Consider the following 72,089-nt stretch of genomic DNA (forward strand, 5'->3'; position numbering starts at 1 on the left):
TGATAATCTTATTTAGGTCTCTAAAGTCTATACACAATCTAGATCTCTTCCCTTCGTCTCTTTTATATGCTAGTGTCACTGGTGCAGCGAAAGGGCTGTAGGATTCTTCAATTAATCCTTTCTCTAGCAATTTCCCTATTTGCTCTTCAATTTCTTTTTTATCTTCTAATGTACATCTGTACGGTCTTTTACCACAGTATTTATCAACGATTAGATCTATCCTAGCCTCATAATCTGTTACTGTCCCAATGTCATATTTGTCTTTTGCAAATATGGAATTATATTCTTCTATTAGTTTTTTTATGTTAGTCTTCTTTGTACTATCTAAATGGTCTAGAATAACTTTAAATTCATCCTCTTTGATGTGTTCATTAAAATTTACGGAGTATTGTTTATTTTCATTGTAATTATCTATTTCTTTCTTCTGTGAAATTTGTAATTCCTCATTCTGTATTAATTTAAAGTTTTTTATTATATCTAGCCCAATGATGAAATCCTGAAAGTTTTCTTCTTCAACTATGTACACGTCCATTTCTTTTTCAATATCAAATATCTTTATCTTAATTGTAATTAATCCTTTTGTTGTTCCCACACCATTAACCGATTTCAAGTATATTTTATTTACATCATTTTTTTTTCCTTTTATTTTGATTAGTCTTGAATTTATAAGTGATACCTGAGATCCTGGATCATATGTTCCTTGAATTTCTAGCTTATCTTCTAATAATAGCTTGACCTTGATTAATGGTGTGTTTATTCGTTTTTTTTCTCGGTGTTCAACTCTACATCAATGACTGAGCTGTTACCTACTAAACTTGTTGTGTTGGTGTGTTTTTCTTCTTCTCTTGTTTTGAACCAGCATTTTTCTGCGGGGTGGTATCTAGTGCCTTTATTTAAATTTTCGCATGTTTTGCACGGTCTTTTTTCTTCACTTTTCTTTTTATATCCAACCTCATTTTTGTGTAGATAAAATTTTTTATATATTAGATTTTCATATTTCCTAATTTCATTAAATAAGGAGGTTGAATCTTGGCATTGTTCTCTATCTATTTTGTTTATGATAAATTCTGGCAATCCAATTGCTATTAGGGTTGTCAATGTTTGTGAATCTATATTTTTATTCATGTCCAACAATAGTTTTTCTTTCTTTATTGCATAATCCGTAAGTGATCCTTCTTTATATCTAAATGATAAAGCATACTTCACCGTGCTCCATCCTTTATCCGCAAAAGTTTCTAAAAATCTATCTTTCCATTCATCCCATCCTGCCTGGACAGTTAAAATTGTTAATGTTGCAGAGTGCCAGTCTGAACAAGATTTATCTAAAAACAATCTTAGTATTTCGATTTTTGTTTCATCCTCTATAATATCAAATCTTGTACACTCTTTCTCAAATGTTTCTAGCCATTGTTTCGTATTCGAGTGCTTGCTGGTGAATTTTTCAATCATAAACTTTTCTGAAATTTGTTTAAAATTTTTTTTTTTCTTCCTTTCTTTGTGATGACTCTACAAGTTTTTCTAATATTTTTGTTAAATTATCCTTTTGAGTTTTATCTTCTGATTTATCCTCGTCTATTTCTTCTAAATATTGGTTCTCAAACTGTAGATTCTGATCTTCATCATAGATCTTTTTAAGTCTTCTGTCATTTTTATCCACACTTTTCTTTTTTGATGTCTTGTTTTCAGAGTGTTCTTTAGTTTATTGTAATTTTCTGTTTTCATTAATTCCTTATGATAGCCTATATGTCTAGACTCTGCCGGTAGAACGTACCTTTTCCCTTCTTCTGTACTAATTGAGGTTATGGCAATTATATTTGTTTTCTCATCCTTGGATGATGCGGTTACTGCAAATTCGAATTGTAGTTTTTCCATCTCGACTGAAATTGTCGTTTTATAGGATAATTATCTTATAGGTTGTTCACTGATAATAACTGACACAATGTGTTTCTCTGTAAACAAAGTTTGAAATTTATTCACGATTTAGAGTTATTTACAATATTTACACGCTTACCTGTAAACAAAGAAACGACAATTAAAGCCTATTATTATCCCTTCTTTATTTACTGGCTTGATCCTCAGTCTTATACAATCTATCTTTTTCTGTACAGCAAAGTTTAATCTTTCTTTCCTGATTCTTCCTTGTGTACATGTGCTCGATCCTTTTGATCTTCCTTTATCTCCTATCACTCTCTTCCTCTCTATCGGTAATCAATCAATGTAGTTCTTGTAGTACTTGTTCCATCTAGCGGGGTCAGTTCACACGGTGCGCCGAGTATGAGGAGCGCGGCTCATTCGAATTGAAGGAAATACATTTTCCTTACATATGGATTTAGCTATCAAAAGTATCGAATTTGAAAAATTGTAAAACATACAACGCTAATTCAGCATAAATATAAAATATTATATTAATTGTATAATATACACTACTAAAAAAAAAATAGGGAACACTTTCCAGACACCAAAAATTAGGCTATTTTCAAATGACTGTAACTCAGTGAAAAATCATCGTAAGTAAAAAATAAAAAAAAGCATTTTGAAGCTTGAAGATCCAACTTTAACGCTCTGTCAGCAGATTTTCAAAATTTTTTTAACTTCCTTGTTTTATGCAGTAAAAAAGCACACCCTGTTTTGTTCCTTAAAATTTCGTATTTTTGACACTTTGCAGCTCGACCAACAAATTTTTTTCGAACAATTCAAGTAAAGCTTCATAAACTACAAGATTTTGCCTACAAAACGCATTTTTTAAAATTTCTCTACAATTTTTTTTGACCGAGTTACGCAACTTTAAAGCTAAACCTGCATTTTTTACAAATGACATCCGTACTCCGTAGAAAATCATCGTAGACAAAAAATCAGAAAACCATTTTAAAGCTCGAAATTTCAGCTTTAACATGTTATTAATGGTTTTCAAAAATTTTTTCAATTTCTTAGTACTATGCCCCAAAAAAGATACACTGCTTTTTCCTTGAAATTACGTATTTTTAACAGCCTGTAGCACAATAAAAAATTTTTTCTCGACAAATCCAATGCAAGTGCCATAAAGTATGACATTTTTTTAACAAAACGGTTTTTTTTTTAATTTTTTCTACGATTTTTTTTGACCGAGTTACAAGACTTCGAAGAAACACATTTTTTACAGTACATTTTTCTAAAAACGTCTACCGCCGATATTAGTATGAGCCGATGTGCACCACGTGGAGGTTGCGGGTCGGATTTTTGCACATTGTGTGTGTGTGTGTGTGTGTGTGTGTGTGTGTGCGTGCGTGCGTGCGTGCGTGCGTGCGTGCGTGCGTGCGTGCGTGCGTGCGTGCGTGCGTGCGTGCGTGCGTGCGTGTGTGTGTGTGTATCACAGCAGAGATAAGGACCCTAGAGTTCGTCACTTCTGCGGTATTTAATGACTCCAAACCCTCTCTGCTGTGTGTGTGTATGCGCGCGCGCGCATGAGTGTTCAATAGTGTGTATTTCCTCCTTTCTGATCAATTACTGCTTGCAAGCGTTCTCGCGTATTTATACATCTTGCAATACGATCTTGCGGAATGTTGTGCCAAATTTTCGTTAAAATTTCTTCCAATTCTTCTAAATTTTGCGGCTGTTCTTCGCGCCTGAACGCCTCGCTAAATGTTATAACTAGTCAAGATATAATGTAATGTTATATTTATTATTCAGCGTGGCGTCTCCCGATTGCTGGTTAAGTATAATTTATTATTGAAAAAAAAGTATTTTATTAAACAAAGTGTAAATTTTAATTTTAATCTTTAATTAGTACAATAATGTACTAAAAATATAATTAACATTTGAAATGTCAAGTATTAGTATTAGCTTTAATTAATTTTTATTTCATACTTTTAAAACCATTTTTTAGTATCTGTAGTTTTATTTTTTGTTGTTATTTTAATTGTTTAATTGATTTTTATTTCAAACTTTTTAAAGCAATCTTTTTATTATTATTTTTTAGTTTTGTTGATTTCTGTTTTTATGTTAATTTGCTTTTTATTTCCAATTTTTTACTAAATCTTTTAATTTAGTTAATTTTTATTAATTTGTTGGTTTTTTATTAATTTTGTAATTAACTTTTTAATTTTGTAATTTTTATTTAATTTTAATTAACTTTATAATTAAAAAAATTTTTTTTTAATTAAAAAATTTTTTTTGTTATTAATTAATTTTTAATCTTAAACTTTTTAATTCTTGTTATTAAATCAACTTTTGGCAGCAGTCGGGAGTTTTTTTTTTATTAAAAAATATTTATTTCAACTTTTTAAAGCTGATGAATAATCTTGTAATATTGTGTATAAATAGTATAAAAACATATATGTCATATGTATATACCCACATAGAAATTGACCTTCAGTCGATGTCCATCACCCTTCCATAGCTCCATGGGACGTCTATCTCCATGGTGAAAGTCAGATGGACGTCTATTAGAAGTCCAGGAAACCTCCATAGCTCCATGGAATTTTACTTCCATCATGGAAGTTAGATGGACGTCCATTAGAAGTCCATGAAACCTCCATAGCTCCATGGGATTTTATTTTCAATAATAGAAGTCAGATGGACGTCCATTATAAGTCCATTAAACTTCTATAACTTCATAGGATTTTACTTCCATCATAGAAGTCAGATGGACGTCCATTAGAAGTCCATAAAATTTCTATAGCTTCATGAGATTTTACTTTTATCATAGAAGTCAGATAGATTCCGTAAAGCGTATAATGCGCATGACGTTCTTGCGACGATATCCTTGTTGATCACCAGAAGTTAAACAAGGATAAATGTTATATTACGTACATCATGCGCTCTCTTTACGGAATTTGGTCATTATCTCTTTATCAAAACAATTATGCAACTAATTTGTTTATAACAATTATAACAACTATGACAATTAAAAAAGCGTCATATATGTTTTTTTTAGTAATTTTTCTCGGTGAATCGATTGGCACAATCAGTTCTCCTCTACACTCAGTTTTGACAATTTGTTTATAACAATTAATTGCAAAATTAACTTTGGCAACGGGCTTTTTACGTCATTAATGTTTTTTCATGCTTCGATACTATTTCTAATTGTTGTTTTTTGACTGATTTGGCCATGGGCAGAAACAGGTTTTAATTATTTATATAATTTATATTAAAAATATCTAAGGCTAAATAAACAAAAGGTTAAGAAGAGTGTTCGCGTGATACCCAAGACGCCAGTTTCTTCTTGTTCAAATCAGCTTTACTTCAAATATAACTTTTTATTAACAATCTCACAAGTGTACATTTAGCTCAGTGTTAAGATACTAGGTTATAGTTCCGAAGATCTTTGGTTCGAATCCCGCCGGCGCCGATGCGTTTCAAAAATTTATAAAATAATACGTAATTGTAATTAGTGAATTAAAATGTTATATGTGAAACAGTGAATACAGATTAAGCTATAAAAATAATAAAATTTGTATAAAAAAAATTTTTTTACAGTCCATTAGACGTCTACTGAAGATCCAAACCTCCACGGTACACGTCCATTAATAATCTAAATAACGTCTGCTGAGACTCCATAAAGCCTTTACTAATAATCTACGTGACGTCGGTTTGTCATCCACTAAGGCTCTATAAACCCTTTATTAATAATCCACGTAACGTCTAATGGACATCCGTTGTTAACGTCTAATGGACGTCCAATGGACGTGCGCAATGCGGAACTGTGGATGCCTAGTGGCCGTCCACTGGAAGGTCCGAACTTCCACAGCAGACGTCCATTAGACGTTTATTGGAGGTTTTAGTTCTATGTGGGTATGTATACGTATGTATACGTATATATGTGTTATTAAACATAAATATTATTGTTGGAACACTTTTATATTATTGGTTTTTTATGAAAATGATTATCGAAAAATAGATTTGTTTTTATTACGACACTGAAATATACTATTACCTATTTCTCACTTTTGTTAAATTTGAAACATGTATCTGATTAATATTTTTTAAGTATAGAAAACATATGATAGTTGTACTATACTAATTAAAAACAAGACTTAGTGCTTGTTACTTAATAAAAAGAAAATCAGCACATTTACAGTCTTTGTTTTTAACTGTAACTTATACAGGTTAGAAACCATGTGTAGTAACCATAACTATAAAGATTAGAAACTAAGTGGTTACTATTGGTTATAGTCCTAAGATACCTTAATTAGACTGAGCGATTCCCCGGGTTTTTGAGGAGTCGGAGAATTGACGCCATTTTAAGGAATTGTTTTATTGGTAAGAATTGACCAATAAAAATATATAGTTACGTATAATGATCAAACTAAGCTATATGAACTTTCTACAATAAGTGATTAGTCGGTGTCATAAGTCGTAAACCGAGAGAATTGATCAATCACAGTCGAATATTCTCTTCACATTCGACTGTAATTAATCAATTCTTATGGCCTATAACTTACGCCATCAACTAATAGCTTATTGTAGAAAGCTCAACATGGCTGATATTCATAGTCGATTTTTATTTCAACAATGTCTTAAGTAACGTCTTTAGGTGATAATACGGCTCTCTGATTGGTTGATGACATCTTAAGATGATACTTAAGACGATATTAAATATAAGAATTGAATATGAATACCGGCCCATGTGTACATACTGAACGCCATGCTTGTCCAGTCGTGTTCATTATAGGCCTAGTTAACATCGAGCACTTGATACGCGTACTAACTAAAAACTTTATATTAAATTATCTTAATGCGTTTTCGACTGCAGTAAGTTTTAATCCAGGTTTGCCGCCATTTGCCGAAATTGTCCAATTAGAACGGACGATTGTGAAAAACGCTCTTACTTTTGACGATGCGTGTATACATGATAGATATATTAAATTATCTCGATTTATATTGTACCTGCTTAATATATTATTCTTTAAATTCTTTGCCAAAATTAAGATAATTTAATAGAAAATTACTAATTAGTACGCGTATCAAGTTTTCGGTGTAAACTAGGCCATAGAGGCGACATTTTTTCGATGGTTTTTGGAATGTAGACTTGCTCATTTAGCAAGGCGAACGTAGTTGGTTCTTACTTATGGATTCAGGAGAATTGCCTAGGGGGATCATGTGACTATTTCCGATCCTGTCCTATTTCTGTAAATCACTAAAATTTCCCACGCGGATACTTTCAACGCACATCATTGGTTAATCAATTTGCTATACCTAACTTTACTGCTAACCAATGATAGAACATATAGACGAATAATATCATTTATTGTCTATTATTTTAATAGAACAATTAATGATAATTATACGCTTTAAACCATGCTTGGTTACTAAGAAGTTCATGTGCGAAAATTGATATTATATCATGTTGTAGTTACTGAAAACTAAGGTAACAAAGGTACACAAGCGGTCATTAATGCCTTCCCTAAAGAGGTTAGGCGCGTTCCAGACACATGCATCGCATCTAGGTATTTATCACGCATGATTGTTAAATCTGACCAATCTGGCAAGTCAGATTTAACAATCATGTGTAATGAACACCTAGATGCGATGCGTGTGCTGGAACGCGCCTAACCTCCTTAGGAAAGGCATTAATGACCGCTTGTGTACGCCTTCGGTGAAACGCATACTCCCTCGCTTTTTGCCAACCGAAGGTTGGCAGCAGTCGGTCGTAAAAATATATACTAAATAATAATATTAAAATATTATGATTTTTATTTATTAAAGGTTGTGAAAATTACAATTTCCGATGTTCAACGTTACATTAACCAACATTCATCTACTATTTATAAGAAATTAATATTAACAGTATAAATTGAATCTAGTACGGAAAAATGGGACAGGATGCATTTTTCTATACGAGGTTTCTATATTATGAAATTTTCCGAGTTGCTTGTGTTCACGAATCGAGTTTCACTAATTTTTTTTCGGATCCAGAACTTGAACCGATTTCTAGCATCATATACACAAAGCTTGGATATACGAGGTGTGTTCAAAAAGTATCGCGAATTTTGTGTTTTTTCAAAAATTATTTATTTATTCATGAATATCTATTTTGTCCCCTTCAAAGTAATCCCCATGAGATATTATACACTTGTGCCAACGGTTTTTCCAATCTTCGAAGCACTTCAAAAAATCATTTTTTTTTATCTTGTTCAGCTCCTCCTTCGATGCCGTCTTTATCTCGTCAAGCGTAGCGTAACGTCGTCCTTTCATGGGCCTCTTCAGTTTAGGGAACAAGAAAAAGTCACAGGGGGCCAGATCTGGGGAATACGGTGGCTGCGGCATCATTAGTGTGTTGTTTTTGGCCAAAAAGTCGCGCACAAGCAACGATGTGTGAGCAGGGGCGTTATCGTGGTGCAAAAGCCAATTTTTGTTCTTCCACAAATCCGGGCGTTTCTGGCGGATTGCTTCGCGCAAATTGCGCATAACTTGCAGGTAATATTCCTTATTGACCGTTCTACCCTGTGGCAAGAACTCATGATGCACCACGCCCCTGCAATCGAAGAAAACTGTCAGCAAAACTTTCACATTCGACCGAACTTGGCGCGCTTTTTTCGGTCTTGGTTCGTGCGGCAGCTTCCATTGAGATGATTGAGCTTTGGTTTCCACGTCATAACCATAAACCCACGATTCGTCACCAGTTATGACCCTCTGGAGCAAATTTGGGTCGTCGCGGACAGAGTCCAACATCTCATTAGCAATGTTCATGCGATGCTGTTTTTGGTCGCAATTGAGCAATTTTGGTACGAATTTCGCGGCGACCCGTCTCATGCCCAAATCATTGATAAAAATCGAATGGCACGAGCCAATCGATATGTTTAGGTCCTCAGCAACTTCTCTAACGGTGATTCGACGATTGGCCAATACCATTTTCTCCACTTCATTAATTTTTTCGTCTGTTGTTGAAGTGCTCGGGCGTCCGGCACGCTCTTCGTCGTTCACATCTTCTCGGCCTTCTGAGAACATTTTGTACCACCGATAAACGTTGCTTCGGTCCAAGGTAGCTTCTCCGTATGCCACAGTCAACATTCGGAATGCATCCGCGCACTTAATTTCGTTTCTCACACAAAATTTGATACAGGTTCTTTGATCCATTTTTTTGAATAGGTAAAAATCGAAGACGATCCAAAACACGTGCAAGCAAAGCAGCTGTCAACAATTAAGTGAACATTCAAAATGGCCGAGCTTGTCGGCATAAGTGAGAGACATGAGTACCAACATAACGCCACAAAAAGATCGAAATTCGAATATACGTAACCCGCGAAAATTCAAAATTCGCGATACTTTTTGAACACACCTCGTACACAAGAAAACGTTCATAGTGCAATTCTATTTTTTTCTCGATATTTTAATCACGATAATATTCTTACATCATGAATTGAATTAGCATCGCCTAATCAGTAGAGGAGCCGAGTAATTAACAATTTAAATCTTATGGTTCTTTTATCTTTTACAGGTATCCTTGTTTCCCGAGTGTTGATAATTATTCACGGACAAGACTATTCCAAAACTGCTTGATATGTTTACTATTACCGCATAGCTGCCGCTCTCATGTTTTGATTGTGTCGCCGAAACGTCACCGACAGGAACCAGTTTTCTTAAAAAACTCTGCAATTTGTCTCAAGGAATCAATTTAATGTCGCCCACTCAAAGAATGCGGAAACATTTAAATATGTGTATGCTGTGCATCCAGTTCCTCTCTCTCTCTCTCTCTCTTTCTCTCTCTCTTTCTCTCTCTCTCTCGAAAAAAGAGAAGGTAGATATAAAAAATATGGCAATGGGAGTAACGAAATTAAAGAAAGGAAGCAAAGGAATAGTAATTATGGGTTGTGAAATTGGAGAAGAGGTGAAAAAATTAAAAGAGACAGGACAAGTTAAGCTGGGAGAGCATTATAAAGTGCTCGAATTATCTCAATCAAAACCAAAAATTGTTAACATAAATTTAGAAGAGATGAACTTAGATGATAATGAACTTATAAATACAATTAAAAAGCAGAATAAAATAAATACAGTAAATATGCGAATTGTGAATGGTTAAAGGAAAGAAGAGAATGATTAAAGAAAAGAGTAACAATCAAAAAAGAGGAAATGAAGAAGGATCAATAATAATTGGCTTTCTCAGTATTCGCCATTGACAGGCAAGAATACCAAATGTATTTTCAATCACTGTAAGAGATAGAGAAACTATAAGAAATAGAGAAAAATGTTCTGAATAAGAGTTGAATGGCTGCAAAAGTACTTTATAACAGTGATAAAAAAAATTTTTTTTTAAGTAGAAAGATATTTGACCGTTCATGTAACATACAAATCTAAACAAGAGCCCTTCTACGGTCGTAACTGGATCTTGGTGTTTTTGTATTTACGCAGTAATACAATTGTATTACGCAGTAATACAGTTGTATTTATGTTGAATCTGAGAAAGTATATAAAATCACACGAATAAATACAAAAGCACCAAGATCCAGCTGCGCCCGTGGAAGGCGTTCTTGTTTAAATTTAAAAAAATTTTTTTTAATACTTTCCTCTGCCACTTTTTAATTCTTTTCAAAATTTTTATTGTTCTTATAAGCAAAATAAAACTTATTTTATTACGAATTTAATGGTATATGACAAAGTTATGATGCGACCTTTCTATTTTCCAAAAATAATCAGGGTGTTCACTCAAAATTTGTAAATCCATTTTATAAAAATCTAGAATTTTCCAGAAATTTTTATTAAAATTCCAAGTAAGATTAGAGAGAATTTTTGAATGCAGCGTTGAAATAAATTGATTTTATTTGACACGCACTTTTTAACATACTTTAAATATGTAATCACAAAAAAGACACATGAGATTTAAATATTAAGTTAGAGAAAGTATTGAAAGAAAATAATATCAACTAATACCATACAATAATCTGTCTACAATATGTATATGGATTTAGCTATCAAAAGTATCGAATTTGAAAAATTATAAAACATACAATGCTAATTCAGCATAAATATAAAATATTATATTAATTGTATAATATATATTGAGGAACAAAAAAATTAATATTACATTATTAATTATACTTATTAGTAATAAAACAAATTTAACAGTCATAAAACTTCTTCGCAAAAACTTAAACATTCAGATATCAAATTTACAAACTACAGAAAATATTTAATATAAATCTCTTTCAAGAAAAAATAGTTTAAAAACTATATAAACATAACTTATTTAAAATTGTAATAACAAACATAATTTATGTATTTAAAGAAAAGCTAAATAATATTTATATGTAATAATTTATATATAATTTATATATAATTTCAGTGAACAAGATTTATAAAAATGTAAAGAATCATTTTGTCAGAAAAAATATAAAACTTAAATTTAGAAGTAAACCTTCAAAAAATTCCAGGACTAATGATTAAATTGGTCAAATTTCCAAAAAACTCCAGGATTCCGGGGGGCACAATCTAAAATCCTTGACTTTCCATGATTTTTCAGGTTTTTCCAGGTAGTGAACACCCTGATAATTTAAAAACCACTCCATAACACATAGTACGCTTACCCATCTATGCGTTTGATATTACTTCACAATAAAACAGATTTATTCTTTGACTATATACTTATAGACTCCCAGTTACCCCCACTTTTCCTATTCTCACAATGCTTTGCTGTGTCTTCAACATAACGCGCGCCTTCGACAGTTAAATGGTAGAAAATTGAAACACAAAGTCGCATTTCTTTTTTTTCCACATTTTATTTATGTTACAAATGTAATGATTTTTAACTCTACTAACAAGGAGATGACGCCAATTAGAAAATCGCTTTTCCAACGAATCCTAGTGCGTTCGACAGCTTACATGTAGCTAATAAAAACCCTAAAGGCGTTTGTGTCAATGGGCCTTCGTTTAGGAGAAATTACAAAACAAAGTTAGGGTCACGCAACTATGTCCCATGTAAAGAAGAACATTAGAATCTTTTTCGAGTAAGCGACGTAGCTCAGTCGACTAAGGCTCCCGTCCATACATTTTTGCGCCGGCGCGGCGGCGGCGTGCGTTTGAGTCTCGCCGACGACTGCTTTGCTTTTTTTTTTTCAATTTTGAATGTATAAAAGACACTACATTAATCATTATTTATTTTTTTAAATTTATTTTGTTTTTCTATGTAAAAATAAGGACATTTCGGGATGTTTGAACGCAATACAAAATAAAAAACAGTTTTAAAGTCATGAACTTATTATATTTTACATTATAATTTGAAATATACTGTGACGTTACGAAAGCAGATAATTAATTCTTCATTAATATATTTACCACGAAAATATTCGACCGCATCCGTCAAGTCTTCCTTCGAAATATCGCACTTTGCAAGAAGTTGCACATATTCGACAGTTTCATCGGTAATAAATGTTGTCTCCATTTTTACTGATGTTTCGTACCACGCTCTCTTTACAAATGCTACCACGAAATTAGTCAGACCGTTACAATGTGTGAGAGTCTCTCTGTGAAAACCGTTAAAAAGATCGAAAGGAGGGAGGGACTCTACCTAACAAAGGTCCTTTCTTACAAGTAAACACTGACGAATATACCTGCTTGTCCTTTTGCGAGTCTCATCTTTTTATAATATTTCACACTTTTATTCTACATATAAAAAATTCCACAACAAAAATAATAAACCAAAATATAATTTATAATTTATACCGCCAAGATGTACATCGATATGCGATGTTTATTTTTACATCAATTTTCATCCGCAACATTGCAAAGCGATAGAAACCTTTTATCGTATTTAAATAAATATATAATTATAAAAGAAAGTTTATATTGTACAAAATATTCTTGACAAAATAACACATGTACATTGCATGAGAAATATAATCAGTTCATGACGTTAAAACTGTTTTTTATTTCGTATTGCGTTCAAACATCCCGAAATGTCCTTATTTTTACATAGAAAAACAAAATAAATTAAAAAAAATAAATAATGATTAATGTAGTGTCTTTTATATATCCAAAATTGGAAAAAAAAAGCGAAGCAGTCGTCGGCGGGACTCAAACGCACGCCGCCGACGCAAAAATGTATTGGCACAAACGCCTTTAGGGTTTTTATTAGCTACATGTAAGCTATCGAACGCACTATGATTCGTTGGAAAAGCGATTTTCTAATTGGCGTCATCTCCTTGTAAGTATAATAAAACAACGCAATGTAAAATCATTTTCCATCTCTCTCTTTCTTCCTATTTTACCAGCAAAATACAACTTTGTGTTTTAATTTTCTGTTATTTAACCGTCGGAGGCGCGCGTCATGTTGAAGCCAGAGTGAAATGGCCAACTGACAGTCCATTGTTATACATATAGTCAAAGGATTTATCTTATATGGCGTTGACTACGCAAAAGAGCATTGAAGACAAATCAATACAATAAAATAAATGTTGAAATAAGAGTTCTATAATATTAATAATAGTAGTAATAAAATAATAGTGACTTTTTTAAACTACTAGAATTAGTTAAATTTTTTTGATAATATGTCACAGTACGTAACAAAAACAAATTATAAATAAAAAATTTATTATTTATTCATAATTTGTTTTTAATTGGAAATATTTCTCTTGGTTACTTCAAAATAAAATGACACCACGCTGAAGAATAACAATTATAGTATTGTAAGGCATTCATTTTTTGTGACAAAATAATATGTAATTAATATAAGTTAAACATTTATTTACTGGTCTACATGATTCAAGTAGAATGTTTGTTTTCTTCAGCATTTTACAGATAAGGAGACTTGGATTACAAAATATTATTACTCACACATTCCATACCTTTACTATCTAACGCCAGCTCATTAACTAACAATAAGAGATCTAACATAAAACTAATTTAAAAATTAGTTAGAAATTTCAGCTTTTATACTGCATTTATACAATTCAATTTATGTGTTTATTATATACAAAATTTTGTTAGTGTAGAAATATGCATAACGACACCACTTGGTGCATGCATTTTTAAGGATGTACTGGCAGTAACGTTTAACATTAACAATGTCTTGAAAATTTTATAAATCGTTTTTATTTATTAGCTGAGCACATGTTTAAAATTTGAAATCGATCCTCTAACTGATTCACAAGTTATTCAGCTTTATATTTTACATGTATTCTTATGGTGTAACAGTACATTTCCACTTATATCAACAAAATTATAAAGAAGCAACATTGCCAATATTCTAAAACTTTGTTTATGAGTAAATAAAACATTGAGCAATATTTCTAAAAAAAGTTTATATCGATTTACTAACTCGTTATTAAAATATCAATGATAAAACGACGTGAAATTTCAGTAAATGTCAAATTTTCGAATGGACTACATAACCACGCTGCATTCTATTTTGACACATTCTATTTTGACTTGTATAAAGTGCTAGAAGGGCAAATATTATGTTAATGATATTTATTTAAGTATCTTATGGATTTTTAAGTACCATTTGATATATAATATACATTAAATTACATTAAATGTTATTAATATGCGTCTAGTTATTTCATTTTTTACAGTTGATTTTTAGTAAAATTTACGTCCAAAAGTTTTTTGCGGACAATCGCAAAAATTGCGAAATATAAAAATATATTCATTTATAGTGCCAAATGTCATATTAACTTGCATTATTTAAGTCCTATACATGATACGAGCACATATGGTGCACGTTTTAAGTTATAAAAACGTAGAATTTCACCAATTTCAAATTTAAACAACTTTTGTCTGGGATTGTATAGCCAGAACATTCTTAATATGTATAGATTCAAGAGTTACGTAAATGTTTTTCTTGATGTGTGCGTTTTTATGATATTTACGCAGATTGTTCTTGAAATATTTTTGTCATCTATTATGGAAAAATAAAAGAAAAACATGATGAGTGCAGTATCGAGTATGTATATGTATCATGTGCTTATGGAAAAGTTTCTAATTATTTTTGGAAAATGGAAATGTCGCAACATAACTTTATCATATACTATTGAATTTGTAATAAAATAAGCTTTATTTTGCTTATAAAAAGAAATAAAAATTTTGAAAAAAATAGGTAGGTGGTGGGGAAAAGTATTAAAAATTTTGTTTTAATTTTTTTTATCACTGTTATAAAGTCTCATACTCTTGCAGCCATTTAACTTTCATTCAGAACATTTTTCTCTATCTCTTATAGTTTCGACAATACACGCTTTAAAAGAAAAAACCAATTTTCTTCAAAGGGGCGTTTCACCCTTAAAAGTGCATTAGGGCACGGATAAAAAATACGTGTCCCTTATTTTTATCTGTATAACATACTAAAGGCACGTTAAAATCGGAGTCACTTCCATAGCGCACAAACACGCGGATGAGTGCGCGTACCCTTCGTACAGAAAGATTATAAATTATTTTTGGAAAATGGAAATGTTGCATCGCACCTTTATCATATACCGTTGAATTCGTAATAAAATAAGCTTTATTTTGCTTATAAAAAAAATAAAATTTTGAAAAAGGTAGATAAGTAGTGGGGGAAAGTATTTAAAAAAATTGAAAAAAACTTTTTGCTGTTATAAAGTACTTTTCAACTTTCATTTAGAACATATTTCTCTATTTTTTATAGTTTCGACGATATACGCTTCGAAAGAAAAAAACCAATTTTTTTTAAAGGGGTGTTTCCCCCCTAAAAGTACAAGCGGGTACGTATAAAAAAGATACGTGTTCTTTTTTTTAACTGTACTACAACATATTAAAGGGCTATATAGTGTGATACTTTTAAAAAATTGATTTTTTTGCATTTTTCGAAAGTTTATACCTTCAATAATATTATATTAAAATTTCAAGGTCGGATCTCAAATAGTTTGGCAGCCTTTTAAACAGCAACCGCTCGCAGGTCAGAGCTTACTGTCAGGGGGCGAGGTAATACAGCTGCTCAAAAACTTTTACGTACCGGAGATGATCAAATTATAATTGATAATATTCATGGATACCGTCTTATTCAGTTCGTGTCTGTTTTGTTGGCTAATAATAAGACATCCGTTTGCTGTATAAATCGCTGTATTCGCTCAACGTTTCAATTGCGAACCGCTGCCATACGTTCTCGGCATGAGTGTAATCATGCTTTTGATACCATCTGCCCGGTGAGCGAACTGTAGAAAGATTCGCGCGGTGGTAAACGCGTTTCTAAAAGCTTGTCGGCATCATCAACGTACTCGTACGGAAAAACGTCTTTGTGCGTGAGGAGTACGAAATCTTTATTTGACAACTTGGAAAATTCAGAACGAGTACTTTTTAATTGTTCAATACTTAGAAACGACGCCAATTTTTCGAGACTCGCACTTAGGAATTTATATGAGTCGATGAATCGAAATCGTATACAATTTCGTACTTCGCCCGAAAAATTTTTTTTAAACAGATTTTATTCTTATAGCTTATATATCCGTATTCACTTTTTTGCATATAACATTCTTTTACTTTACCTAATTACAATTACGCATATTTTACAATTACGCATATTTTACAATTTTTGTAAACGCATCGGCGCGACGGGATTCGAACCTAAGATCTTCGGAACAATAACTTAATGCGCTAACACTGAGCTAATCGTACGCTTGTGATATTGTTATATAAAAAGTTATATTTGAAATAAAGTTGATTTGAACAGGAAAGAACTTACGTCTTGAATATCGCACGAACACTCTAGCCCTTTGATTACCCACATAGCACATATTTCTGTGATATCACAGAATCATTGCAATATCACAGAAATATTACATATTACTGTGAAATATCACAGAAATATTACTGTGATATTACACAGTGATAATAACATTGAAATATTCCACTGATATCACAGAAATATCACAGAAATATTATTGTGATATTGCACAGTGATAATAACATTAAAATATTCCAATGATATCATTGCAATATATTGTTGCAATATTTAATTTCAAAGAACAAGGTAATGTCAAATGACGTTTTTATTATGTCTTATTAATGCAACGTCAGTATCTCTTTGATTAATTTCGATATTTTTAGAATCCTTAATATCCTTGGTAATTTCGGTATTCTATAGAAGAAATCAACTTACAAATAAAATAATTATGTCTTTACCCTTTCGTAGAATAAAAGTAAATGTTAAGAAAAAAAATTAATTAACTTTATTATTAGTTTAGATATTTACTTCGTTTATTCCTTAAACTGTATATATGTATAAACTATAATGTACGCTCTTCTATGTAATCTATCAATTTAATTATTGCTTTACAACTCAATCAATACTGATTTTATTAAAAAATTACAAAAAAACCTTTGTATTTGTCTTATTGCCATTTATAATTTTTACAGGAGCACAAAATTGATTTTAATTTTTAAAAATTTTTATCATGAGGAATTAAAAAAAAAAATGTTTACAAAAAGTTTTGTTAATACACATTTATTATTCACTTGGCAATAAATATTTCAAAGTATATTTAGAAGTTTTTAAAAAAATATACATTTTTACGTCATTTAATATTTACTGATCGGTACATTATTTTGTGAAATAGTTTATTCATTAATATTGATTAGACTATTATACACCACAGTAAAAGGTTTTTCAAGTTAATTAAAATATTAAATTTCCAACAAATTTTTCTTTAGATTTCACTTTTTTTTCAATTTTATTAAAAAATATGATTATATATATTCTATCATTAATTAGGTATTTTACAATGTTCATTAATTATATGTATGTATATAATGTTGCGGCTCGGTCACCGACCGTCACAACATACGGCGAAACAAGCGAGCGCGTGCACAGCCGCTATGCGGTCCCGCCGTGTGTATAAGACTCCACGCAAACAAGTGAGTGCTGGCACCACCGCTAGGTGGCCGCGCCGCTGGAGACCTCGTGAGTCAAGTGCAGCCACAGGTGTTATATCTAGACGCCACTGCGGCCGACCGGGCCGGGCCGGGCCGGGCTCACCACGACTCACTAGCTCACACTTCAATGAGATTTTAAAGAAAATCGTTGCTTGTTGTAATTTGGAAACGAATACTTGTTCTAATTTTTTTCCCAATGTAACGTCCCCTGAAAAAAAAGTTGATAAACTTGTTTCAATAAACTGATTACTGATTAGTAACCGATAATATTTTGTCAGTTACTGATCAGTAATCAGTTTATTGAAACAAGTTTATCAATTTTTTTTTAAGGGGTACGTGTGGAACGCTGTTCCATATAAAATTTTATATTTTTACATGTAAATAATATTTTGTATTGTTATTTAATCTTGAACATAAATTAAAATTATAATTCAAATCGAATCTTTTTTAACAAAAATGAAAAAGGATACAAGAGATTTTTTTTTGTAAATTAAACATTTATTACGTTTACATTATTGTATTCTGTTTTAATAAATATAATTATTTTTTTTATGTTTAATATATATTACATGTAACAATATGAAAATAATATTAAGAATACAATTAAAATAAATTGAAATAATTTATTTATTTAATTTCTTGCAATATTATTTAAATATCACATAAACATCACAGAAATATTGTGAAATATCACAGTAATATTACTATGAAATATCACAGTAATATTACTGTGATGCGTTTTCGCGGACATTTTGATATTACTGTGATATCACAGTAATATTTTGTGATATTTCTGCAATATTTCATTTGTAATATTGCAATGTAAAAGTGATATTGCTATGATATCACTGCAATATTACGTGCTATGTGGGTATTTAGCCTTATTATTAGATATTTTTAATATAAATTAGGTAATTATTCAGAAGACCCCTACTATCTCTGATTTTTACGAGATTAGGCTCATTCAACGCGTTTTCGCACAAAATGAACGAATCTAGCAGAAAAAAGTGTCGCTCTGCCCCGCGAACCAAGATATCAAGCACATTAAAGTTGGCGACTATTTAGATTAGGATACCTGCCATCTCGCCGTAATGTAGCGACTTGAGCATGCGAGTGAGAAATAAGCATACTACATTTGTCTAACAGTATCATTCTAAAGTATAATCGAAAAGTCTCCAAAAATAGCACAAAAGTATATTCACAGTTAAAGACTACAATAGTTGTACATTTTTCAAAATTATGAATGCTGCTAAATGATCATCTACTAATTACATCATATATTAGAAAATAAATGAAGTTGTCAATCTAATAAAAAGAGAGATATATTTTTCAAACAGTATCATTCTAAAATATAACCGAAAAATCTCTAACCATGCTTTAAAAGTAATGTATTAATAGTAGACTACTATAGTGACTAATTCTTTATCTTGAGGACAGAAATCTATTTGATTTTAAAATAATTTAGTAGTCTAATAACAACTTTTTACATAAAATGTGTTGTAGCCTCATTAGCTACCTTAATTGTCTTGCATATCCGCTTAGCAACAATCACGCCACGAGCGCCCGTTGCAGCGGAAATGCAAGATTGCAGAATTGGTCAATCGCGCGAGCAGCGTAAGCATCGACGATTGACGCGAGCATGACCATATATGGTCACTGCGAGGGCCTAATGCCCCACCATATCAATTACAGAAACTATAAGTTAGGCTGCCTAATTATGGGCAGCGGGAGATTCTTACGAAAAGCACGAACGGCACGCGCGCGCTCCGCGATAAGTCGGACACCCGACACCCCGCAAACCATCCAGCGGCCGAGTGCGCGACAACGCGTGATCCGTGCACCGCGATTTGATTGTATTAAGAGGAAAAACGTTTATAATAAAGTTTGGGGAATAAAAGTGTCAGTAAAAAAGGTGAAAAGTGTTATTTGCCACCCCGCGCGTCTTCCTCCAAGTATCCTCCTCGTGGGTCCCAACCCTTCAGACGGACCGAATCCCAAAAAGTTTATCTTGTTGCACCCGCCGGTACAACAAATGCAAGAAAGTATACTTTTAGTTAACATATACTTTTAATATATATTAATTGCTCTACTTTTTTATTAATATGTTCGCATTTTGCGTTTAAGTTAGACACTATTTTAGAGTTCTACCGGTATCTCTTTAGTCAATATTATCTGGGGTAATAAACAAATTTATTTTTACTAAACAATAATTTAAAGTAGTGTAATTTTGTGTATTACACTTACCGATCGCAAATGAATTTCTTGTGTTTATATTTGCTTAGCTGTGAGCTGATCAGTCGCGACAGGTTCTTAATTCATACAAAGTGACCGTGGGTAAGGTCGTGTTTATCTTTCACGTAGAAAAGATTGACGTGTTTCTCCTTCTTATCTTTGGTCAGACGTAACGGTACAACGTAAAATATCTTTTCTTTTCTGTCCAATTCGGTAGTGTACACATTCATACCGACACGCCGTTTAAACGTTCAAATTTTTCAATGTCATTCACTTTGCTTGGAAATTGTATGTCTTCAAACTTTAAAACATTCGAATAATGTGGGTAAGATGATTCCAGGGATGCACTTCATTCAGCTGGGTGCAAGGCGGCCGTCACCGACCACACAAAGCAAGCATTGTCTTTCGAATGCACATTAATTATTGCACGCTTGTAACTTACCGACAGCGGCAATTCAAAGTAACATCCCGCGTGCATGGGATTAAGTTTGTTTATATTCACCATCAAGTTTTGGATTCGATGTAACGCCCAGCCACTATCGCGTTCCTGAAACTCGTCGAGCATCGCTAATATCACTTTGATTACACGCTGCTCATACCATTCGCGCAAATTTGACACTCTGTATAGTTCATAGTTCTTCGTCGCAAAACTTTTATTATCGCGGACGTCACGAATGTTTACAAATTCACCGTTAAACACAGTGCTCACCTTCACATTTCCATGTTTCGCGATAGCGTCTCGCACTTGCTCGATCACCAAATCACTAGCGTCTTCCAAGAAATGCCGCGGCTCAATATAATCGGCGTTTATGACAGCTCCGGTCATAATACGGTTCTCAAACGCAGCTTCAATCTCGCGCCAGATGAATGACTTTTTACCATCAGTGCTTGTGCTGGCGTGCGCACCACCTCCAACGTGTGTGAAACGTCTTTCTAATTGCGCTTTTGCACCCGCGAGTCGCGCAATTCTTGCCACTATAGATTGTCTAGGTCCAACGATGAGTCGAGGACGTTTGTCGGCACTGCACCGTCCTTCAAGCTGCGCGAGGCACTCTTCACATCGTTTCACCCATGCATGACACTGCTCTTGAATAGCGATCTGTGAGCATTGTTCGAGCAAATCGCGTTCAATGTTCTCCATTTTTTAGTTATTAGTACGTATCACACGCTTTCTCGGAACACTTGCACGTATTTTGTTTACATAATTTGCAAATTTGCTGTGCGTTTAGAACGTTACAGTATCCGTTTATATATTTTAATTCACAGAAAGCAGGAGGTATAGCGTATCTCCACCAAGGATTATCCTCCTCTCTATTTCTCTTTTCAACCCACCGTTTAAATAAATTAATCACTGCAGGTTTGCGCTCATCGTCGCAGTTCTGTGGTGGTGGTGTATACACGTTTATTGCAAGCAATTCGATGCACTGTCCATGACCAGCGGGAATCGTAATCTGCAGAACGATATCGTATATAGAGATATTCTGATCAATTTTATTTGCCCACTGGTATTTGTTTAATTGCTTTTCTTCACAATTATTAAACGCGCACAGATGGTCCAGTATGAACAAATACAATTTCCTTTTCCTGTAGTCAATCTACAACCTACAACAATCTACAAACACGTTCTGAGTTAATAATGACACCTTATCTCACGGCACGTTCACAGGTACCACATATTCCTAATTCTCGATTGCGAAGGAATTTTATCGACGATACTCGTTGTGGAACATCGGTTCCTTCTTCTTCCGTCATAAACACATTATCGAGAACGTACACAATATTTTTTAGATCAAAATTTATAAATAGATTTATGTCTCTATAAGGCACTGCGTTGTCAAACTTCATTTTTGGCTGCGTGTATTGTCTATATATATTTCTACATATGCATACATATTGAGCACATTTTGGTAGGAATGTACACATACATGGGTCGTCTGCAAATGAAGCAGTAATTACCGTCAAGTCGTTCGAGAGAATCTGTACAGTGAGTAATCGTTCTAAATCGGCTCCAAACGAAGCTAAATCTTCTCCAAATTTTTGTTTACGATTCGTAAATTGAGCGTAAAAAGTTTGAGATAAATAACCCTCTCCAAAACGTAATTCAAGCTTTGATTTAATTTCTCCATAACTTAAATTTTCTAATTCCGTTATTCCGTCTAAAATTGAACGCGCTTTCCCCCGCAAACTTGAGGCTAACGCGACCGCTTTCGTAGAATCTTCCCAGTTACTCGTTTGTGCAATCAATTCAAATTGTGTAAAATATTCGCGCAACGAAACACTCCCGTCGAAAATATCCGGTTTTAATTTAAAATTGACACCCGCGTTTCCGGAATCCCGAGGAATCTCCGCGGTCGGAGGACAAACAGAAAAAGGCAACGACTGGCCTGAAAAGTGTTGTAGCCGCTCCTCTAGACGCTGAAGTCTCTCGTTGCGTTCCTGGAGCAGTGCCTGCTCGTGGGCCCCTACGTTTGGAAAATCCGCAGGAGGTTGGTCTTCCTCCAAATCGTGAATTTCAGGGATCGGAGATCCCTGAGAAGAGAGCGAAACGGGAGAGTCCGGGAAAATTCTATAAGTTATTTGAGAATCGGGGGAGTCGGCGTGAAGAAAATTATCTACGGGGGAGTCGGCGCGAAGAAAATTTTCTACGGGGGAGTCGGGGCGAGGAAAATTATCTACGGGGGAGTCGGCGCGAAGAAAATTATCTACGGGGGAGTCGGGGAAAAATGCGAACGGGGGAAGTTGTCGCTCTTCTTCCGGTGCGACCGGAGAGTACGAAACAGGGGGGCAAAGTCAATTGACTTGGGCGGCGATCTGGTGTATTTCCTCCTTAATGGCTTCGAGGCGGCGGATTCGGCGATTGCGGCGATTTCGGCGGCGCTTCGCGGCTGCTCGAGACCGGTTTTTATGAACTTTGGGGACTTTATTCACTAAAATAAAAAAAATACTCCGTTTCTCTCCGTTTGGCGAAAGGTTAAAATTTAGACACTCTCTCGGGTTAACTCAAATAGGGTTCGAGTGAAACCGAAGAAAAAAGATCGGAAAAAAGGGGTTTGACAGAATCTGAGGGAAGAAAAGAAAACGAGAATTCTTACGAGAAAATCCCAAGAAAGGAAAGGATTTAAAGACAAAGAAATTCTTTCGGATTAACTCTTACGAGTAAATCCCAAGAAAGAAGAGGATTTAAAGATAAAGAAATTCTTTTGGATTAACTCTTACGAGTTAATCCCAAGAAAGAGAAGAATTAAAAATAAAGAGATTCTTTTGGATTAACTCTTACGAGTAAATCCCAAGAAAGAAAAGAATTTAAAGATAAAGAAATTCTTTCGGATTAACTTACGAGTTAATCCCAAGAAAGAGAAGAATTAAAAATAAAGAGATTGAAAGAGAGAGAGAGAGAGAGAGAGAGAGAGAGAGAGAGAGAGAGAATATGGAGAGGAGTATGGGAAGGAAAGAGTTATAAACTTAATAAATTATGTTTAAAGTTAAAGTCTTTCGCACTAGAGAGAGAAAGGGTGTTCGAAAAACGAGAGCGAAACAAACGATTGATTCGGGACTTACTGCTTGCAGATTGTAGTGTGAGTGTCGATGCAGGTGAATGTGATTCTCTCGGAGGCGCAGGGCTTCAAACTGGGCCGCACTCGGCAGGAGATGGTAGGTCCGATCGGAGATGTTCCGGGTGCGATGCACAATGGTCCGCAGATCCCAACCAGGGACGTTTGAACTGACACTTTTTCCTCTCGACCGAGACTTGCGCCACGTACGAGTTTAATCATCTTATCATTATCAACCGTTCCTCTTAAATAATAAGAAAGTATATGAGATGAGTAAGTCGTGGGAGGGAAAGCGCGCGAACGAGCAAGGATAGACCGTAAACACGCGTGAGATTGAGAGCGTTGGCATACGAGCAAGAGAACAAGCGTACGAGACAGAAGTGTAAGCGCAATATATGGGTGAGTATATGGGAAGGAGCAAGAGAGATCGCGTACGGAAAAATCGAGCGAGCGAGCGAAGGACGTGGAGAGCGCATGCGTGAGCGCCAGCGAGTAGCAGCGGCGATGGTGGTTAGTAGTGGTAGGAGCCGGTGGCGGGTGGCGGATCGCGCCAGCGGACCCCGCGTTATGGCTCTTGCAGACCAGCGCGACGGCGCGATACGCGACACGCAATATCCAATGAGCGTACAGCTTTTCCTCACGTCATATCCGTCGCACTAGAGATCGCGACGTCGCAACAAAAGTTGGCCAAGTTTGAAGATTTGTCGCACGTGACAAGCGATACAACCCAACCTAATCCTCTAATCGACACAAATAACGAATCAACACGGGCAGATATATGTTCTATGCTTTATACCATGTGCATGCGTGTCGTGCGTGCTTGCATGTGGCGTGAGTTCGTTTGGACAATCAAACACCGACCGTTTGTTTTCTGTTCCTGAACTCCCTGAATTAGTGTGCACTTAAAATTAAATAGATATATATTTGAAAGTTAGTGAAAACAAGAAGAAACGTTCCAGTGCAGTCTAGTGCAGGAATAGAAAACAAGCCTCGAGACAACGTCGTTGTCCTCGTGCTTTTGCCTTTGGATTATGGTCGTATCGTCCCCATGTTACGGTAGAAGGACGGGTACCAATATTGTCTGAAACTGAATCTGAACACGGGCATACCGATAGACTGCAGCAGATACGGGACGTAAAGATAATAAGAAACATGTCAGATTGTGAAAATTACGAATATTTAGACGAAGCAGGAGAATTTGATACAGAAAATATTGATGTAAGTATAAGTATTAATCAATTCATTAAAAAGTTAGGCATGTTACTTAATGATAATACTTATTTTAACAATAGTTACTTTAAATAAATACTTATAATACAATTAATTGAAGAGAAGGGTTAAGGAACGAAACAAGCTCTTAATGCATATTTCTTATGTGATCTTATATATAATACATTTTTCAAATTGCACGCCGGTTTTACTTTTAGTCTTAAACACAGTTTTATTAGAACTAAGATGGAAAATTCAGCTGTGACTGTTCCTTGTCTTTCTCTTAAACATTTCACAATTTTATTGTAAATAATTTTTATATATACAATTTTCAGCCCGATAATGATTCTTTAACAATTAACTCACAAGTGTTCGAAGAAATATTAATATTAGAAGTGCAAGAGAGGCCATGTTTATGGGATCATAGATTAGACATAAAAATGAGAGGAATGAATACAATACGAAAAGCATGGGAAGAAGTGGGTCAAGCCGTCAGTATGTATACCTAGATTCTTTTTATATTTTTTCTATATTGTATATGTTAGAAACAAGCGAATAAATATTATAACTATTTTTTCGGAAACGGAACGCAGGAAAAAATGAGAATTAATCACAATATAAAAATTTTATTATAATATTTAATAATAATAATGAATAAGAAAAGAACAGAACAATCTTTAACTTTCTTCGCATAACGTTTACAATAAATTAAAAAGAAGGAAAGAAAGATAGACACATGGAATGCAAAGTAAAAACAAAAATAATAAAAGACACAAAAAAACAACGAATGAGAAACAGAGAGACAGAGACAATAAATAAAAGATAAAATGAGAGATAGAGATAATAAATAAAAGATAAAATGAGAGATAGAGATTTCGTTAAATGAAAGGAAACTATCTGAATGATTTAAAAACAATTTAAATAATAGTTGAAAATGTCTGTAAGATATTATTAATCTTCAGACGAACTCTTTAAACGATAAATGTTAGTAAGATTTTAAAACTCTTCTAACGAACAATTATATACTTTAATGTGTCTGTAAGATCGTTATCTTCAGACGAACGTATAAGATGAAGAAAATGTCTGTCGGACTTATGTGGTCCTCAGACGAACGACTGACCTGACTCAAGAATCGTATCAAGAGCTTCTTCGTAGTACTACGAGAATTTCCCTTCCTATTTGAGAATAGCGTGCACGCAAGAAAGAATCTCACTATGTAAGTAACGAAAAGGATCGTAATTGATCCGCCGGCCATGAGAATCGTCGATCGAAAAGAGAGATTGTAAATAAACAACGTTGCTAAGTGAGGGTTGCTAGGCGAGTTATCCACACCGTCGTCGGAGTGAACTAAGCGTCTCCTTAATCATTCACACATTGCTGAGCGTTTTAGCGCTCTTTTTGAACAGTATATTTTATATAGTTTTTATGTTAAGTTTAAAAATTATTAAGCATTTATTACTTAATATATTATACATAATATAACATATATTAATATAACATATAATATAACATATAATATAACATATATATAATATAACATATATAATTTTTCCTGAAAAAGACGCAGATTAAAAAATTTGCCAAAAGAAATGGAAAAATTTACGTGATACATTTTTGAGAAAATATAAAGATTAGAGAAGTTATGTTGCAAGTGGTAGTGCAGCCACAAAGAAAATAACGAATTGGAAATATTATAAACAAATGCAATTTTTAAAACCGACCACAGAACACAGAAGGTATGTTTAAAACTTTGAAAGATATCAGTTTGTTCAAATAATTTTCATTATTTCTGTTATATACAAGATGCAATCAAAAGATTTGATTATATTTTATTAAATTGGATATCTCTAAACGAAATTCATATAAAATTAATAAGATTTTGAAAAAAAGTTTTCTGTGTATATGAACTTTTTATTGATATGTGTATGTATGTATTATACATGTATATATACATATATAATACTTTATACATATAGTATCTACTATTCAAGTTTGGTCAGAACTTTTAATTGCATCTTGTATTTTATATCTTGTATTAGTAGTATTATTTTCATAATAACTGGTAGCGATTTAGAATAAATTAGAGTTAAGTTTATACAGATATGTTGTATAAAAATATTTTTGCTTATCTTTTCAGAACATTCAGTAATATACAAATTACAGATTTAAATGAATCTGAATTTCATTCAAAATCGAATGCAGACGAAAGCTATATAGAAGAGACATGCATAGAAAGCAGATCTCCAACATTATTAAAAAGTAACTATTTTATATTTATGTTTTTATGACACTATCTGTTGAGACCTATAACATTTCTATTATTATTTTACTTACCATAGATAGAGATAGAAATGAATGTACCAGTGCATTAGCATGGTCATCGAAATCTAAAACTGCGCAATGTGAGACTCTTTTTCCTTCATCGCCATTCAGTCGAAGTTCAACTCCTTTGTCGTCTGCAAGCAACTCACAAAAAAGGAAGAAATCTGATGCTTTCAAAAAATCATCTACGGAACAATCTGATAGATTCGAAGAGTTTATTACGGGACAAGTTGCACAACCCCAAAGTGAAGCAACTGCATTTTGCAATTTTATTAAAACACGTTTAGAAAAATTCAACAGACAATTTTATTTAGAAGCAACGCATAATATTATGAGTGAGCTTATGAAATTCGAAAAAAAAGCTGAAGAACACCAAAAATAAATATTTATTACTTTTTTATATATTTTAAAACAGTATTAAAGTATAAAAGTATAAGTCCACACCAAAAATAAATATTTATTACTTTTTTATATACTTTAAAACAGTATTAAAGTATAAGTGCAACAAAAAAACTAAGTGCAATGTAAAAATTTTTTATTTTTAAAATTTTATTAATAAAGTTTATTCATTATTTTTTATTTTTAAGTTTAATTTTACAAGTACTCAATTTCTTAAAATTCTTCTTAAAAATATAGAAAATAAAATTTTTGACACGAACAAATTCATTAATATAAATTGCAATAAATAAAAATAATATTGTGTAATATATATAATGATGTTATATATATTGTAAGGTAATAAAGATATCGTTTTTCCAAAATATTTAATGCACTAATTTACTAAATTATATTATATTTTTTATACACACATTTACATACATTTGATATAAAACGTAATCTAACTTATTTCAAAGTATATTTACACTCCGTGGACTACCATCCGTGGACTAAGTTCGGGGTGCGCACGATTGGACACCGCACGATTGGACCTAACCACTCACAGCGGCCGATGCCTAGAGTTTTTCCGTTGATTTAGTTAGATAAGTCAAGATGATTGGTTGGTGTCCAATCGTGCTGTGTCCAAAAGAGTGTCACCCACTAAGTTCCATTGCCACAGAACTGCTCCTTCATCTAAAAAGTAATTTTTAAAATCTTCCCTTATAGCAGCTGCAAAACGGGAATGAGTATTACTGCTATCATTTCGTAATGATGCTATACCAGAATTTTGTATCATAGTTCTCCATTCACCAGGGATAAGTTGTCCATTATAATGAAATTCATCAGCAAAACCTTTACTACAATATCCAACTTTGTCCATACAATAATTATGCAAGATCACACAAGCTTTCACGATACTTTTACTGGTTTTCAAAGATGTATTAATTATTTTTGAAAAAATACGCCATCGTGCCACCATAATACCGAATGTATTTTCTACTACTCTTCGTGCTCGACTCAATCGATGATTAAAAATCCTTTGCTCATTAGTCAATGTTTTCCCTGGATATGGTCTTAATGTAAAATTGTTTAGTTGAAAAGCTTCATCTGCAACCAACATGTAAGGCATTGCTTTTCCTTCTGTAATAATTGGAGTTGGAGCAGGTACGTATAATTGATTATGTTGCAATCTGTAATTTATTACAGAATTTTTGAAAATTCCTCCGTCACTATGCCGACCTTCTCCACCAATGTCTACCATTAAAAATTTGTATCGTGCCGATGCTACTGCCATTAAATTAATACTGTGATTCCCTTTATAGTTATAAAAAACTGAACCAGAATGTGGTAGAGCCTACAAAGAATGTTAATGAATATTGAATTGCATAACCACATTATTGAATACATAGTATGGATTACCTTAACATTTATATGTTTACCGTCTAAAGCACCAATACAGTGCGGAAAGTTCCAATAATCTTCAAATTCTTTCGCAACTTTTTTCCACCCACATTCAGATGATTGAAATAATTCGTTTTGAAGAATATCCCATAAGCTTTCGCATACCTCTGATATTATCATAGAAACAGTACTGTGTCCTATTCGATAAGCAAAGGCAATAGAAGACATACTGTCTCCAGTAGCCAAAAACCTATAATAAATGATACTAAATATAATAACGTAACATTAAATATATACAATTTTACATAGAATATCACAGATATGTGAGTAATACAAGAAATAAGAGAAAGTGACATTATTCTGTCAAAATAAATATTAGTGCTTAGTAACATTTTCATATCAAAATTATTAAATACATTTTTTAGTTTTATAAATTATATGCCAATATGGTGATTGGACTTAAAAAGTATAATTATAAAGTAATATGAAATAATAATTTATATGAAAATATTAACCTCTCTTAAGCTGGACCCCCCACCAGCGAAAATCGAGTTCGCACTAGGTCAAAAATTTAGTGCTTTTTAGGTGCTACTTTAGTACTCTAGTCCGAATTTTGATGCTCAAACCGTTTAGCAGTAATTAAAAAAAAAAATGGGGGGGTGCAGCTTAATGGCAAGCTGGACCCCCCCATAATAAAAAAAATATATACAGTGGTCACAAACACAAAACAAATACACTAGAATTTAGTGCTAATTTAGTGCTCAAAGAAACCCCTAAAAAAAAATTAAAAATTAATAATTGTTTAAAAAAACATCACTATAAACCCAGCGCAGCATTGCGATCTTGGAGAACAATACCTACAGACCACTAAATTTGTATGTTTTCGGTAGTAAAATAACATGGAAAACGAAAATAATCATAATACAACAGGATTCAAAGTTATTAATATAATAATAATTATTAATTCCTGTCCAATAGTGGAAAAAATTAATTATCAGATCGTCGAATTTGACGCTTGTAAAAATTATATACTAAAATGTTATTTAGACATCGAAGTATCAAAATATATCAATTTTAAATTAAGTGCTCACTGCAAATTGCTGAAAAATAAATTGTTTATGCGCGGAAAGCACGCGCCGCGCTCTAACTTTACTCTTCTGATCAACAGAGAATTTGGTGCTCGTAAAAATCTTATATCAAAATGTTTCTTAGACATCGTAGTATTATAATAAATTAATTGCGACTTTGGTGCTCGATGTCACTTGCTGAAAAATAAATTGTTTATGCGCGGATAGCACGCGCCGCGCACTAACTTTACCCTCCAGATCGTCAGAAAATTTGGTGCTCGTAAAAATCTTATATCAAAATGTTCCTTAGACATCGTAGTATTATAATAAATTAATTGCGACTTTGGTGCTCGATGCCAACTGCTGAAAAATAAATTGTTTATGCGCGGATAGCACGCGCCGCGCACTAACTTTACTCTCCAGATCGTCAGAAAATTTGGTGCTCGTAAAAATCTTATATCAAAATGTTCCTTAGACATCGTAGTATTATAATAAATTAATTGCGACTTTGGTGCTCGATGCCAACTGCTGAAAAATAAATTGTTTATGCGCGGATAGCACGCGCCGCGCACTAACTTTACTCTCCAGATCGTCAGAAAATTTGGTGCTCGTAAAACTCTTATATCAAAATGTTCCTTAGACATCGTAGTATTATAATAAATTAATTGCGACTTTGGTGCTCGATGTCACCTGCTGAAAAATAAATTGTTTATGCGCGGAGAGCACGCGCCACGCTCTAACTTTACTCTTCTGATCCACAGAGAATTTGGTGCTCGTAAAAATCTTATATTAAAATGTTTTTTTTTGTAACTTGCAGAATTTTTTTCTATATTTATTTAAAAAAATTAATGTTAAGATGACAAACGTACAATGTTATTAATTTATTTTTTTCTACGTAATTCTACATTTATTTATTCGATTTTTCTTCTTCATGTGTAACTGCATTGTGTGTGGAATGTCGTGCGTATTTGGACGTCACCGTCACGGTGTAGTGGAGAAACAATGTTACATTTACGTATTCTTCTATGGTTATAATGGCCGATTGTGTTATAAGAATGTGTAATAGTAATTGTGACCATGTATGTAACTATGTGTTAATGCGTTTTACGACTCTTCTTTTGTTACCTGAGCGGCTCCCCCTTAGTCCCCCTCACAGCGAAAGGTCTAACATTTGCCTTTTATGGCCAAATAACTTTCACTTTTTTTTCTACCGAGGTTCTGTACTGAGTTTTTTTATCCTTTCATTTTTCCTTCTCTTTCCTTAAAAATTTCGAATTTTGCCGTTTAGTTTATCAGTTTTTTCATGAAATTTCCTCGTTTAGTTGAACAGTCTTTTCGTGACCGTGGTTGAGAGAAGACTTTCTTTGCATTTGCTCGCTACTGTCGAGAGATCGTTCTCTTGCAGCGTTTTAGTTTTTTAGTTTTTATTTTTTTTTACATTATATTTCTTTTTGTTTTTTCGTACGTGACGCAATACATTTTTTATTTCAAATTTAGTGTTGTTGTATCTCGTACGGCTTTGTTAAATTTGATCAGTGTACCAAAGGATTAACGTTGGATTTTCATCATGCCTGCACGACCAAAAATTGGAAGACCATCTAAAATAGATAAGTGCAATGTAATCGATGTATTGATGAATTATAAAGACCGCTTGATAGTTGAAAATCAGAAAGTTATTTCAAAATTTGACGAAATTTGGATAACAATAGCAAGAGAATTAGAAAATCGTATGACGCCAATTTCTTTGTATACTTTTGTTTCGTGCAATAAATATGGTGTAAGGGATCAATTATCTGACCGTCTTTCTGTCTCTTCTCATCAGTCAGTCGATATCGAACATCCTGTTCAAGAGTTCACGAGCATTACTAGTATTTCAAGAAATGATTCGACAAGAAATGATTCTACGATAAATAATTCCGATATGTCTCTAAGTAACGTCGATGGTGTATTAACATTTACTGTCACCATGCCAAAAGCTGATTTTAATGCAATGATAATTTATAAAACATATAGAAGGAAAGAAAAAGGTCGACCTCTTTCAACGCGACAATATACAGTATTGCAACCTGGTACGTGGCAACTAGTATTTACAGAAAAAATTTGGGAATGTGCAAAAATATCATGTGGATTCAATTTTAAACGACATAAATTAATTAGCAATGGAGAATCAGGATACGCGTATGGCACGTGCAAATGTGGTTCACTGATAAAATGCATTATTAATAACACAAATGAACAAATAACAGTAATAAAATGTAAGTTTATTGAAGGAGAAAAAGAAAGGCGTTGTGGAAAACGATATTTAAGAAATCCTATTAGACAAGCTATTGTGAATGAATTAGAAGGGAAAAGTGTAATGAAATATCGAGTTGAAATGGCAGAAAAGTTAATGCACAGCCAAGATAATATTGAACCTCCTCATTTATTTGATGCAAATGTTTTACGTGTTGCCAAACATGAGATTAAAGAAAAACATTATTTTGATAAGAATCCAATAAAAGCTTTAGAAATTATGAAATTAGGTCCATTAAGGAATATTATTCATAATATCGGCTTGAATCCATTCTTTGTACATTATTGGTCTAATTATCAATTGGATGTATATAGAACATATACATTAGACCAGACATCTTGTATTTATATTGACGCAACGGGAAGTATTATTAAAAAAATGAAAAGGCCTGATAAATCAAAGACAGGACATATATTTTTATATAATTATGTCGTTAATTCCGATAAAAGTGGTCTTTTTCCGGTAACACAGATGTTATCCGAAAGTCACAATACAAATGCTATACATTATTGGCTGATTGAATGGATACGATCCGGTGCACCACGACCACGTGAAGTTGTATGTGATTTTTCACGTGCATTATTAACAGCAGCTATACGAAGTTTTACTAATTGTTCTACGCTTGACGAATATGCAGACGCTTGTAAAGAAGATAATTTACCAGCTTGCTACATACGTATCGATGTAGCACACTTTATAAAAAAATATTCATCCTTTTTAAAGGATTTACGACCACGTATAAAACAATTTTATTTACATATATTAGGACAATTAATTTTATGTCGAAATATTGAGAGTGCAGCTGAAGTATTAAAAGGGATTTTAATTATTACTCAAAGCGAAACAGAAGGTAACACAAGAGAAAATAAAAGAACAATATGTGAAGAATATAAAATAAAAATGAAAAATCTTTTTACACAATATTCAGAAAATATTGACTCTGATAATATTAAAAATTATAATGATGTAGAAGATGAAGAAGAAAACAAATTTAATAAGTGGAGTCATTGGGCACAAAATATAAATGATAGAGTCAAAGTTTTACTGGCTGATAATGAGGGAGACAGAGAAAATGCTCATTATTTACTGAAATTAGCTGATTATGTTATGAAAGATGTTAAATTGTTACCTTTATGGTCTTGCGTTTGTCGAGATAACTTTGGATATGGTAGAATACCTGCCAGCAGTGCTTCCGTAGAAAGTGATTTTAATATAATAAAAAATATTATGTTAAACGCAGAAAGAACACCTATGCGTGCAGATGAATTTGTGACAAAGCATGTGAATTACATGAGCGGTCGTTTAAAAATAGCACACGTAAATACTCAAAATACTCAAGATCTTCATTTAACAGAAAAAATTGCAGAAGAAAATAATTGTTCAATACAAAATCATAATGAAATTGTTAGTGAAAATAATTTGAGAAATAAGAAAAAATGTCCAGCTTGTGAAAACGGGCACGAACCGACTGGTGGACACACATGTTATGTGTGCAAAAAGTTTGTACATGCTCTGGATGGATGCTCTATACCAGTTGGAGAAGAAGGATACGGACAGCAACGAATATGCATAGACTGCCACAATATAAATAATGTTCAAGATATAATTGCAACGAAAGAAGTTGAAGATTGGCGAGGATTGGCTACAGTAGACAAACAATCTAAAGGAAGATACTTGCAAAAGGATAGTATACAAAATGAATTTTTATTAGATACTAATATACATAAGATACCAATAATAAAAAATGGGAATAATATGTCTTTAAAACCCGTTAAAATTGAAAAAAATAATTATTCATTAACAAATACCTGTGCATTTGATAGCATTTTACAATTATTTATTGCTGCTTATTTTGATACAGAGACTATCAAACTTTTTGTACATAATGTATCAGATTTTCAATTTTGTGAATTAATTAAAGAAATGGTATCTTATGGCATAAAAAAATCATCGTATAGACTTCGTGCGATGATTTTAAAAGATTTATTTACAAGCAAAGAATTGCCAAATAATTGTATTCTTATTAATTGTGAAGTATCGATTGGCTTTTTGTGCAGAAATTTATTTCAGAAATACCCATCATTTAGGGAAATATCCAAATGTGAAAAAGGATGCCCTGAGAGATTCAAAACGTTGCCATTAGTGCAAGTCCAACTGGAAACATTATTAGAAAATAATATGAATAAAATCGAAAAGGACGTTATAATTCAAGGATTTCGTTCTTGTATTCAATCGAATTGTGATGGATTGGAGAGTACGATAATTTCTAACATAGGTACGTATATTGTGATTATCTTAGTAATAAGTAATACATTACAAATTTTTCAAATTATTCAATAATATTCCAAAAGACATGACAATCAAGATATTTATTTTATTATTTGGAATTTATCGCTGCTTATTAAAAATGTAAAAATTATTGTATGTATATGGCTCAAAGTTTCAATTTGCAATGCAATTTTTTATCAAATAATAGATTTAAAATAAGTGATTTTTAAATTAATGAAATTATAAACAAGTAAAAATTACCACTCATTACATTTTAAACTTACAGTTAATAATAAAAATTTTATTTGTTTGTCAGTCTTAAGTTTTCATAAAGTCTTTATCAAAAAGCATGTAAAACGTTTAGTGATCTTTTTAATTATATTTTATATTATTGATTTTACATTATGTAAAAATATTAAGTAAAATTGATTTTGTTTAATTTTCAGGACAATATATCTTAATAGAAACTTATTCCACTTCTGGTGATGGAGAACAGTATGCTGTTCAATTGAAACATTACCAAAAAAAATTAAATTTTCTTTCATGATGGACGAATATAAACTCGCTGGATTAATTAATTTTAAATCACCTGCAAAACAAACTAGACATTCAATGGACATTCAAGATATTGGTCACTACACTGCCATTAGTTACCGACGTGGTAAATGGATAAAATATGACGATTGTAAAGATGCAGAACAAATTTTAAATGATAATTATATTTCTAGTCCACATATGATTTTATATATTGCACAGTAATTTCATAAAAAGAACATTAATATTTTCAAGAATTTATTTACAATTAAAAAAATTTTTTTCTTTTTTTAAAAAGTCATATATAGTATAATAACTTCGAAAATTATGTATTATATTGGAATTTTTAAGAATTATATATTATGTTAAAATGCGTTCGCGCAATGATCATATGAGAGCGTGAACGATTGATCATATAGCAAGTATACAGCAATATATATTGTATATATTTGTAATACAATAAAAACATTAATATTTACAAGAATTTTTTACAATTAAAAAAATTTTTTTCTTTTTTTAAAAAGTCATATATAGTATAATAACTTTGAAAATTATGTATTATATTAGAATTTTTAAGAAGTATGTATTATGTTAAAATGCGTTCGCGCAATGATCATATGAGAGCGTGAACGATTGATTATATAGCAAGTATACAGCAATATATATTGTATATATTTGTAATACAATAAAAACATGCGTTCGCGGAATGATCTTGTGAATTTGTGAACTGCATTAGTTATTACCTTATTTCTGTTTTTATCATTTTTTATAAATTAGCGTTCGCGTAATACTCACAAGTGAAATTCATGTCGTGATCTGCAATTGTTACTACTATGTCATAATTGTATAGAGAAGAGAGAACTGTAGTAACATTTATAATTAAAAGGGTTCTAGATAAGAGTGCTGAATCACTCAGTAATATACAAAATGATCAGCAATCTTCTACAGATGCTTAATATATATAAGCGTTCGCGCGATGACTGTATAATAGCGTGAACTGCCATTTACTTGCTTATTTTGTACAGATTTGTATCTGTATATATTTTATATATACACACACACACACACACACACACACACAAAATTTTGTATATAACAGTAAAATAAAGTACAAATAAATAAGTATATCTGTTTATGAACATTTTGTGTGTGTGTGTGTGTATATATAAAATATATATATGCTGTTGCTGTCCGTATCCTTCTTCTCCAACTGGTATAGAGCATCCATCCAGAGCATGTACAAACTTTTTGCACACATAACATGTGTGTCCACCAGTCGGTTCGTGCCCGTTTTCACAAGCTGGACATTTTTTCTTATTTCTCAAATTATTTTCACTAACAATTTCATTATGATTTTGTATTGAACAATTATTTTCTTCTGCAATTTTTTCTGTTAAATGAAGATCTTGAGTATTTTGAGTATTTACGTGTGCTATTTTTAAACGACCGCTCATGTAATTCACATGCTTTGTCACAAATTCATCTGCACGCATAGGTGTTCTTTCTGCGTTTAACATAATATTTTTTATTATATTAAAATCACTTTCTACGGAAGCACTGCTGGCAGGTATTCTACCATATCCAAAGTTATCTCGACAAACGCAAGACCATAAAGGTAACAATTTAACATCTTTCATAACATAATCAGCTAATTTCAGTAAATAATGAGCATTTTCTCTGTCTCCCTCATTATCAGCCAGTAAAACTTTGACTCTATCATTTATATTTTGTGCCCAATGACTCCACTTATTAAATTTGTTTTCTTCTTCATCTTCTACATCATTATAATTTTTAATATTATCAGAGTCAATATTTTCTGAATATTGTGTAAAAAGATTTTTCATTTTTATTTTATATTCTTCACATATTGTTCTTTTATTTTCTCTTGTGTTACCTTCTGTTTCGCTTTGAGTAATAATTAAAATCCCTTTTAATACTTCAGCTGCACTCTCAATATTTCGACATAAAATTAATTGTCCTAATATATGTAAATAAAATTGTTTTATACGTGGTCGTAAATCCTTTAAAAAGGATGAATATTTTTTTATAAAGTGTGCTACATCGATACGTATGTAGCAAGCTGGTAAATTATCTTCTTTACAAGCGTCTGCATATTCGTCAAGCGTAGAACAATTAGTAAAACTTCGTATAGCTGCTGTTAATAATGCACGTGAAAAATCACATACAACTTCACGTGGTCGTGGTGCACCGGATCGTATCCATTCAATCAGCCAATAATGTATAGCATTTGTATTGTGACTTTCGGATAACATCTGTGTTACCGGAAAAAGACCACTTTTATCGGAATTAACGACATAATTATATAAAAATATATGTCCTGTCTTTGATTTATCAGGCCTTTTCATTTTTTTAATAATACTTCCCGTTGCGTCAATATAAATACAAGATGTCTGGTCTAATGTATATGTTCTATATACATCCAATTGATAATTAGACCAATAATGTACAAAGAATGGATTCAAGCCGATATTATGAATAATATTCCTTAATGGACCTAATTTCATAATTTCTAAAGCTTTTATTGGATTCTTATCAAAATAATGTTTTTCTTTAATCTCATGTTTGGCAACACGTAAAACATTTGCATCAAATAAATGAGGAGGTTCAATATTATCTTGGCTGTGCATTAACTTTTCTGCCATTTCAACTCGATATTTCATTACACTTTTCCCTTCTAATTCATTCACAATAGCTTGTCTAATAGGATTTCTTAAATATCGTTTTCCACAACGCCTTTCTTTTTCTCCTTCAATAAACTTACATTTTATTACTGTTATTTGTTCATTTGTGTTATTAATAATGCATTTTATCAGTGAACCACATTTGCACGTGCCATACGCGTATCCTGATTCTCCATTGCTAATTAATTTATGTCGTTTAAAATTGAATCCACATGATATTTTTGCACATTCCCAAATTTTTTCTGTAAATACTAGTTGCCACGTACCAGGTTGCAATACTGTATATTGTCGCGTTGAAAGAGGTCGACCTTTTTCTTTCCTTCTATATGTTTTATAAATTATCATTGCATTAAAATCAGCTTTTGGCATGGTGACAGTAAATGTTAATACACCATCGACGTTACTTAGAGACATATCGGAATTATTTATCGTAGAATCATTTCTTGTCGAATCATTTCTTGAAATACTAGTAATGCTCGTGAACTCTTGAACAGGATGTTCGATATCGACTGACTGATGAGAAGAGACAGAAAGACGGTCAGATAATTGATCCCTTACGCCATATTTATTGCACGAAACAAAAGTATACAAAGAAATTGGCGTCATACGATTTTCTAATTCTCTTGCTATTGTTATCCAAATTTCGTCAAATTTTGAAATAACTTTCTGATTTTCAACTATCAAGCGGTCTTTATAATTCATCAATACATCGATTACATTGCACTTATCTATTTTAGATGGTCTTCCAATTTTTGGTCGTGCAGGCATGATGAAAATCCAACGTTAATCCTTTGGCACACTGATCAAATTTAACAAAGCCGTACGAGATACTACAACACTAAATTTGAAATAAAAAATGTATTGCGTCACGTACGAAAAAACAAAAAGAAATATAATGTAAAAAAAAAAATAAAAACTAAAAAACTAAAACGCTGCAAGAGAACGATCTCTCGACAGTAGCGAGCAAATGCAAAGAAAGTCTTCTCTCAACCACGGTCACGAAAAGACTGTTCAACTAAACGAGGAAATTTCATGAAAAAACTGATAAACTAAACGGCAAAATTCGAAATTTTTAAGGAAAGAGAAGGAAAAATGAAAGGATAAAAAAACTCAGTACAGAACCTCGGTAGAAAAAAAAGTGAAAGTTATTTGGCCATAAAAGGCAAATGTTAGACCTTTCGCTGTGAGGGGGACTAAGGGGGAGCCGCTCAGGTAACAAAAGAAGAGTCGTAAAACGCATTAACACATAGTTACATACATGGTCACAATTACTATTACACATTCTTATAACACAATCGGCCATTATAACCATAGAAGAATACGTAAATGTAACATTGTTTCTCCACTACACCGTGACAGTGACGTCCAAATACGCACGACATTCCACACACAATGCAGTTACACATGAAGAAGAAAAATCGAATAAATAAACGTAGAATTACGTAGAAAAAAATAAATTAATAACATTGTACGTTTGTCATCTTAACATTAATTTTTTTAAATAAATATAGAAAAAAATTCTGCAAGTTACAAAAAAAAAACATTTTAATATAAGATTTTTACGAGCACCAAATTCTCTGTGGATCAGAAGAATAAAGTTAGAGCGTGGCGCGTGCTCTCCGCGCATAAACAATTTATTTTTCAGCAGTTGGCATCGAGCACCAAAGTCGCAATTAATTTATTATAATACTACGATGTCTAAGGAACATTTTGATATAAGATTTTTACGAGCACCAAATTTTCTGACGATCTGGAGAGTAAAGTTAGTGCGCGGCGCGTGCTATCCGCGCATAAACAATTTATTTCTCAGCAGTTGGCATCAAGCACCAAAGTCGCAATTAATTTATTATAATACTACGATGTCTAAGGAACATTTTGATATAAGAGTTTTACGAGCACCAAATTTTCTGTGGATCAGAAGAGTAAAGTTAGAGCGCGGCGCGTGCTTTCCGCGCATAAACAATTTATTTTTCAGCAATTTGCAGTGAGCACTTAATTTAAAATTGATATATTTTGATACTTCGATGTCTAAATAACATTTTAGTATATAATTTTTACAAGCGTCAAATTCGACGATCTGATAATTAATTTTTTCCACTATTGGACAGGAATTAATAATTATTATTATATTAATAACTTTGAATCCTGTTGTATTATGATTATTTTCGTTTTCCATGTTATTTTACTACCGAAAACATACAAATTTAGTGGTCTGTAGGTATTGTTCTCCAAGATCGCAATGCTGCGCTGGGTTTTTAATGATGTTTTTTTAAACAATTATTAATTTTTAATTTTTTTTTAGGGGTTTCTTTGAGCACTAAATTAGCACTAAATTCTAGTGTACTTGTTTTGTGTTTGTGACCACTGTATATATTTTTTTTATTATGGGGTGGGTCCAGCTTGCCATTAAGCTGCACCCCCCCATTTTTTTTTTTTCATTACTGCTAAACGGTTTGAGCACCAAAATTCGGACAAGAGTACTAAAGTAGCACCTAAAAAGCACTAAATTTTTGACCTAGTGCGAACTCGATTTTCGCTGGTGGGGGGTCCAGCTTAATAAAGGTAAATATTAAGCACCCAGAGATTTGCTTTGACCGAGAAATCACATTTTCTTTATTATCACTTGTTAATATATATTACCCATAGTATATTAAACATAGTAGCATATATATTAAACATAATAACATATTAAAGCATACCTCAATGTCAAATATAACCTGCTACGTGCCGGTATAGGTTCTCGATAATGTGTTGATATCTTTTCTATTTTGGGTCCCACTATACGTAATAAATTATCAAAACTTTCAATAGTAAGACGAGTATACTGGAAATGAACCTCTGTATCATAAAGTCTCATTTCTTCAATAAGATGATTGCCATCACTTTGTTCATTACGTTTTTGACTGATAGGTCGAACCCACCATCGACGTTTTCGTTCATTTATATTAATTCTTTTTAATCTAATCCACCAAATAACTATAAATAACTTCATATTCGTATCAATTTCTTTATCTTTCTTTTGTAAAAGATATAATAAAAGTAAAAATCGTTTTCGCTGTTTACTATTCATCATTAGTATTCTAAAAAATAATATAGAATTTATAAAAATAAAAGTAATAAGCTCGTATTATGAAAAGCAAATATAAGATAAAATGTAAAAACAATAACGAATAAAAAAAATGTAAAGCCATTAGATTTTTAAATATTTTTATTAGATTTTGTATGACTTAATTTAAAAAAATTTGATATTTACATTACCTTATTTTACTCGTTATTGACAATATTTGTTTTATATTACTTTATAATACTTGTAAAATTACAATAACTCACTTGCTGGTCGCGTAAAAACATATATTGCACATCATCGCATCTGTGTGAATAGAGAGAAAATTCTAATCTCGCGATTCGTCGCGTATCGCGCATCGCGTGTCGCGTCGTCGCGCTAGTCTGCAGGAGCCATAAGACTTACTGTTGGGTTAAATTTGTGAAGGTGCGAACAATTTGGTGCTTGGCGGAGCGGATTCAGCTTACAACGGCGGACGGCTGGTCGACGGTTGGCACTCAGAGTGTTCGGAAGTTGCAAAGAACTTGTTGACTTGATAGGTTTTTGACAATAATTCAGCACGATTAATTAATTATAAGAGGATCTTTATTACTACTGAACAATATAAACGTGCATAGGCACGAGATAAGAAAAAATACAGAAGTGCATGCGCAGCAGTATATCTTTACAAGAACATAAACTATACATAAGGTAGAAGGCTAACTCACAAAAAAAATTAGGTGTAATATCCCTAGATTACTGGTGTCTGATTATATTAAGAACATTCCGCTCTAACACTTCCCCTTAATCAAACATCAGTGTATGACTCTTAATCCTAACTGTTTCACATACAAACTATGCTTATTATTTGACAATGGTTTTGTTAGTATATCTGCGAACATATCTTCTGTCGGACTATACTTAATGTCTATTATACCTCTGTTTAATGTATCGCGTATAAAATGGTACTTAATATCAATGTGTTTTGTACGATTATGATGCTGACTATTTTTTACAATTTTTTGCGCACTTTGATTGCCATTAAATATAACTATCGCTTCAGTTTCATTACCTATTTCCCTTAACAAATTGCGCATAAATATTGCTTCTTTCGCTGCATCGCACATACTTAAGTACTCCGCCTCTGTACTTGAGAGAGCTATTGTCTTTTGCTTTTTCGATTCCCAAGTTACAGCACTATTCCCGAATTTCATAACTAAACCTGTATATGATTTCCTATCTGTGATATCTCCTCCCCAGTCAGCGTCTGCAAATCCTTCAACATCTACTTCATTCTTTTTATATGTGAGTTCATAATTAATAGTTCCAATAAGATATCTAAGTACTCTTTTTGCTGCAACCCAGTGAGACTCATTGTAACAAGTGTTAAACTGACTTAAAAGACTAGCCGCATACGCTATATCCGGTCTTGTACAAACCGCTAAATATATTAATCCTCCGATCAATTGCTGATAGGGATACTTTGATTCACTTTCACTACTTTTTTCAAGTTTAATATTTGGCACCATCGGTGTCGAGATTGGTTTAGCATCTGACATGCCAAATTTAGCAAGTAAGTTTTTTATGTACTGAGTTTGATTTAAACTTATTGTACCATTTACCCTATCACGTGTTACTTTCATGCCTAAACAATTTTGTACTGAACCAAGTGACTTTATGTTATATTTTCCTTGCAGCATATTAATCAGATTCTCTTTCTCAGTTTTATTATTACTAAATACAAACAGATCATCAACATAGATCGCAACTATAACTAAAGTCTTTTTATCCTTTTTAATATAAACGCACGGTTCGCATTTTGATTGAGTGTATCCTATATTTATTAGCGTATCGTGTAATGTCTGGTTCCAAGCTCTACCGGACTGTTTTAGGCCGTATATACTCTTTTTAAGCAAACAAACTTTAGCTTTATCTTTATCATAACCAGGTGGCTGTTCCATATATATTTGTTCACTAAGATTGCTATTTAAAAAGGCTGTTGAAACATCTAAATGATCAATATCCATATCTTTCTGATTACCAATAGCAAACAATAATCTTAATGTAGAATATCTTACAACCGGAGCAAATGTTTCGTTAAAATCTATTCCGTATGTTTGACTAAACCCACGTGCAACTAAACGCGCTTTGAATCTTTCAATATTACCGGATGTGTCTTGCTTTATCTTATAAACCCATTTACATTTTATGACATTGCAATTTTTAGGACGATCAACTAATTTCCAAACTCCCTTATCAATTAGTGACTTATATTCCGTTTTCATCGCTTCGGTCCATTTATTTTTATCCGCGCAAGACATCGCTTCCTCGAAAGATTGTGGCTCATTATAACGTACATTACCGTTTAAGTTCATTGCTGACATTACGTAATCATTTGTCCATGTTGGCTTACGTATTTGACGCTTTGGCTTGCTCGCAACCTCTTTGTTATCTTCCTCAGTGGTGACTTCGTCTTCTTCCTCAATGTTGATCATAGTGTCTGACATATTGTCAAAGCTTTCATATTCACTGGAACTACCTTCCCCTGAATCTGATTCTTCGTTGACGTCTTGATCCCTTGCATGATATTCTTCAGAGAAGTTTTCGTTCACTGTGTATTGTTGCAAGATTGCATCTGCTGCTTGTTTTTCACCTAAACTTGATGACTTATCTCTTTTTGCACCATCTTCAATGAATATAACATCTCGAGCTTTAATTACTCTATTACCTTGTTCTGGGTCTGCGAGTCTGTATCCTTTGGTGTGTTCGCAATAACCCACCATTATGTATTCCTTGGATTTGGCGTCGAGTTTCTTCCTCTGTTCCTTTGGTGTGTGCACATATGCTCTACATCCGAAGACTCTTAAATTGTTGATGTCAACCTGTGATTCTGTCCAAATTTCTTCAGGTATTGTACCTTCAAGGGCAACCGTTGGGCTTCGATTTTTTATATAAGTTGCTGCCATTACGGCTTCTCCCCAATATTTTTTGCTCAATCCGGAATCTTCTAACATACACCTTGTTTTTTCTATTATAGTACGATTTAATCACTCTGATACTCCGTTTTGTTCGGGCGTAAAAGGCACAGTAGTTTCATGAATAATACCATGCTCCTTAAGAAAATTTTTAAAGTATTTATTACAGTACTCTAATCCGTTGTCCGTCCTTATCCTTTTAATCTTTAAATCAGTTTGATTTTCTACGAGTGTTTTAAATTCAACGAATTTATCTAACACTTGTTTCTTTGAATTAATTAGATAACTGAATGTTTTACGAGAAAAGTCATCTATGAATGTAAGAAGATAACGAGCTCCACTCCAAGTGGAGTTGTTTCACTCATAGGACCACAAAGATCTGAGTATATTAATTCTAGCTTCTCCTTCGCTCTTCTTGCCTTTCCTTTTGGAAATGAATTTCTTTTCTGCTTGCCTTGAATACATGCAACGCAGTCCTTGAAACCTGCTCCTTCCGAGAAGTTTATCCCTGTAACAATTCCTTTAAGTATTTGCATACCTTTTTGACTTAAATGCCCTAGTCTTCTGTGCCATATGTCTTCTGACACCATTGCTACCATAGCCACGGATTTTCCAGACGTTTTCCTTGTAGTATTCTCTTTTTGATCTAATCTGTATACTCCATCCATATTAGTTGCTGACACCTTTGACTTTCCTTGAATTCTACATTCTGATTTGTTATATACATGACACTTCTGATCGTCAAAAACAACTATTAGATCTTTCTCAGCCATCTTGCTTACAGACAATAGATTTGTAGCAATTTCTGGTACGTACATGACATCTGAAATAATTTTTTCTTGATTATTTTTTAAATTTACTTTTATCTCACCTGTTCCTTTGCTATGTAGCTTTTGGTTATTTGCAATGAAGATTTCCTTTGTATCATTATTTGAATATTTGGAGAACCAGTCACTTCGCATGCTCATATGCGTTGTACATCCAGAATCGATGAACCAACTGTCTTTATCGAAGCTTCCAACTGCGAGACTCGTTGCTAGCAATAACTTGTCATCAGTCTTCTTTTTTAATGAAGTCTTCGAATCTTCTTTCTTCTCTTCTTTCTTCTCTCTTGGCTTCCATTCCTTTGACTTCCATTCCCTTTTTATCTGAGGACACTTGAATTTAATGTGACCTTCCTTACCACATTTGTAGCAAACTATTTCCTTTTTCTGAGTTGTACTCTTATTTATATTTTTCGTGGCAAACGCGACTTCACTTGCATTATTTGCATCTGTATTCCCTCTTCGATAATCTTCTGAGAGTAGTCTTGTTTTTACCATATCACTAGAAAGTCTTTCATGTGTCGCTTCTAATCCCATTACTAATGAATCAAACTCGGATGGTAAACCGCCTAACATTAGCACTGCTACTTCTTCGTCACTTATTCTATGTCCAATATCTGTTAGTTGTTGCACCAATGAGACAAGACCACTGATATATTCGTCCATAGATTTAAAATCTTCATATTTGGTTCGAAGTAATCTACGTAGAAGACTCAATCTCCGACATAATCCTTTGTCTTCGAATGTTGCTTGTAGATTCTGCCATGCCTCCTTGGATTTTTCAGCTGCTCTTACATGGGCATAACACGATGGATTCACATTTAAGCAAATTTTTGCAAGCGCCCTTTGATCACGATTCGTGTCTTCATCCGTTCCCAAAATGCAATTCCAGAGCCCATCCATAATAAGTGACATTTTCATTGTGAACTTCCAATTATTGTAATTACTGGATCCTTCTAATTTCCCATCGTATATCCGCCGCTGCCAACAATAATCTGAGGCGTATTACCTGAGTCAGTTGCCATGATTTGACACTGAGAATTCTTGTCTCCCAAAGAAAACTTTATGAATTTTTATGCACCACGCAGCCGGCTAACCTCGAAATGTTTTACGCATCAAAAAACTGCAAACTTGTGCTTTGCACATATAAATTTATACGTACACGCAGTCGAATGATAGCCTGGGCCCATAACCTGATAGGTTTTTGACAATAATTCAGCACGATTAATTAATTATAAGAGGATCTTTATTACTACTGAACAATATAAACGTGCATAGGCATGAGATAAGAAAAAATACAGAAGTGCATGCGCAGCAGTATATCTTTACAAGAACATAAACTATACATAAGGTAGAAGGCTAACTCACAAAAAAGGTTAGGTGTAATATCCCAGATTACTGGTGTCTGATTATATTAAGAACATTCGGCTCTAACATGACTAATTCTCACAATGCCGCGTCAAATTTAAGTACGATAAATACGAATCCGAACGTCACAAACTCGGACATATAATGTCACGGAGTGTGCGACGGATCGAACTGGAGTGAATCGCGAACAATGAATGACGAAAAAAAATGAGCGATTGAGCAGAATGAAAAAAGGTGCGGTAAGTGCTCGTAAGTGACTGTAAATGACTGTAAGTAAGTGCTCGAGAGCTCCAGAGCTCCTTCCTTTTATACCTGATTCTGCCTATGGTTCCTATGGGATTTTAATCCGCAGGTGTACTGTCTCTTATTATTGCCCACGCCCTACCTATTAATTGCGCGACAAGTGTTTCGTGTCAATGGGGTCAATCATCGGCGTTTCAACGCTTGCTTCCGCCAAAATCGGCACGTGTTAAAATTAGACCAGCCGTATTGCCTCGACCGGACAATTTTAGCGTATCTGCGCGGTTAAGATAGACCATCTTTTCACAATTTTCGGTTGCTTGGCTGCATCGATTTCGAAAGAAAAGAATTGTTACTCCGCAGGACGTAACAATATCTTTTATATTCTTTTTATTTGGAATATTTTTAGTCTTTTTTTTGATAAATGTAATGCTTTTATAAAATGCATTAATTCTTCAAAAAATACGACAGCCTATGAGTTATTTGATATAATTTAGACAGATTGTAACTGTCATCATTGCACAACTTACAATGTTTTTCTATATGGGCATATTTTTGAAAATTATTTCGAATAACTTGCAACTGTTGTTTCCTAAACAATTAACTTTGTTTTATTATTACGCAATCATAAGAAAAACAAGATCTAAGAATATTAAAAATAAAGAAATATAAAAAACATGTCAATAAAAGGTAAAAAAGTTTTACCTTTTATTGTGGAAATATTAAAAATCAATTTCAATTTACGAAATATTAAAAAATGAAAACATTTTAAAATAAAAAACAAAGATAAAACATATTAATTAAAACAGGAGCAAGTTGGATTTGTTTATATGCTGCATAACTGTAATGAAATTTGTGATTCTTTGATTAATTTTAGTTTTTGTAACGTAAACTTTTAATTCAGATGAATCTCTCGGTTGTCTAAATAAAATTTTTTGCAAGTTGTAAACTGCGTTTCTTAATTTATTTTTTTCATATTCCATACGTCGAGTTTAAAAAAATCGTGTAGATTTATTCCTATTGTTGGAAAATAATATTTTAAACATATGTAAAATCGTATATTTGTGTAAAATACAAATGGTTCTTTTGAGTGAGGCCCAGTTGCGCACAAACGCGATCGGACACCACCAATCACGTGACTTAATCTAACTCAACCAACGGAAATATTTTAAGCATCGGCCGCTATGATTGGTGGTGTTCAATCGTGTATATGCGCAACTTGGACACTCCCGTTCTTTTTAATTGAAGAAATTAATTTGAGCTAAAATAAGTGACAGATTTCTTTATATTTTGATATAACAAACGACTGTAAGAAATGTAACAAAAATCGACATCAGACGTTATTCGGGGTTTACTTTTCAGAATATTGTTCTACGTTAAATATTTATTAATAAAAATTGAAATTTTATTTACACTATTTTTCAAACAAATTTTGTAACCGAGTAAATTTCTTTTACGCTATTCAAAAGTAAAACGGCGAACGACAAAATACCGCGATACCTCGCTCGCACAGAGCGTGAGGACACCGACCTACAATCTGATCGTATCATATTTTCTTTCTCGATCGTGCGTCTAGCGAGAAGAATACATGATCATAGCTTGCATAATTAGTAAACTATTCTTTAGGCTTAGTGATATTATTTAAACTACTTATTTATTAATACTATTTAATTATCGTACACAACTGTGCAATATTTAAAAAAATAGAACACTTAGTGAGTAAAGCATCTTATTATTTATACATTTATCTTTATTTTCAAATAAACTTACAGAATTAGATAATTTTTTTATTTATTTAATACGTAATGAATAAAATTAATATTTATTTTATTAACTTTTCATATTTTAAGCAATAACAATACGGAAAGGAAGATTGAGACCCGATATTTATAATTGATTTTTATATTTAAAACTGTCTTGGGATGTTTATGTTTAAAACTGTTTTAAAATGTGGTAAACTAATTATAACACAACCGCATTAGCATCTTAAAATATTAATCACAAATACTAGCTACACAATAGGAACAAGTGAATGAGGAGCGCGTCGTTCCTGAGTGTCGCATATCTAAAAACGCTTATTTGTTAACTTTAATCAGCTGTCCCGCAAAAACTATTTGTCCTTCGCAATTGTGCTAAAGGAAAAAGTTGTTTCTTTTAGCACAAAGTATCATGTACTCCGAGAGAGTAGACACTCTGTATATACCCTAGCAATTTGCTGCAAGACTGCTATAAATCTTACAACAGATCTTTTTGCCAGCAGAACGTTACAATCTGTTTCTTTATTCTGCTCAAGTCCTTTGAAAGATTTCGAAAGATTCTATAAAGCAGATTCTTGCAAGAAACTTGCACGTATCTGTTGCAAAAATTGCAGCATTCTGTTTGCAGACTGCAGTGAGGGAAAGAATCTGCTTTAATTAAGTTTCTACAACAAGTATCTATAAACAATTTATTTGAATGTGGGCTATTCCGTATGAAACGGATCAGTCAATTCTCAGAAATGTTTTCAATTTTGCACATTTATAGAACTCAGAGAGATGTAATTTTGTGCGAAAAGAATTTTTAATTGCAAAATTAATAAAGATCTAAACAAATAAAAGTTCGACTACCATTTTGTATAAAAATTCATAACCTTATTGCTGATAACAGTAACTCAATTTCTTTTTAATTTTCACTGAAAAATGTTTTAATTTACAAAAATGTATGAATATTGCAAAAAAGTTTTTTTCTTCGGTGTTTGTTTAACAATAAATTTTTTAAGAATATTTGAAACAGTCGGGGAAAGAATGGAAACATCTGGAAAAATTGTTTTTATGTGAATTTGTTCATTATGTTAAATTTATCTGAAAGTATACTATCTTGAGAATACACCCCTAAATTTTGGTTGAATTATCTCAAAAATTAAAAATTTTATGAATATTTTTGTAAAAAAGTCAAATTTCGCAGTTTTTTTTATTTGATATTTTTTCTCTATGTTAAATTATACTTAAAAAAAAATTACTGCGATATCATCAGTGTTACGCGGAATTTCACAATATTTCGTCGCCGTTATAATTTTTAATAGTATTAAAGAAATTAATTCTGATACAAAGATTTTGGAAAATAGTGTAGGATGTTAGAAATATTAGTTACAGAAAGAGAATGAGAATGAGAGTGAGAGAGAGAAAATGTGCGAAAGAGAAAGCGACAAAAGAAAGAAAGATGAAGAGATCGAAGAAATAAAGATAGAGTTGCGTGTATGAGATGCGAGGTTTGACAGATGAAATCGGAGTCGTTTTCCGGAGCGAGCCTCGGCGTTCGAAATCGAAGCGGTAATTGGCATCATTAGGTTAATAGGTGTTGTTCAAAATCGACGACGTCGCGGGTGAAATTAGCGATATTTGGGAGCAATTTTCGATAAACGTACGCATGTGTGTGTCCATCGGAAAAATATAAGAAGCTGTGACCGAGAGCCGGACAGTCAGACGATTCTAAGAATCCATAAAATTAACTAAGAGAATTTCGAGCGAATTTACATACATACATACAAACGTGTACGCGGATTTGCGCGTGAGCACCTCGCGTAAGAAATATCATTTATCATTGTCGGTATGTGTACATTACACGTATCTTGCTGACAGACTGTCAGCAAGGCCATATTGACAATAATGTTTTGCACATTTATCTTTTGCTACATATAATAACTACACACACATTCTGCTCTGCAGAAAACGCTACTAGAGTATTTTTATGTATGAGAAACTCGTAAATAAACATAAACTTACCACTATTACGTATCCATATATTTTGCCTAGCATCTGTCGGTAGTGGAAATCTATATATATACGTTTATCATGAGACACACGTCCATTTATACAATCTTTATACATGCACCTTTTATAAAAGTTTTCAGACGTGCATGTATTGTTCAAGTCACTTCGATTTTCCATTTTTTTCGATTTGCCGTTTATCTTCTTTCACTGATAATTAAACTTATTTACAAACCCACTTTTCTTAAATTGCTAATTAAATAAATCCAATGCGCGAAAGTTTATGATTATGTAAATAAATACAAATATTAACAATACAAATCTTGCAAATTTATTATATCTACGTGAACACGAAGTATGCTAAAAGATGCATCCGCGATTGCAACTGATTTGTTTTGTTTAAACGTCTTCAAAACAAATTGAAAGCTGTTGAAGCCGCGAATCCTGCCTCCCTCCCCACCGTCTATTGTCGGTTGCTAGTTCTCCCCACCAACGATTGTCATTTTTAATTTGTGTATTGCCACGCACGATTATTCTGTCGTTATTATTATTCTGTTACTTAAGCAGTGCAGTAAGTGCAGCATTCAAGTGCTTAAAAATGTAAGTAGAAACATTTTTTATTTTATAACATCCCGAACAACACGCATATTAAAACACGTATTTGTTTGGGATATGTAAATACATGCATTCATTCCGCTAAATTATGTATTAGAATCGACCTCTTCCCAAGTAGAACAACGAGTCATAATAGCGTCAATATGACATAAAAGTAAATCGTGATTGATCGACATTTTGCAATCACTTTGATATCATTTTGACGTCAGGATGACTCCCTGTTAGCTCAATAATCTGAATCTATCTTAACACAAATAATCCAGAAGTTCGAATGTATGTATCAAATGCATATATTGTCTTTGTAGTTTATTGGACGTTAAACAAATAATGCTGTATGCGTTGATTTGATACGTAAATTCGAACTTCTGGAATATTCGCGTTAAAGTAGGTCCAAATTATTAAGCCAAGAGATCGATTCTGTAATCTTACGGTGATTTGTAATCTTTCGTTGTGATTTTGATATTGTTGCGCAGGTTTTTAAAAAATGTCCAAATTAATTTATTGTATGTTATTGCTTAAAATTATAATATATAGGTCAGGACAGCAAAAAAAAGCGAAAAAGAAAGAAAAGGAGGAAATGGAGATTGACAGAAATGTTGAGGAAGGAATAGATGAAGAGGCATTACTGGGCGAGGAGGAGGAAGAAGAAGAAGAGGTGGAGAAGAAAGAGGAGAAAAAAAAGAAAGAAAGGACGAAGAGAGGAGGAAAAGATCTCGAGGAAAGAAACAAAATGTAAGATATATGCTACTAATTTTTTTAAATGAGTGTTGTATTTTATTTAATTATTTTTTTACAATTCATGTATTATAAAATTTTTTTTTTTTTCAGATATGGAAAACAAGGTAGGCGAGACCAAAGAGGCGGAATAAGCGCAAGAGGCGCAATAAGAGGCGCAAGAGGCGGAAGAAATGAAAGAGGAGGAAGAGACAATTGGAGAGGAAGAGGCAATTGGCGAGGAAGAGGCGGGTGGAAACGAAGATGGAAGGGAGGCTGGAGAAGAGAATGGAGAGGAGGATGGAGAGGAGGATCGAGAGAAGGATGGAGAAATGGATTTGGACGCGGATGGGTGGGAAAAAGGGGATCAACATTTGTTTTTAATATTCAAGGTTAAAATAATAAATTAATTAGTAAAACCTGAAATATATACAAAAAAGCTATTTCCCTGTATTATTTCATTATGATTAGCCTTATTGTGGACTGACAAAATACGTCACTTGGATGACAATAAAGGTAATAAATTTTTTTTTTCAAATCAATTTGCATAAAATAATTATAAAAATCACACGGTTTTTACCATTTGCCTTGAAAAAACAATTTTTAGAAAATTGCTGCGTATATTTTAATCATTATTTAACTTTAATTTTTCGAAAATATTTGAGTAAATTGCATTTTCTCACTCTTAGTTAATAAAGGTTAATACCGAGAAGAATTTGATTAAAATTCGTTAGTTTACCGACTAACGCTTCGATACCTCATATCGTATATTATTATATAATTTTTTATTAATTTTTTTTTAAGTTTTGATTAATCTTTACGTGATATTTCGTAAAAACTGTTGAAAGATTGTATTGAAATCAGATCAATAATCCTCACGCTTGTAAGTTAGAGAATAAAAATAATACTCAAGTATCCATATATTCCATTGATTTTGATTACATTATTATTATTATTATTTATTGTGCCATATTAAACGCGCGTATTATCATTTGTAAATCATGCATATGCACGCATATGTCATTGTAACAAAATAAAAAAAGAGTGGGCGCTTTCTGGTCTCTCTACGTCCCTGCCCAAAAATCGTCCGAAATCCTCTTTCTGAATTTTACGGCCTAAATGTAGCACGGAAAACGTGATGGGAGAGAGGGGAGTGAAGAGAAGGGTATCCATAGAGATAACATCGCCGCTCGCTCCATGTCTATCACCGCGATGCTTTCTCTCTCTAACTGAAGGCCTAAACAATTAAAAGACAATCACGTTGAAAGAGAAAAAAAGAAAGAGAGAGAGAGAGACAGTTGCGTTAAGATTTAAAAAAATTAAAAAAGCTAATTTTTTCAAAAGCATAATTTGAAGACATTTAAATAATAAAGAATTATGTAAAAATAAAAAGATGGTACATTTATTCGTGGAAAGACATTTATTTCTTCTTCATTATATGATGCGATGTTAATTACAATTATTTCTTAAGTACTGCGTAAAATAGAATGTTTCTTTATTAAAGAACCAAATTCTCTCTGTTACTATTAAACATCTTTTTTAAGTAAAAATATGAATGTGCAAAATATGGGCATAAACGTATTGATATGTATTAATATCAATGTTAATGTAAATAATTCAGACTATAATAAATAAAAAATTACGCGAAAGTAGACGTAATTAATCATTTGTGCACATTCTCGACCCCTGTTCTGGATGCAACACACGCGATACGCGTCAGATTTTATTTACAGCAAAATGGATGTTAGCACGGACAACAACCTACATCCATTTCTTGAGAGATGGATGTGGGTTGTTGTCCGTGCTAACATCCACACTGTTTTTAACGGCGGGTTGCAAAATGGATGTGACACGTAGTTCCCATTCTGGCCAGAATGGATGTGCGTCACTAGTGTACGGGAGTTTCAAAGCGTTATAGGGAAAAGGCCGCCGTGGCCGCTCTCAGGTTCCTCTCTAGTTAAGTTCTTACAGTTTAAAGCTTACTGTAAGAGCGGGCCGAAAGGATTTCAAAATCCCACCTCACAAAGGAGAGGAGAACGTGCGAGCCGGAAAATACTAGGAAAGGAAATATCTCGTCACGATCCCTCGTGTGTCAGGAGCCGGAAGTACCGACGGAAAGGAGGGTAACAGGAATTAACTGCGCACCAGGAGTACAATGGCAGAACCGACTTTATTCACCGGTCGTGTACAGAAAACGTGGCGGCCATGCCGCACTTGACGAGAGCTTCGACGAGTCTGACGCTTGCGATGATACACCTACGAGAGAGACCGCAGAGGGCGCGCTAGTGATCCTCGCAGGGCCAATCGCATGGCGGTATATATCTCACGTGGTTCGCAAAACCAATTGGGGCACGAGACAGAAGGTCACGTGTCCCACACAGCCAATCAGGCAAGCAATACGCAGGCAGCAATCCGTTGACAAGCCACCGCAGTGGCGGCCGATTTGAAATTTATACCGAGTGAGCCGATTGCTCACTGACAGCCCGGCCAGCCTGCATTAGTATTCGACCCTGAATACTGCCGCAAACAGAAAACGCATTAACGTATATAATATCTGTAAGCAAGTACCTAAGATAACGCAAGTAAATATACGCAAGTATCTAAATAAAAATATGTCATGAGTGACGAGTTAAACGGGCATGACACCCAATACAGAATCGTTGTTGCTATCGTAAACATTTGATAAAGGAACTTAAAATTATTATACACTACTCAAAAAAAAATAGGGAACACTTTCCAGACACCAAAAATTAAGCTATTTTCAAATGACTGTAACTCGGTGAAAAATCATCGTAGATAAAAAATAAAAAAAGCATTTTGAAGCTTGAAGATCGAGCTTTAACGTTCTACCAGCAAATTTTCAAAATTCTTTTAACTTCCTTGTCTTATGCAGTAAAAAAGCACACCTTGTTTTGTTCGTTAAAATTTTGTATTTTTGACACTTTGCAGATCGACCAACAAATTTTTTTCAAATAACTCAAGTAAAATTTCATAAACTACAACATTTCACCTACAAAATGCTTTTTTAAAAATTTCTCTACGATTTTTTTTGACCGAGTTACGCAACTTTGAAGCTAAACCTGCATTTTTTACAAATGATATCCGTACTCCGTGAAAAATTATCGTAGACAAAAAATCAAAAAACCATTTTAAAGCTCGAAGTTTCAGCTTTAACATGCTATTAATGGTTTTCAAAAATTTTCTCAATTTCTTAGTACTATGCTCCAAAAAAGATACACTGTTTTTTCCTTAAAATAACGTATTTTTAACAGCCTGTAGCTCAATAAAAAAATTTTTCTCAACAAATCCAATACAAGTGCCATAAAGTTTGATATTTTCTCAACAAAATGCTTTTTTTAAAATTTTGTCTACGATTGTTTTTGACCGAGTTACAAGACTTCGAAGATATACATTTTTTACAGTACATTTTTCCGAAAAATGACGTCTACCGCCGACATTAGCATTACACAATGTGCACCACGTGGAGGTTGCCATTCGGATTTTTGCACATCGTGTGTGTGTGTGTGTGTGTATGTGTGTGTGTGCGTGTGTGCGTGTGTGTGTGTCACAGCAGAGATAAGGACCCCGCAGTTTGTCACTTTTGCAGTATTTAATGACTCCATACCCTCTCTGCTGTGTGTGTATGCGCGCGCGCGCATGTGTGTTCAATGGCGTGTATTTCGTGTGTGTTCGTTATATCAACGACATTCTACGACCACACGTTTTGCTATTAAATCGAACCTGTCGAAAGTTTATTTTCATGCAGGACAACGCTCGACTTCATACGGCGAATATAACGCAACGTTTTTTTCAACGACACGCAATTAGACTGTTAAATCATCCCACCAATAGCCCGGACTTAAATCCAATCGAGCACATTTGGGATGAAATGGAACGACGATTAAGGCGTCGCAAGGAACAGCTGCGAAATTTAGAAAAATTGGGAGAAATTTTAACGGAAATTTGGCACAACATTCCGCAAGATTGTATTGCAAGATGTATAAATATGCGAGAACGCTTGCAAGCAGTAATTGATCAGAGAGGAGGAAATACACACCATTGAACTCTCATGCGCGCGAGCGCATACACACACAGCAGAGAGGGTTTGGAGTCATTAAATACTGCAGAAGTGACAAACTGCGAGGTTCTTATTTCTGCTGTGATACACACACACACACACATACACAGTAAAGAGGGTTTGGAGTCGTCAAATACTGCAGAAGTGACGAACTGTGGGCTCCTTATCTCTGCTGTGACACACACACACACACACACACACACACACACATACACAGTAAAGAAGGTTTGGAGTCGTTAAATACTGCAGAAGTGACGAACTGTGGGCTCCTTATCTCTGCTGTGACACATACACACACACACACACACACACGCACGCACGCGCGCACGCACACGCGCACAAACGCACACACGCACGCGTGCGCGCGCACACACACACATACACACACACACACACACACACACACACGATGTGCAAAAATCCGACCGGCAACCTCCACGTGGTGCACATTGGGTAATGCTCGGTAGACGTCATTTTTCGGAAAAATGTACTGTAAAAAATGTATATCTTCGAAGTCTTGTAACTCGGTCAAAAAAAATCGTAGAAAAAATTTTAAAAAAAGCATTTTGTAGAGAAAATGTCATACTTTGAGGCACTTGCATTGGATTTGTCGAGAAAAAATTTTTTATTGAGCTACAGGCTGTTAAAAATACGTTATTTTAAGGAAAAAACAGTGTATCTTTTTTGGGGCATAGTACTAAGAAATTGAAAAAATTTTTGAAAACCGTTAATAGCATGTTAAAGCTGAAACTTCGAGTTTTAAAATGGTTTTTTGATTTTTTGTCTACGATGATTTTTCACGGAGTACGGATATCATTTGTAAAAAATGCAGGTTTAGCTTCAAAGTTGCATAACTCGGTCAAAAAAAATCGTAGAGAAATTTTTAAAAAAGCATTTTGTAGGTAAAATGTTGTAGTTTATGAAATTTTACTTGAATTATTCGAAAAAAATTTGTTGGTCGATCTGCAAAGTGTCAAAAATACGAAATTTTAACGAACAAAACAAGGTGTGCTTTTTTACTGCATAAGACAAGGAAGTTAAAAGAATTTTGAAAATCTGCTGGTAGAACGTTAAAGCTCGATCTTCAAGCTTCAAAATGCTTTTTTCATTTTTTATCTACGATGATTTTTCACCGAGTTACAGTCATTTGAAAATAGCCTAATTTTTGGTGTCTGGAAAGTGTTCCCTATTTTTTTTTGAGTAGTGTATAACTGTATCACAAATAGTTGTACTTTTGGTAAAGGAACTTAAAATTATTATATAACTGTATCGCAAACAGTTGTACCTTTGGTAAAGGAACTTAAAATTATTACGTGAGTAACGTAAGAACAACAAATATCAAGGATTATTTAGGGGTTTAATCCATGGTTTGAGCCGATCAGGAGGAAAAAGCAAAGTGAAATGCGTAAATGCGTCAATAATAATCGAAACGTGGCGGAAGCCATTAGTAGTTTTAGTTAAAGGACCAAAATGGTCTAAATGAACCGTGTGCATAAAATATGCGGGGGTAGAATGAAATTGAAGTTCACCTTCCTTGATATTGGTTGCCGAATTATGCAACATGCAAGTCAAACAATTGTCAATGTGGTTTCGTACCTTTTTGTGAATGGACGGAAACCAGTAGTTATCGGTGATACCTTTCACCGTTTTCTCGATACCACAATGGGCGCAATTATCATGGTATATCCGTATGATATTAGATACCATGGAGTCTGGTACGTAAAAACGAGGTTTGTCCTCACACTTGCGGTAAACCAAACCTTCAATTAATTCATACTTATCATGATCTGATTTTTTCAAAAAGGTTACAATCGTTTGAATATAGGGATCAGCCAGTTGCCGACATTGCAACTCTTTTTCCAATGGAAGTGAATCTAAAGAAGCCACGATGCGGCTTAACGCATCAACGTGAGCCATTTTTGTACCCTTACGGTGGACCATACTGAAAGAATAATTTTGCAATTGAAGAGTCCATCGAGCAATACGTGGATTGAGGTTTGCTTTGTTGACCGCAAATACGAGTGCATTACAATCAGTGACGATTGTAAAGAGTAAACCATACAAATAGGTGTGAAAACGCTCAACGGCTCTAACGATGGCGAGCATCTCCAATTCGAACGAATGATAACGACTCTCTGCCGCATTCGTTGCTTGGCTAAAATAGGCTATCGGAGCCCATTCCCCGTTATTTTGTTCTTGCAGTAAAATCGCTGCAAGAGCGGATGCGCTTGCATCGGTATGCAGTTCGGTAGCGGATTGGGGATTATACACCCGCAACACCGGATACTCAACCAGAGCAGACTTGAGGATATTAAAAGCTTCAATACATTGACCATTGAAATCAAAAGCAACTGATTTTTTTAACAAGTTATAAAGAGGTTTAGCCTTCTCGGCAAATCCTTTTACAAATTTTCTGAAATAGCCAACAAGGCCCAAAAACCTTTGTAGTTCCCTTGCGTTGCGAGGGACAGGAAATTTGTTAACCACTTCTACATGTCTATCACTCAAAGTGATACTCTGGTTGGTGACAACGTACCCTAAATATTCTATCTTAGATTTAAGAAATTGGCACTTGGAAAAATTTACATTAAACGAATGCTGTCGCAGCAATCGTAACACAGCCTCGAGAATTTCGAGATTCTCTTCAATCGTGGTAGTCGGAATGAGGATACCATCGATGTATACTAAAACCCTGTTTGTTTTAATTAAAGGTTGCAAAATTTGAATCAGTCTCTTTTGGAATTCGGCAGGCGATTCCGAATATCCAAAAGGCAAACGTTGGAATTCGTATTGACCGTCCGGGGTCGAAAAAGCAAAGTATTGCGTGTGATCAGGATGAATCCTGACCGAAAAAAAACTCTCCTCCAAATCCAACAGAGTAAGAACAAGTTTATTTGATAAATGTAACATCAAATCCTCCATGACGGGAAAAGGATATTTTTGTTTGATAACCCGTGCATTTAATGGGCGTAAATCCACGCACAAGCGTAGCTTACCGTTCCTTTTTCTGACTAGCCCGATACGTGAGCAGTATGGAGAACTAGACTCCTTAATAATACCGCGAGATAACCAATTGTCTATAATGTCTCTAACTTGTGAGCGTTCGGCCCATGCTAAACGCCTACGCGGATACGCAAAAATGGAATGGTCGTGTAACCTGACAGTTACCCCGTGGTCGTCATTAGCCACAGTGGACGGAGATTCATTGACTCTACAAATAATATCACAGACTCTTTGGTCTGTCTCGATTCCAAAATCCGTTTGGATGTCGAGAGCTGTAATATCCGAAGAATTCCTATCGATGCTGTCGATATTTGTTTCTGCGAAAGCAATCTCATTAAGTAATTTAACCCGATTCCCACATTCAGAATCAGACGGTGTATAGACAAGAGTCAATCCATTATCAGTGAAAAAATCTCTTCCAAGAATGGCGTGAGTAGACCATGAGTTATTGGAAATAACATGACAGTTAATTTTAATAAGAACTCTAGGTAACAATGCTAATTCTAGCGAAACTTCTTTTTTACCGACAACGTCGATTAAAGAATTATTGAGAGTACGAAAACTTTGAGAGTTAAATTTATCAAATTCGACATTCTGGCCCAATAAAATTTTACAAACAGATTCCTGTATAAAAGTGACTGGACTGCCAGTATCGATAAGCGCGAGCAAGCTACATGCGACCATCAATCGAAACAATTTCAATAGTAGACTCACAGATACGGATCTGGCGTGCCGTATCTGTGAGTCATCACACAGCCGACGATAGACCGATCCTCGGGGGACGAAGCCGACGACGGTGACGGTTTGTTCTCCTCAGTGGCAGCAACACCCGCAGAAGAGGAGGTACCCGAAGAGGTAGAAGCACCCAGAGAAGGCACTGATGCTTGATCTCTGCGTTTAAGTTTGAAGCACTCGGCTTTACTGTGTCCTCGCAGCTTACAGTAGGCACATGTGGATTTTCTATCACTGCTCGGTGACACAGGTTTCTTTCCAGGACTGGAACTGTCCTTAGGATCCCTGGAATCCTTATTTTTCTTCGCCAGGGTAGGCGATGAGCGTTTAAACGAGCAAACGCTTGCAATGTGGTACATACGGTCGAGGAACTCGTTAACACTGTCGACCTGGAGCGCAGCAGCAGCGCTCTTGATTGAAAAGTTATCAATGCCGCTAATGAGCATATTAATGCAAGCATCCTGAGGCAATTGCAACGGATGGAGGAGCTTCAGCTTAGCCATTGCGTACTCCTGGAAACTTTCTTTTCCGACGTTCCATCGACGATCACCGGCCTTTTGCAATGCCAGATTGAATGGAATACGACGACGGAATCGTCCCGTAATGGCACCTTTCAACGATTCCCATGAACCGTGAATAATATCTGGATCCAAGTCATACCAATCTCTGGCATGTTTGGCCAGCTTGGAGATGGCGGCGAGAAATTTCACCGAGTCCGTAACGCTGTGGGAGGTAGCTACGTCGTCTACCCTTTTCACCCAGACTGCAACGTCTTCATCCTCTCGACCACCGAAGGTTGGGATCTGGGAGGCAAGCAGGCTAACTGCCTGTGCTGTCGGCATCGTAGCCAGAGCAGAAAGATTCTGGAACACTCCTGGAGAGTAAGCAGGTGCAGGTGGCGATCCATAACTCGGCTGCACGCTGGCTGGTACGTTACTTAGAACAGGAGGATTCTGGAACACTCCTGGTGATCAAATGGGTGCAGGCGGCAATCCATAACTCGACTGCACGCTAGCTGGTGCGTTGCTTGCAATGCCTTGCAAATGAGAAACAGAATGTAAACCACTGGATGTCATCTGAGGGACAGCAGGGTAATGTATGTGTAATGATGCCAATAGCCCGGGGACAGCAGAGTAATGTATGTGTAATGATGCCAATAGCCCGGGGGCGAGCTCGAGCTCGAAGCGTAAGAGGCGTGATGCGCCAGGTTCGGTATCAGATTCGAACCGTAAGAATGAGGTGCTACATACGATTGAGTTGCAGGACTTGGTCTGCATATCTGTTCCAGCAGGAGCTGTTGCTGGTCCAGCCGTCGCATGAATACCTTCATAGTCTGCTCGAGAGATTCGGGGTTACCCGCTTTGGCATCCTCCGCATCCGTCTGTGGACTGCACGACGTGGCGGGGGCAGTCTCTTTCTGTTTAGAGGCGTTTCTTTCCTTCTCGACGTCTCTCCGTTCGAAGAAGAGCATGAGCATGTCGATGCACTGAGCAGGATCCGGTGACACCGGCAAGGAATGTTTGGCCAGTTCCTCATGAAGCTGGGCCAACGACAACTGCTCGAGTTCTTGACGTGGCATAGTGTCTCGTCCCAACCGAGTGATTACCATCACTTACACACGCGAAGCCGAAACCGAAAACGGCGAACAAGAAAACCGTTACAAGAATTGAAACGTGTTGAAACGTGTCGGTCGACAAAATAGCGGTCGAACACAACAACCGGCGACGTTCGTTAACAAACGACGCAGCGATGAATTTAGCAAAGACGGGCGCGCGAGAAGACGGCGACCACTTTCGTTTCTGCGAAATGCAATGTATCCCGTGGTAGCGCAGCCAGTATCCCACTTCTGAGAGCTGTAAGAGCGGGCCGAAAGGATTTCAAAATCCCGCCTCACAAAGGAGAGAAGAACGTGCGAGCTGGAAAATACTAGGAAAGGAAATATCTTGTCACGATCCCTCGTGTGTCAGGAGCCGGAAGTACCGACGGAAAGGAGGGTAACAGGAATTAACTGCGCACCAGGAGTACAATGGCAGAACCGACTTCATTCACCGGTCGTGTACAGAAAACGTGGCGGCCATGCCGCACTTGACGAGAGCTTCGACGAGTCTGACGCTTGCGATGATACACCCACGAAAAAGACTTCGCAGGGGCGCGCTAGTGAGCCTCGCAGGGCCAATCGCATAACGGTATATATCTCACGTGGTTCACAAAACCAATTGGGGCACGAGACAGAAGGTCACGTGACCCACACAGCCAATCAGGCAAGCAATACGCAGGTAGCAATCCGCTGACAACGCCACTGCAGTGGCGGCCGATTTGAAATTTATACCGAGTGAGCCGATTGCTCACTTACATTACTATATCTATCGTTGACTTGAACAAATGATGGTATTATTATTAGAGCCATTATTATTTGAATTTCTTGGAGATTAAATATAGAGGGTTCTATACCAAAAGAGCATTAAAAGAAATTTTTTCTAAACTGATAACAAGATTGAAACACCGTTTAAACTCATCAATCTCAGTTTCAAAGAAAGTTAAGAACAGATAATGAAACTACCGTCTTTCAAAACAACTTTCCATGTTTTAATATTAATATCAGTATTATTTTTTTTATAAAAGATCAAATACAGCTTTCCTTGATCTAGCTTTATTAATTGAATTATTTTCAGATTGAATTTCGACATATTTGATTAAGTATTAAATAAATGAAAAAAACAGGAAATAAACATAAATAAATAAATATATATATATATATATATATATATATATATATACATACATTGTGTCCTATTTTAAGTGACCATCCCAAATATTTCCGTCCCCTTAATTTAACAATCAATAATATTAATTTTTCAATATCTACTACATCAAGTGCTTCAATGATTAAACTGGTTAAAACACTCGCACGGAATGATGGAGGATTTAGGTTAAAATCCTGGCCAATATTTCTCGCGATAAATTCTTTAATTTTTCCGGATAAGAGATAGTAAAGTTGCTTGTAAGTATCAACATTATTAAATTAATTAGCAATTTAATTTCTATGGTATTACATTTCTTAATTCTTCTTAAAAAGCTATATTTTAAGTCCGACAAGTATGCAGCGCACAACTTGGGGAATCTTATAAATGTTCGTAAATTCACTTAGAAAGTTATTGACCATGAAAGTCTGTTTTTAATAGATGTAGCCGGTCCTGTCATTTTTTAAAATTATTTTTTAATACATTTTTATTAGAACACATTTCTACTTTTTTTAAAAATAATTTGGATAAAGCCGGAAAATTTGATATAAAAGAATCTGTAATTTTTTTATTACTTTAAAAAGAAATGTAATACATTTTTAAATTAATTACAATAATTCTAAATTTGTATGAAAAACAAACAAAAAAAGATCTTTTAGCAGTAAAATTTTTAAGCAAAAAACTAAATACCATACATAAATTACTTTTTTACATACTTGAATTTACAGTTGTTGAATATAGTTTGTTTTTCATACAACTGTAGACTTTTCGTAATTAATTTAAGAATGTATTATACATTTGTTTTTAATAAAAAAGTTAAAAGTTGTTCTATATTGAATTTAAAAACACAAAAATTTTGCGACAATTTTCTGCTTGGATCAAAACAATGTAGTATAAGTGTATTATTTTTAAGCGAAAAACTAAGTAAAAAAAAATTAATAAAGCATTTTTTACACACTTGGATTTGCAGCGTACCTTTATGTTACCAAGATTCGCATTTATATCGTCAAACAATTAAAATTTATTTAAAACAAAAATTTATATGGTTTTTATGTCGGCAATTCAAGAAAACAAGATTCTGATTTTCGCAAAATATTAATACAATATTAATAAACGATAGGAGAAAGACGTAAAGCACGAGGGAAAAAACTGAAGTCAATAATCTATTACATGGCCGTTCGACTCTAAATATTCTTGATGATTGCTACCTCTGCCCCCTACGTAAATATTGTTTAACTTTCTTCTGAAACTAATTAGAAGAATTTAATTTTTGTCCTATTCTGAGAGAAAATAAGATTTTACAATATTGCGGAATATGCATACATTTTCTGAAACTGTCAAAGAAGGAATTATCTTTGCTTCAGTTCACAAGGGTCAGAGATAGCACGAAATATCACACACGGATAACAGCGTAGTTTACGTACGTTCGATTACCATTTTTTTTTCTCATTCACATTTAGTACCAATTTAGATAGTTATAAATTCTGTTCTGTTTATTATAAATTCTATCACGAAATAAAGTCACGTTGTTAATTTTGGAAGCAAGATGGAGAGGGAATGAAAGATATCTTGATCTTAAAATTCTTCTAAAGTAATACTTTAAATAACATACAGAATGATAATCACGTTTCATTGTGTTTAAAGAAGTTTTTTCAAGTAGAAACTTTAAAATTTCAAATTTTCAAATAGCTTCAATTTTTAGATCTTAAAAAATGTGTTTTTGTAAAGTATCAGCAGTAATGCTGATGTCCTCCCTGAGATGTTTGTATTCCGCCATGCTTGGCGCCACAGCCTATCCCAAGCCTATTGGTTTGATCGTAGTCGACGTCTGCCATTGGCTGCGCCTCGCGAGCCAGCGCCTCAGGCGTCCTACCTTGGCAAGTTTGAGCCGGATGGGCATACCATTTTCCGCGCGCTCGCCGAGACAGTCATGTCCGCCGACCGCGAGTTATTATCTCTCATCAAACTGTAACCGCGATATACTTTGTATGTATTCCATAATAAACGTTGTGTTCTTTTAAAACCTCTCGTGTCAGCCTGTGGTGCCCCTTCGCTGCCCTTTCCCCGCTTTCCTGACAAGTTTCCCCACGATACGCCGGTTCCTTCCTTCCCAGGGACGTCTATAATTCCGTCCCTATTTCCCCGGCTCTCCCTCACATTTTATAATATTATAATGTCATCTATAAAATTAACAAAATGTTAAATATTTAATTGAAGATCAAATAAGCCGAGAGACAATTGCTTGTTGCAATTAAAAAAGCCAAAATCGATACAAGTAAAAATTAAAACAATCTTTTTTAGCATAAAAATGTCTATATTCAATAATTGATTAAATATTTGATAAAATTTATTAAAACATTGAGAATACCCTGTACAAAACTAATGTGTTTTTTTTCAAAACCGCATTTTCTAAATTGCTACTTAGACACAACTGAAAAAGATTGCTTCACATTTCATCATTTATACTATTATGTTTTGGATATTAATACTCGGGTATTAACAAAAAAATTTTAGAAAACGTTGCTCACAAAATAAACATAATAAATTGTAAAGACAATCTTGTGTTAATAAACACAGCATGCAAACAGTATGCAAAAGTTGTTCATTTCTTACTGTTTCAAATGAGAAAAATTCCCTTAATCTGCATCTATCATATATAAGTCTATATTATACATGTTTGGAGGATTTATCTTTCGTTGTGAAGAGTTGTTCTTTATTCATAAGTAAAAAAAATGTTACACTGAAAGAAACAGTCCGTGACCGGGAAAGAAAAGGTTGTTAACGTACGAGAGAATAAACTTAAGACCGTGAAAAGTTTTTAACATGTTACTTACGTAATTATTATGTCATCTTCATTATCCAAATTTTTAATTGATTTACTAAGATTTATCTTTTCCATATTTATTTCGTTATCGGAAAGCAACAGATCTGCTTCAGAATTTTCACTTTTTCTTGCCATTTCTGATCCGTCCAGTTTCTTGCCGTCCGATCACATACACGTTTTAAAACAAATTAATAAAAAAATAATTTCGACTTATTATTCATTCATTCATATGTTTATTTCTATCATAACAGTCATGATGTAAGAAGGTATAAAGATATGATCAATGAAAAAATAATTACAACATATTTTTTTTATGAATTTCAAAATACAGTCTGATCAATGAGTGATTAATTCTTACCTTCTTACTTGTGAATCTAATTCGTTATGCTTATCTACATGGTAAGATTAAATTCTAAAACTCAACGAAATTAAAAGTGTAGCGGAAACTGTTATTATGAAAAGTGATAGGTAGATGGCGGGAAGGAGGGAGAGGGAGGACAGGAAGAACGGTTACGACAGAGAGAGTTGATGACGGAGAGAGTTGATGACGAGTAGGATAATCGAATAACCGTTGCATCGTAGCAGGGCCGGTTTCAGTATATTCAGCGCCCTATGCAAGATTTTAAAAAGCGCCCCCCCTCCTGCCCCCTCTTCTTATTCCTTTCCATTTATATAATATATAACAACAAAATTTTAAATATAATTAATTCACATAAAATATGAATGTATATATTTATTTGCAAAGTATTTCGGCTGGTAAGATTAAAGGGATATGTAAACTGAGACGGAAGTCACCAATCTTCCTCGTGGAAAAGGCACATAAAGAAAATATGACATATCTTACACATCTTATACACACATATATAAATATAAATTGAACAATACAATTTTAAACAAAATAAATTACTTAAATACTAAAAGAGATACAACATTTTTAAAAATAAACAATATTGTATTTATAAAATTACTTTACGCGCTTTTAAACTGGCAAATTCAGAAATGAGATCGTTTAGATTTAACTCCGTACATATGTATATCATGTTCAATTGCTATCACTGCTAGGCCCACCAGTCTTTCTTGTGATATACTTGATCTTAAATAATTTTTAATTAGTTTTAATCTAGAAAAACATCTTTCACCAGACGTTACAGATATAGGCATTGTATTCAAAATTCGAAGAGATATGCAAATATTTGGAAAAAATGGTTTAAGATTATTGGAATACATGTAAGTCAATATACCCAACGGATTTTTCAAATCTTTAATTTCTGAAAAAAAACTGTCTTTCAAAATTTTTAATTCATTAAACAAATCAACCGAATTGATATCTTTGTCGTCACCGTGTGTAAAAAAAACTTCAAGTTAAAACAGCACGCTTTCAATGTATCTGTTTCCACATCTTTTAAATTATGTAAATTATAAAGAAATTCAAAATGTTTATTATGTTTCTTTAATTGTTCATATCTGCCTTCTATTGATGTAATAGATGTATCCAAAATCACATTATAGAAATTAATTTTAAATTTATCTTTAGGATTCTATACTGGTTCATCTTGGGCTTCATAGTTAAATTGCTTTGTTTTTTTTCTTTTTCGAATTTCTGAGCTTTCTTTAAATTTCGCCAGTATTTTAAGGCAGTTTGCTAACTCAACAGCAGTTGCTACAATTTCTTCGAATCCCTCATCTGTGCGAAGATTTTTAATATAAATTAAAGTATTATCAATTACTTTTCAAGCTGAAGCGATATTTTCAGTTGTACTTTGAAGTAATTTATTTACAACATTAATGTAACTCAAGAGGTCATGCCATAATGCGACAGAACACAAAAATTAAAAATCTTTAATTTTTAGACATAGAACTTGAGCTTCATGTTTTGCCGAATGATCTGTCTTAGAATCTTCAAATATTTTGAATAATGCGTCGTAAATCTCTCCAATCTGATATCGTAAAGGTTTTAGAGCATCGATTCGAGATTCCTAGCGAGTATCGGAAAGAGGCTTTGATGTTAATTTCGAAATGTGATTATTTAATACACTCCACTTTTTCGTTGAAGCAGAAAAGAAATTATAAATTGTCAGAATAATTTCAAAGAAATTGATTGTCTCGAAAGTAATTTTAGCTGCATCATTAATTACTAAATTAAGGGTGTGAGCTGTACAAGGCATAAAGAAAACTCTAGGATTAATATTTAGAATATGTTTCTGTAAACTATTATTTTTCCCTTTCATATTTGCTCCGTTATCATAACCTTGTCTGCGTAAATTTTGTATGTGAAGATTAAATTCTTTTAATTTGTTAATTGTATATTTAGCCATGCCTTTGCCAGTCGAATCATGAATTTCAATAAAGCCTACAAAGTGTTCTTCTACCTTAACGCTGTTATCTTTTATCGATACAAATCGCAAAATAATTGTCATCTGTTCTTTACGGCTAACATCTGGCATGCAGTCTAAGATTATAGAATAATATTTAGCTTTTCTAATTAATGACAAAATATGAATAAGAATATTATTGGAAAGCAAAGAAATTATTTTATTTTGTATCATCTTGCTAGTGTAGTGCACTTTTGTTTTCTTTTTCATAATTCGGCAAAGATGGGTAGCAAGCACTGAATTAAATTTAGCAAATAGTTCCATTAATTTTAAAAAATTTCTATTGTTTCTTTGGTACAAAACATCCGATGTTTCTCTAAATGCAAGACATTGTTGGCCCAAGAATTTTACGATTTCTATTATTTTTTTGATGACTGCACGCCAGTGTTGTTTTTCCATTTCGAACAATTTATCCGTTTGACTGTCAATTGTTGTTTTATTTTGCAAGGTTTGTCTTAGATCAATCCATTTTTTTAAATTGTTCGTATGAGCTGAAGAAGTTTTATGTGTATGCAAAGTTTTTGACAGATTTTGCGAATTTGAATGCCCGTTTTGAAATATCAATTTGCTCGTAATTGTATCTGTTGTGTAAAAACTAAATATTTTGCAACAGAAGCAATATACACTATTGCATTTTAATGAATATATAAACCAGTCTTTTGAAGCAAATTCTAAATTTGCTAGTTTTCTGTTGTAGTATGCATTACTAAATTTTCTTCCATTGCTTTCCAACCGGATAATTTATATCGATGTGGCGATATGGACCATTTTCGATGATAATTTTTCTCGTTTTTTCATTTATATCGGGCCACACAGCAGGATCACGAAGGTTTATTAAAAGTTGAGATGTATTAATTGGTAAATCATCAACATTTTTGTTTTCTTTTTGTATTTCCATTTCTTTTAGAGTAGTAAAAAGCTTTGTTAAAGCATTAAAATCTGTTACTGTAGATTCATTAGTAGCGTCTTGGTCTTCTGTCGATTTAATGATTTCTTGCTCATTTTTCTGATTGGATTCTTCGATGTCTAAACTTTTTCCATTTTCCTTAAAATATTTATTAATATTTCCTCTTTGTTTTTCGATCTCTAATAATTTAGCTGCCTTACGTTATCTGTTCTCATAACTAGATAATATTTTTTTATCTATTTTAATCTTTATTTACGCTGTTGAAATCCATACGAAAGAATCAGTAGAGATATATATTATATAATCAGATATAAAATTATATGATGTATGATATGTTATCAACAGTGCACGGATATTCACAAAAATTTATATATGCTTTGAGGCTCTGGCCGCTCTAGATCCTAAATAATTTTTGGAAGGTTAGATATAATCGAATAAAATTTTGAGAAAATTAACAACCTTATCTTCAGTGACACAGGAATACGCGACAATCCAAAAATTGTAAATGACTTGAAAATTCCATCATTTGACCTCTTATTTGGGATTTTTTAACTGCCCCTTATCTCTCCGGCCCCACGGGTGGCATATTGATGCTCTCTACATAAGATTAACTTTTTATATAATAAATGTTTGCTCCAAACTACATTCAATTATCTTTACCCAATCAAAAGTTATTTAGGTTTAAAAGTTATTTACTTTAAAATTTATTCCGACCTTTTTTATATACCTCATATATAACAATATTATTTTTTACATTTGTAACATTTTGAACTGCAGAAATAGTTTTCGTGGAAATAACTCATATAAACATAGCATCAGAATTTGTTTAGTAAAACAGCAATTAAATATTAATAAACGATCAGTTACGAAAATAATGTTAAAAAAATTATATAAATATTATTTAAATGTTTACCTTTTCGAAAGAAATATAGGAAATATTACGTGTAGATTCGGCTTTGACTTGTCTAAATGTATTTTTTTAATCGCATTGAAAATGACTATGATTTATAGTTAATTATGGTAACTGCAACCATTTTTTACATAATCACCAGATAGCGACACGCTTCAGCGCGATTCCTTAAGCCCGTATCAGACTACGCATTGAAAATTGAAGATTGAAGATTAAAGATTGAGCTTTGGCCAATCAAAATAAAAGAAGTTAAAATTTCCTTGTTTTGATTGGTCAAATTTCAATCTTTAATCTTCAATCTCAATCTTCAATGCGTAGTTTGATACGGGCTTTATGGCTTGTGGTCTGGCTCGGGGGTGACACCCTTTTGGACACAGCACGATTGGACACCACCACTCACAGCGCTTGACCATTGGAAAAACTCTAGGCATAGGCCGCCATGAGTGGTGGTGTCCAATCATGCGGTGTCCAATCGTGCGCACCCCCTGGCTCGGTAAGCTTTCGATTGTTTTTAGTCAAAAACAATCGACAGCTCACAGAGCCACGAGCAATAGGAAGGCGTTTTCATCTTACGTCTCTCGTCGCATATGCTCACGCCGTTTGCGCTCTCACGACTTTGCTGCTTTTTTGTTTACTTTACTAAGAGTGATTGGCTGATGCATTTTCATCCTTGTTGTTTGCCAAATATCAAACAAGGATAAATAATGCTCGCGATCGTTGCGAGTGTGAAGTGGAGCGTATGTACCTTTAGTAGTCTGTACAATGCAGCCGTATAAACTGATGCTTTTTACTACCGATATTATTAACCCTTAAACACACCGATCTTGTAAAATACGGAAATACATTTTTGGGTCTGGGAGACTTTTTTAACTTTGAGAAGCTATAACTTTGATTACAATCAATATTTTTCTACGATTTTTTTTTAAACAAAAGTTCAAAATCTCAGGAGTGTAACTGCACAATCGGCATTGCGAAAAAATAATTTATTGTGAAGTTATAAAAAAAACCATTAAGAAAAAATGAGAAATTGATCAAAAATCCACTTTTCCTTCAAAAAATCATATCTTTGCAACAAAAAACATTTAAGGACTTTCAAATACGGCGTTTTAAAGCTAAAAAGTCACACTTTTAAAATAAAATTTGGCAAAGTCATTCTTTTTAAAAAGTATAATTATGTAACATAGAGAATATGAGGTATTTTTGGGCATCTAAAAATCCATTTAAAAAAAATCATATCTTTGCAACAAAAAACTTTGAAAAACTTTACAATACGGCATTTTAAAACTAAAGATTTATACTTTCAAAAAAATTAGATCATTGTCATTTCTATTAAAAAATGTACTTAGGTAACAAGGCGAATATGAGGTATTTTTGATTAAATCATGTCTAAAATTGAAAATTAATGTGTTTCATGATATATTTCGAAAAAACTCCCTTTTCTACAGCATTTTATAGTATTTCAACTTTAGACAGAGTATATGCGAGTAACATCCGCAAACCGATCTGTTCGAACGTATTTTGTCCAGCTTTTTTTGTGTAAAATATTCACAAAAAAAGTTTCGCTTACACACTATATGGGTCGCATTGACCCTAACAAAACTTTGCTGCCGTGCGGTTCGAATTCTAGTTGACCAAAAATGTTGATCAACAATATCAATCGAAAGAGATTTCAAACTTTTTTTACGTTTTGGTTCAAACCTCCTATCCCATTCCGTCTTCACATAGAAAGCGTTCAAAACTTCATATGGGGTCTCTCAGACCCACTTACGTGTTTAAGGGTTAAAGTTAAACGTTTAAATATTTTTAATGCTGGTTTTCAAGCGGCTTTATTGCGCCGCTTACCGTACTTACCGCCTAAAACCGGCCCTGCACCGTAACGCCTTTGCTCTCGCAACGCTCTGCTCGTCTGTTTGTGTATGCGCTCACGTAGTTCTACACCAATTCTCCGGCGTGTCTTAACTTACGATATTACGCGTTCAGAGCTCGTGACGACCTTCATCGAGCACTTCCTCCCTTAATCTACCTTAATCTACGCGAAAGAGGACCGTTTGCAACGTATGAATTATTTTGCGTCTCATTAGAATGTGAACGCCACGCCGCGCCACGCCGCACCGGTTTGTTGTAATATGCATCTTATACTTCTTTCCTGCTAACTCATTTAAAGTTTATATAGCAACTTATATAGATGGAATTTTAACATTCAAAATACAAATTGTGGTAACAATCAGAATAATGTTGAAATTATAAATGTGATTATGACAGCGAATCTAGAGGCGCGGTCGCGACTCGCGCCTATGTAGGAGAAGCGAGTCGCAGACCGACCCTTTTTTACGCGAGTCAGCGAGTTCCAAACACGCGAGATTATCAGATCTCAGTAACGGCTGAACCGATCAAGTTCCGAGTAGTCTCAAACGATAGCTTGGCCCCGACTTGTATAATAAAAGTGTTTTTATTTTTTTTTTCTCCGTGCCCTACGAGCGGAGATATCGCGACGCAAATCTAAATATTCATCTTTAATCTTTAAGAAACGTCGTCGTCGCCCTCAGGAATTCTCCCTTTCATATTTTCGACACGAGTGGCGCTGGCATACATCAGTCAGCCGTATGCGACTTGTGGTGTACTTGTGGTGTATGTGGTGTAGTACTTCTTGTCATCTTGTCATCATCATCATATCCATCGTGACAGATTCTTTAACCTGATCTTTATTCGTCAGTCATTAACAATAATTTTGGTAAGAGTCTCTGACTAGCTTTGTTTTATTCTTTTTTATTGTGAATTTATATATTTTATTATAATTTATTGCAGACATAAGAATTCCCTTATGAAAAAGTAGTATTGGTTTTAATACTGGAAAAAGTATTGGTGAAAGTACTGGAGACATAAGTACTCAAAGTACTACTAAATTCGACCATACTGACTTCGTTAGTACTCCCTCCAGTACTTCATCTAGTACTTCCTCCAGTACTTCATCTAGTACTCCCTCCAGTACTTTCTCCAGTACTTTCTCTAGTACTCCCGCCAGTACTCTTTTAGTACTTATCGAATACTCGTGGGATACTAACGTGTGGTACAGGCGCAGTACTTGCACAGTACTACCCAAGTAGAACAAAAAGTCAAGATGATATCAAAATAACGTAATTTTGACGTCATCTAGACTTTTATATAATTATTTGTTCTTCTTAGCGTAGTACATTCGTGCAGCAATAATCATCCAAGCACATAAACTTTGCTGACATAAGCCTCACGC

At 33.8% G+C, this 72,089-nt stretch overlaps 3 protein-coding genes across 4 annotated transcripts; 2 read left to right on the top strand and 1 right to left on the bottom strand.

Moving 5' to 3' along the window:
• Positions 1–23,857: 23,857 nt before the first annotated feature.
• On the top strand, positions 23,858–27,686 carry LOC120356774. Of its 2 annotated transcripts, XM_039446079.1 has the most exons (5): positions 24,341–24,794; positions 25,121–25,280; positions 26,347–26,521; positions 26,923–27,044; positions 27,125–27,686. In XM_039446079.1, exons 3-5 carry the CDS (start codon positions 26,487–26,489, stop codon positions 27,487–27,489), a joined length of 522 nt encoding a protein of 173 aa, XP_039302013.1. In that variant the 5' UTR covers positions 24,341–24,794; positions 25,121–25,280; positions 26,347–26,486; the 3' UTR covers positions 27,490–27,686. The 2 variants fall into 2 exon arrangements, with proteins under 2 accessions (XP_039302014.1, XP_039302013.1); XM_039446080.1 differs by lacking the exon at positions 26,347–26,521 and having other exon boundaries at positions 23,858–24,794.
• Positions 27,687–27,884: 198 nt separating this feature from the next.
• LOC120356960 (protein ALP1-like) lies at positions 27,885–41,345 on the bottom strand. Its single transcript, XM_039445967.1, has 4 exons — positions 41,081–41,345; positions 40,450–40,830; positions 28,905–29,136; positions 27,885–28,839 (listed from the first exon to the last, which is right to left on the bottom strand). Exons 1-4 carry the CDS (start codon positions 41,113–41,115, stop codon positions 28,093–28,095), a joined length of 1,395 nt encoding a protein of 464 aa, XP_039301901.1. The 5' UTR covers positions 41,116–41,345; the 3' UTR covers positions 27,885–28,092.
• Positions 41,346–50,257: 8,912 nt separating this feature from the next.
• LOC113005740 (nucleolin) lies at positions 50,258–51,718 on the top strand. Its single transcript, XM_026141612.2, has 3 exons — positions 50,258–50,546; positions 51,096–51,293; positions 51,390–51,718. Coding segments are annotated over exons 1-3 (483 nt in total). The 5' UTR covers positions 50,258–50,544; the 3' UTR covers positions 51,673–51,718.
• The last annotated feature ends 20,371 nt before the right edge of the window (positions 51,719–72,089 follow it).

Source organism: Solenopsis invicta, chromosome 2 (genome assembly GCF_016802725.1).
Source record: "Solenopsis invicta isolate M01_SB chromosome 2, UNIL_Sinv_3.0, whole genome shotgun sequence".
Taxonomy (NCBI): domain Eukaryota; kingdom Metazoa; phylum Arthropoda; class Insecta; order Hymenoptera; family Formicidae; genus Solenopsis; species Solenopsis invicta.

Excerpts from the sequence above, each read along its gene's own strand:
- LOC120356774 (XM_039446079.1), top strand. The coding sequence starts at position 26,487 with ATGCAATTTTTAAAACCGACCACAGAACACAGAAG. Across the intron at positions 26,522-26,922 it reads CCGACCACAGAACACAGAAG|AACATTCAGTAATATACAAA; the intron begins GTATGTTTAAAA and ends TTATCTTTTCAG. Across the intron at positions 27,045-27,124 it reads ATCTCCAACATTATTAAAAA|ATAGAGATAGAAATGAATGT; the intron begins GTAACTATTTTA and ends TACTTACCATAG.
- LOC120356960 (XM_039445967.1), bottom strand. The coding sequence starts at position 41,115 with ATGATGTGCAATATATGTTTTTACGCGACCAGCAA. Across the intron at positions 40,831-41,080 it reads TGTTTTTACGCGACCAGCAA|AATACTAATGATGAATAGTA; the intron begins GTGAGTTATTGT and ends ATTATTTTTTAG. Across the intron at positions 28,840-28,904 it reads GTAAACATATAAATGTTAAG|GCTCTACCACATTCTGGTTC; the intron begins GTAATCCATACT and ends CATTCTTTGTAG.
- LOC113005740 (XM_026141612.2), top strand. Across the intron at positions 51,294-51,389 it reads CTCGAGGAAAGAAACAAAAT|ATATGGAAAACAAGGTAGGC; the intron begins GTAAGATATATG and ends TTTTTTTTTCAG.